General features: G+C 35.6%; 1 protein-coding gene across 5 annotated transcripts; it reads right to left on the bottom strand.

Moving 5' to 3' along the window:
- Positions 1–15,172: 15,172 nt before the first annotated feature.
- LOC135637645 (DNA mismatch repair protein MLH1-like) lies at positions 15,173–51,139 on the bottom strand. 5 transcript variants are annotated; one of them, XM_065150318.1, is made up of 16 exons: positions 50,828–51,139; positions 48,656–48,828; positions 48,498–48,570; positions 48,269–48,403; positions 47,959–48,169; positions 45,468–45,616; positions 45,239–45,337; positions 44,746–44,815; positions 44,495–44,630; positions 43,528–43,622; positions 43,326–43,434; positions 40,798–40,963; positions 39,105–39,296; positions 38,438–38,615; positions 38,036–38,193; positions 15,173–15,208 (listed from the first exon to the last, which is right to left on the bottom strand). In XM_065150318.1, exons 1-16 carry the CDS (start codon positions 51,098–51,100, stop codon positions 15,188–15,190), a joined length of 2,238 nt encoding a protein of 745 aa, XP_065006390.1. In that variant the 5' UTR covers positions 51,101–51,139; the 3' UTR covers positions 15,173–15,187. The 5 variants fall into 5 exon arrangements, with proteins under 5 accessions (XP_065006390.1, XP_065006392.1, XP_065006389.1 ...); XM_065150320.1 differs by lacking the exon at positions 15,173–15,208 and adding an exon at positions 32,371–32,504; XM_065150317.1 differs by lacking the exon at positions 15,173–15,208 and adding an exon at positions 37,091–37,426 and having other exon boundaries at positions 43,528–43,610.
- Positions 51,140–72,089: the final 20,950 nt, after the last annotated feature.

Consider the following 72,089-nt stretch of genomic DNA (forward strand, 5'->3'; position numbering starts at 1 on the left):
GCTTGAAGACATATAATGCATTTATAAAATAATTAAACCTTAACTTTTAGTATCTTTTTTCCTTCACATAAAAATAATTTCATACTTAAATTTGTTGTTTTCCAAAGATATTGGCTTTAGAAATTAAAAAATACATGCATGTATATGGATGAACTCATTCTTTTTAATTTTATGTACTTTTTTTTTAAAGTATAAGGTAAATATGTATATAGATCATATAAAATAAAATATAAATAAAATATATTTTTAAATATTAGAAGAAATGATCTATATATTAGATTAACATAAGTGTTAGTGCAAATGTAGGTTGTCCGAGGTAGGATGATGATTCGAACTCAATCGAGATCTATTTCGAGTCAATCTCACTTTACATCACAATTCACACAGTTCCAAACTTGTAAAATTAAGTCAGTCTTCAATGCATCAAGTCAGTTCTTAGGTTCAGTCTAGTCAGATTGATTGGGTGGTTGGCTTGGTTAGACTACTCAACTAATATTGAAGTGAAATAAGGGAATGAGCAACATTTTCAAGCAAAGACTTGGTGTCATATTCATTGAACCTATAACCCATGTTGGTTGGCCTCACCAATCATGGGTTTGGATGGTTGGTTGTTTGGCCACATATCACCCCATGGTGATGAGTATGTGTCCCATGACCCAACCATCACCTATCAACCATGTGTGATCGTCGTGTTCTTTGGTGATTGACCTATCAGCCACATATTGGCAATGTTATATTTGATATGTCACTCTTTACTTATCACTAACCCTCCACTTTTGGGTTGTTAGATAGCAGATATATCGAGTGGTAAGACCTTAAGTTTTATCATAAAAAAAAAAGAAGAGAAAGGGGATGATCACTTCGAGGGGATCGGCCTCCTTGATCGCTTCGAGAGGATCAGCCCTCCTTGATCACTTCGAGGGGATCGACCTCCTAAGGTTTGTCAAAAGACAGAGTAATATTTTTTTATAGATAACTAAAAAGAAGCAATTGCATCCCTATTTATAGAGTTCCACCCAGAGTCCATTAGGACTTGAACTATAATAATAAATAAATATTAAATAAACCTCTACTTGACTCTAATTGAACCAAATCGACTTAATAAACAACTAGACTAAACAAACTCAATAAACATTATTCAAAAGCTAAGAAAAGGGGTCCTAATAGTTCCTCCCTCTTCAAATCAGCCTTGTCCTCAAGGCTGAGCAGCATCAATCTCGGAGAGCTTCTCTTTCAGCACTTTAGCCATAGATTATCTGTAACGCATCACAACCTGTTGATCAAGTAAATATGGTCTCCACTTTTTGATAGTGTAAGCAACAAGTCGGTCTTTCAGTGTAGTAACCGTTGCATGAAACTTCTGGCCCTGTATAATCAATTTTATCTTTGAACCTTTGCTATCACAAGTGAAAATCCATCCATCAACGATCTTTACTTCGAATCTGTCATAGTCTTCAATGTGGTGAGCCAATTGGTTAATAGTCTCACTATCCACAAAATTGTTAGTGCTACCAGTATCAATCAAAACTATAATAGGCTGATGCTCTAGAGTTCCGGCAACTTTCATAGTTTGTGGGTTAGAGTAGTCGGCTAATGTATGCATTTTATGTACGGTAGGTTCAACGTCTTCATTAGAATTTATACCTTCATGATCGGAGTCCAACTCTTTTGATTTTGGTTTCTCTCCAATTGGCTCAATCATCATATGTTGCCCTTGTTTCCATTAGTGCTCCATACTCTATTTTTCATCATGGTATAAACCCTTTGCTGAATTTTTCTTGAGTTCTTCTTAGGTTAGTCCTCGGGTGTCAAGGTTTTGGTTGGGAATAGATATGGTGGGTGGTGGGTGGCTTACTGATCATCTGGTGGTTGTCACTTCTGTTTCCATGATTTTCCCTGTTGATTTTTTTCTCATGTAGATGTGCGAATGAGATCGTAGCTATCATAGTGCGGGGTTGACAAGCCTTAACTTCACATCGGATCTCTGGAATAAGCCCTTTAATAAATGTATCCAGAAGTTATCATTCCGACCAATCTCTAGCTTGATTTGATAATCTTTTAAACATATTCTGATATTCCAATACTGTAGAAGTCTGACAAATTTTGGCGAGCTATCCATCCACCTTTATGTACGAGCAGATTGTGTCACAATCTTGGGGTCCTTTTCCAGTATTTTCATATTTGTGCAACGTAGAACTTGAGCTCCCATCTTGTTGAAATTTGCTGAGGCTCTCCAGTAGACTTTTTTTAAAATCATTAAGTGTTTTTTACAGCCGGTTCTCAATTCTGATTTCCAATGCTTCCATTTGTGCTTTTCATTGAGTTATCGATAGTCATTTTGTAAGACTACAAATCTATAATCTCAACTCCTGTTTCTGGTGTCAAGACATAAATCACTACCCTACTCGGTGTTGTTGTTGTGATGCAATCGGTAGTAGCACTATTGGAATAAAGGGTTGCTGCGAATCTGCAATCTCAACTCCTGTTTCTAGTGTCAAGACTAGGGCATAAATCACTACCCTACTCGGTGCTGTTGTTGTGATGCAATCGGTGGTAGCATTTATTGGAATGAAGGGTTGCTGCGAGGATGTGGGGATGTAGCTGTTGGGAAATCTTGGGGGCGACATCAGATGCGCAGCGGGAGAACAAGAAAATAAAATCCCCGATTCCCAAAGAGATGTTCGTCGTCATGCGAAGATTGGTGCGCAAAATCCGCGGAACTGAAAAATTGTGTATAGAGTAGATTGTGTTACCTAGGGAGATTGTATATCCCTATTTCCTTGCAGATATTTAGGAGAGGGTGAAGGAGGTCAAACGTCCTCCTCTCTAGCGGTGATCCACACAACAGGGCTGCGACGACGCTCCTCAAAACTCAAAGCCTGCTCTGAGGTGGAGAGGGGAAGGAGAATAAGAGAGGCAAGCAAAGGCTCTAGCCTATGAGGCTCTGAATCCCTCCTATTTATAGAGGTCCCTTGTCAAATCCTAATGGATCCTCCCTTAGTGGGTATTGGATCTACATCTAATAACCCAAGCCTTTTAGATTAGTGGATCTCTATCCAATAATCTCTCATGGGCTCTTATTGGATCTCGTCCATGGGATCCAATAATTCAGGGGCTTATTGGATATCCAATAAGACAAAGGCTCCATCGGATATCTCATATCCGAACCTCTACTCATCGTAATGCCTACCATATGTGTGTGACCCTCTAGGCCCAATATCGAGCTGGCCATGTGTCACATCCTGAATTTTTTTTTTTTTTTTTCATATATTTTCACACAGGCCAAATAAATAAACATCACTTTATTCATCATCTATAACCATTTATTACAATTCATTTATTCATCAAATTACAAATAGAAAAGTTAACTTCAAGAGTCATCCAAGTGGCTCTACCTAGCGATAGAGGAATGTTCGCTCTCCACTGGAATCCGATTTAGTACTAGAGGGAGGCTGCTCTGAAAATCAAAAACAAAGAAAATTCAGCAACGCTGAGTAGGAACCCCAAAAGTCAAATCAAGATAAATACATGATCAAAATTCAATCAATCATCCCATTGGCGTATATCAAGTACCCGAAGGAGCACTCCCCCAATAGCGGATGGAGAGGCTTTATCCTACGGGATGAGTTTGTGTTCTCCCAACAGCGGATGGAGGCAAACTCATATCACACTCCCAACAGCGGATGGAGTGGTGTCCCACACCCGCCAAAGTGGGGACACGTTCCTCCCAACAACGGATGGAGGAACCGTCCAGCCGCCACGTCTGACGGCCCGCTAATCCCCGAAGGGAATCGCCCTACCTGCTCTCGGCAGGAATATAATCTCACACTGGTCATATCCATTTCGGGATGAAATAACATATTTAAAACATCTCTTTCAAAAATCATCAATATCAAATAATATAAATTAACCCTCAATTGACTTGAACTCTAGTTTAATCGATTCAATTGAACTCGATTTACTAGAGCCTAACTGAACTGATCTCTAATCCGTATTTAACTGGTCTGGAACCACCCTAGACTAGTATAATTTAGACTAGATTAAGTTCAATTTAGGTTAAACTAACTTGAATAAGTCAATCAATTCGGAATCACCCTGAATTGATCTAGACTAATCAAGTATAGTTTAATTCAATCAATATTTGGGCTCAAGTTCAACAATAATATTGGGCTAGATTGAGCCAGTCCATCTATTGGTCATGTGCATTATACATGATTAAGCATGCATTACATAAAACTGATCCAGCCTTAGCCCATGGACTAGTCATAGCATATACCCATTAACAACATATATGAAAACATAATAATGCATTAAAAGATAGATGAAGAGAAAAGTTTTAATACAAAGAAATAACATTCTCAATTTGACTAGAAATCATAAGACATTAAAAGAGGGACTAGGAGATAAGTTTTTAACACAAGGAAATAGCTTTCTAAATTCAAATAAAAATCATGTTTTCAACACATAAAATTTCAACATATTCTAGTCATATTTTAAATCATTCAGAATAATATATTTTAAAATTCAGATTAAAGAATATCAAAAAGGAATTTTAGATAACATATTCTAGTCTAACAAGATTTTAATCCAGATAAGATTAAAGATAAACTGTAATACAGAAAATATATCATATAAAACATATACCTTTTTAACATATTTAATTCTACAATAAAAACCTTAATCATGGGTCAGAGAATATTTTGAAAACTTTAACTGATTACTTTAATACAAAAAAATTTGACATTTAAAGAATTGATACACATTTTTCAAACTATAAAACTTTCAACATTTAAAGAATCAAAATAAAAGCTAAAACTTTTAAGAAAGGTAGGGAAAACCTACCTCTTGTCAATAGGGTGTAACTCCTCGTTGAGAAATCCCTCCCCTTTAAATAGGAGGTGGTGAGCCTCTATTAAGGGAAATAAAATTTAATTTTCATATTTATTTAATATAAATTATTTCCATTTAATATACTAACAAATATGATATCATCATATTTGGAATACTTAATAGTTATTTCCTTAATTCATATCAACAAACAAGGAAGTAGATTAAGATTTCCTAAATTATGATGGCAAGTAAGGAAAACAAAATTTAAATCTCAATCTCAAATATTTGATTTGATTACATTTCTCCCCTCCTATAGGAAATTTGGTCCCCAAATTTAGCTTACCTTAGTAGAATAGATGAGGATACTGCTCTCGCATATCTTCTTCTCTTTCCCATGTTGCCTCTCGGTCTGAATGGTGTTGCCAACAAATCTTTACCAAAGGTATAATTTTGTTCCTTAGAACATGTTCTTTCCTTTCCAAGATCTGGGTTGGTTGTTCTCTAAAAGTGGCATCATCTTGTAGTTGTAGAGGTTCGTAAGAAATGACATGTGATGGATCCCTGATATATCTTCGAAGCATTGACACGTGGAATACATCATGGATGCTAGCCAAAGCCGGGGGCAATGCCAATCTGTATGCTACAGGCCCAACCTTTTGTAAGATCTCAAATGGGCCAATAAATCTTGGGGCTAACTTTCCCCTTTGACCAAACCTCATAACTCCCTTGGTTGGCGACACCTTTAAGAAGACGTGCTCACCAATTTCGAACTCTAGATCTCTTCGCCTTCGATCTGCATAACTTTTCTGACGACTTTGAGCTGTTAATAATCTTTGGCGTATAATTCGAATATTATCAGCATCTTTTTGAATTAATTGAGGCCCCAAAAGCTTCCGTTCTCCCACCTCATCCCAATATACAGGTGATCTGCACTTTCTTCCATAAAGAGCTTCAAATGGAGCCATCTGTATGCTAGAGTGGTAACTATTATTATAAGAAAACTCAATTAGATGCAAGTGCATATCCCAACTCCCACCAAAGTCTAAAGCACATGCTCTTAAGAGATCTTCAAGAGTTTGTATTATCCTTTCAGATTGGCCATCAGTTTGGGGATGAAAAGCTGTACTAAATTTTAACTGCGTGCCCAAAGATTTTTGTAGACTTCCCCAAAATTTAGAGGTGAATCTTGGATCTCTATCTGAGATAATGCTAACTGGCACCCCATGATATCGAATGATTTCCTTAATATATAAGCTTGCTAGTTTATCCAATGAATACTTCTTGTTAATAGGAAGGAAGTGAGCAGATTTAGTAAGTCTGTCTACTATTACCCAAATTCCATCATATCCTTTCACAGTCTTGGGTAATCCTGTCACAAAATCCATAGTGACTTGCTCCCACTTCCATTCAGGAATCGAAATCCTTTGCAACTTTCCCGCATGTACTCGATGTTCTATCTTCACCTGTTGACATATCAGACATTTAGAAACAAACTCTGCTATATCTCTCTTCATACCACGCCACCAATAGTTTTGGCGTAAATCTCGATACATCTTAGTAGTCCCGGGATGGATATTAAATTTTGATCTATGTGCCTCCTCTAATAATTGCATCTTTACTGGATGGCTTTCGGGAACACAAAGTCGATTGTGGAATGTAATAGAACCATCTTCGGCTTGGAGGAATTCAGATCTAGATCCTTGAGCTATGTCCTTAACTATCATTTGAAGATATGTATCTTCCTTCTGATTTTCTTTAACCTTTTCCACCAAATATGATTGTGCCATCAGACACGCAAGAAAACCTTTATTTGTCTCCGATAAAAGTTTAAGTTTTAAGTCTGCCAACTCCGTCATCATAGAATTCCTTTGAATATTCATATGGGCTACAAGACTGTAGGTATTTCTGCTTAAGGCATCAGCAACTACATTAGCTTTCCCAGGATGGTAGTTGATATTAAAATCATAATCCTTTAGAAAGTCCAACCACCTTCTTTGTCTCATATTTAAATCTTTCTGTGTGAAAATATATTTGAGACTCTTATGATCTGTGAAGATTTCGAAAGTCTGTCCATATAGATAATGCCTCCAAATTTTCAGTGCAAAAATGATAGCTGCTAGCTCTAAGTCATGAGTAGGATAGTTCTTTTCATGAGGCTTTAATTGCCTCGATGCATAAGCAACTACCCTCTCGTTTTGCATTAGAACGCAACCAAGCCCTTGTAGTGAGGCATCACTATACACTACAAAACCTTCTCCCCCTGAAGGAATCACCAAGATAGGAGCACTGGTTAATTTCTTCTTCAATTCTTGAAAACTTTGTTGACATTTATCATCCCATATGAATTTTATGTTCTTTTGTGTCAACTTGGTCAATGGTGCTGCTATTTTTGAAAAGCCTTCTACGAATCTTCTATAGTATCCAGCCAAACCCAAGAAGCTTCTAATCTCTGAAACATTAGAAGGCTGCTTCCATTTTATCACAGCTTCAATCTTGTGAGGGTCAACAGATATGCCAATGCTCGAAATTACATGACCGAGAAACATAATTTCATTGAGCCAAAAGTTACATTTACTTAACTTGGCATATAGTTTCTCTCGCCTTAGGACTTCCAGAACTGTCTTAAGATGGTGTTCATGCTCTGCTATGCTTTTGGAGTAGATCAAGATATCATCAATAAACACAATTACAAATTTATCGAGATAAGGGTGGAACACTCTATTCATGAGATCCATGAAGGCAGCTGGTGCATTTGTGAGTCCAAAAGGCATTACTAAGAATTCATAATGACCATATCTTGTTCTAAAGGCAGTTTTCTGTATGTCTCCTTCCCTTATCTTTAGTTGATGATACCCGGATCTCAAATCAATCTTTGAGTATACCTGAGTACCTTGAAGTTGATCAAACAGGTCATCTATTCGAGGAAGAGGATATTTATTCTTTATGGTCACTTGGTTGAGTTGTCTATAATCAATGCATAGTCGCATAGATCCATCTTTCTTCTTCATAAATAGGACAGGGGCACCCCAAGGTGATACACTAGGTCGAATAAAACCCTTGTCCAAAAGCTCTTGGATCTGTTTCTTTAACTCCTCCAACTCAATTGGTGCCATTCTATATGGAGGTTTAGAAATAGGTGCAGTACCAGGTAGAAGATCAATTGTAAATTCAATCTGTCTATTTGGTGGCAGTGCAAGTAGATCTTCAGGAAAAACATCTGGAAAATCCCGTACAATGGGGATGTCCTTTAATACTGGCTTCTTAGCTTCTTCTCCAGAAATAAAGGCCAAGTATCCCTGACATCCCTTTAGTAATAGTTGGGTAGCACTCAAGGCTGAAATAATAGAAGGGAACTTTTCTTGAATCCCGATGAACTTGAAATGTGGTTGATCTAGAGGTGAGAAAGTAATAGTCTTCCGAAAACAATCGACACTTGCATGGTATGCGAAAAGCCAGTCCATACCCAAGATAGCGTCGAAATCTTGAAATTCTAGTAGAATAAGATCTACTAGCAAATCGTGACTTTCAATAGTAATAACACAGTTTCTATATATCTGATCAACTATCAAAGAGTTTCCAACCGGTGTTACTACCATTAATGCATTATTCATTGTCTCACGATTCTTATGCAGTTTCATAGCAAAACAAGGTGATATAAAAGAATGCGTAGAACCAGAATCAATAAGCACAGATGCTGGCATACCACAGAGTGTGATGATACCTTTAATAATAGATCCCGAGGCTTCAGCATCTTGATGAGTCAGTGCATAGACTCTTGCCTGTCCTTCCTCTCTGGGTCGTAGCTGTTGTTGTCCAGTTGTTTGGGGTGGAGCTCGGCGTTGATATTGCTTCCGTGGGCAATCCTTCGACATGTGCCCCGGTTGTTGACAATAAAAACATACGCGTTGTCCCATGGGGCATGAGGTGGAAACATGATCTGTCTTCCCACAGAAATAACATCTTATAACAACTTGATTGCTGGGAGCTCCTGCTTGTTGATGCCCGAACTGTTTGCCATTTCCTTTCTTTGAGGGTCCAGAATGTGATCCCCCATACGTAAATGGTGCAGCACTAAAAGGTCGCTTTCGATCCTTTGCTTGTTGTAATTCATTATCCAATTTCTCTACTACCAAAGCTCGATTTAACACTTCAGCATATGTTGGTAAAATCAGTACTGCAACAGACTTTCTAATTGATGATCGAAGTCCCCTCTCAAAATGGTGAGCTCTTTGACTTTCATTAAAAGCAATATGTGGAGAGAACTGAGCCAACTCAGTGAAATGATGATCATATTCCATTACAGTTCTATTTCCTTGGTGGATGCTAAGGAACTCTTGTTGTTTCTCAAAGCGAACTGAATCAGGAAAGAACTGCTCATAAAATGCATCTTTAAAATGTTCCCAAGTTACCACATTACCTCCAGCCTCTAACATCCTCCTTTTTGAGGTCCACCAAGTGTCTGCCTTCCCTTCCAAAATGAAAGAAGCGAAAGGCACTTTCTGATCTTCCCTACATTCGATAGCTTCGAATGTCTTTTCCACTTGACGAATCCAACGTTCAGCAAAGATTGGGTCTGGCTTGCCCTAAAAAATTGGTGGTCCCAATCTCTTAAAGTGATCTAAAGTATTATTCCTACCCCGTGGAATTTCATCTCGTTCCTCCTGACGCTCAAAGTATCCTCTAATAGCATTGAGGACTCCGTGTACGTCATCTTGAGCATTGACGGGTGCTGGGGCATGAGGGGCATTCTGCGAAGTCGGAGAAGCTGGCCCATAATTAGTGACAGGTGTACGGGAGGACTGGGTTTGCTCTACGATGCGTGGAACTTCCAAGTTATTATTTGTTTGAACACCTCTCCGAGTGCGTAGACCAATAGCATTGCGACCATGAGCTCCCCGAGTGACAGGACCACTAATCTCTGGAATTGGCTCCATTACTCCTATAATATGTTAAAGACAATCATCGGTTAGAGTCAATCAAGGGACCTAATACACCTACAGGCCCTAGACCATGCTCTGATACCATAAAAATTGTCACATCCTGAATTTTTTTTTTTTTTCATATATTTTCACACAGGCCAAATAAATAAACATCACTTTATTCATCATCTATAACCATTTATTACAATTCATTTATTCATCAAATTACAAATAGAAAAGTTAACTTCAAGAGTCATCCAAGTGGCTCTACCTAGCGATAGAGGAATGTTCGCTCTCCACTGGAATCCGATTTAGTACTAGAGGGAGGCTGCTCTGAAAATCAAAAACAAAGAAAATTCAGCAACGCTGAGTAGGAACCCCAAAAGTCAAATCAAGATAAATACATGATCAAAATTCAATCAATCATCCCATTGGCGTATATCAAGTACCCGAAGGAGCACTCCCCCAACAGCGGATGGAGAGGCTTTATCCTACGGGATGAGTTTGTGTTCTCCCAACAGCGGATGGAGGCAAACTCATATCACACTCCCAACAGCGGATGGAGTGGTGTCCCACACCCGCCAAAGTGGGGACACGTTCCTCCCAACAGCGGATGGAGGAACCGTCCAGCCGCCACGTCTGACGGCCCGCTAATCCCCGAAGGGAATCGCCCTACCTGCTCTCGGCAGGAATATAATCTCACACTGGTCATATCCATTTCGGGATGAAATAACATATTTAAAACATCTCTTTCAAAAATCATCAATATCAAATAATATAAATTAACCCTCAATTGACTTGAACTCTAGTTTAATCGATTCAATTGAACTCGATTTACTAGAGCCTAACTGAACTGATCTCTAATCCTTATTTAACTGGTCTGGAACCACCCTAGACTAGTATAATTTAGACTAGATTAAGTTCAATTTAGGTTAAACTAACTTGAATAAGTCAATCAATTCGGAATCACCCTGAATTGATCTAGACTAATCAAGTATAGTTTAATTCAATCAATATTTGGGCTCAAGTTCAACAATAATATTGGGCTAGATTGAGCCAGTCTATCTATTGGTCATGTGCATTATACATGATTGAGCATGCATTACATAAAACTGATCCAGCCTTAGCCCATGGACTAGTCATAGCATATACCCATTAACAACATATATGAAAACATAATAATGCATTAAAAGATAGATGAAGAGAAAAGTTTTAATACAAAGAAATAACATTCTCAATTTGACTAGAAATCATAAGACATTAAAAGAGGGACTAGGAGATAAGTTTTTAACACAAGGAAATAGCTTTCTAAATTCAAATAAAAATCATGTTTTCAACACATAAAATTTCAACATATTCTAGTCATATTTTAAATCATTCAGAATAATATATTTTAAAATTCAGATTAAAGAATATCAAAAAGGGATTTTAGATAACATATTCTAGTCTAACAAGATTTTAATCCAGATAAGATTAAAGATAAACTGTAATACATAAAATATATCATATAAAACATATACCTTTTTAACATATTTAATTCTACAATAAAAACCTTAATCATGGGTCAGAGAATATTTTGAAAACTTTAACTGATTACTTTAATACAAAAAAATTTGACATTTAAAGAATTGATACACATTTTTCAAACTATAAAACTTTCAACATTTAAAGAATCAAAATAAAAGCTAAAACTTTTAAGAAAGGTAGGGAAAACCTACCTCTTGTCAATAGGGTGTAACTCCTCGTTGAGAAATCCCTCCCCTTTAAATAGGAGGTGGTGAGCCTCTATTAAGGGAAATAAAATTTAATTTTCATATTTATTTAATATAAATTATTTCCATTTAATATACTAACAAATATGATATCATCATATTTGGAATACTTAATAGTTATTTCCTTAATTCATATCAACAAACAAGGAAGTAGATTAAGATTTCCTAAATTATGATGGCAAGTAAGGAAAACAAAATTTAAATCTCAATCTCAAATATTTGATTTGATTACACCATGAGTCATACCTGTCAGAACTCATTCTAACTCAGTGAATTATTATCTGTAATAATTCACTCGACTCATCGACTACGGACATACTAGGCCACTACGCCGTAGTCCCCAAACGATACAGGGGAATCCAATCCATTGGACCTGTCTGTCCTCAGTTGTCGTGTACCTATAGTCCCTCATCTATCTAATATCCCAGAGACCGTATATCAAGCATGGTGCTATCAAACCCATACGATTTCTACTCGAGTCTCGCTCTAATCGGATTCTCTCGGAGAACTCTTTTTCTCTCAACCCGAATGACCCTGGCTAGGGATTTGTCTGAGCAAGAACACATGGGATATTCCTCTCATGACGCCGAGAGTGGATGATCCTTTATCGACACTCAATAGCCCTCGTAAGGTCGACTACCACTCCCAATGACTAGCTGTACTAGATCTGGGACAGCCAAACCTATAAGTCTGGTATCAAAGAGTGGAGCACTCATACATGACATCCTTGGTATCTCAAGTCTAAGGACCAGATATACCACTAGGATTACAGAATCACTGTTTGACAATAAGGCATCATCAACCATCCAGTATTCCGTAAGCGGATCAATCAGTGAACTCATTCTCCAATGAGCACCTGTACTGTGTCCCTAGTGTTCCTACACGAGCAACTATGAGGTCAGCTGCATCCATCATATGGACGGGTATACAGCACACCAGTTTGTCCAGTTATCACGATGTCCCTCTTGAGTAACCTATGACCGAGATTATTTAGGATATGTGTTTAAAGGTGAATCGATCTCATTTTCGTGATCTCATCACGATACGATTCCCATTGCACAAATCCAAGGACATCACAATATATATATGCATATATGCAATAGTTATAAAGTGATATATGCCAAAATATAATAAGAAAAAAAGATTCTATATCAAGTCACACGTGTCATCACTCACATGATTGGCTTGCTGGGCACCTATGACTAGCAGTAGCTGCGTTCGCTGCGTGGGAGGCAACGATGCTTGCTGTGGTCGCTGCGTGGAGGGATCGCTACTGCTGAGGGCTGGGAGGCAGCGATGGTGGTGCGGCTGTGGTAGCACCACCAAGGGCTCGCCGCTGCGATGATTACAACAACGCGGATGGAAGGCAGCGTTGCTCTGTCTCTTTCACACTATGGAAGGAGGCACTGGTGAGAGGCAAAGATGCTTGTTGCAGTCACTGCGTGGAGGAAGAGTTGCTGCCCTGTTTCTATCGCTGCGTGGGGTGAGAGCGTCGGGGCTGGAAGGCGATTGCGTCAATGTGGCTGTAGCTGCTGTGACCCAAGGGGCGATCGCCGAGCAACGGGGTTGAGGCTTCGGTGATGGTAACCTACGGTGATGGTGCGACTGGGGTAGCGCCGAGGGGCTGTGACAACAGAGGAACTCTGTTTCTACAACCGCTGCAAGGAGGGGCTGCGACGGGTTGTGACACCCGGCGGCTGCAGCTGCGGCCCGGGGGGGCAGCACGATGGCGGACTAGGCAGCGTCGCCGACGGTAGAAGCGACGATGGGGCGGTCCGCTGGTTGGGATCGACGAGGGGCTGCGGCAACAAAGGAAGCTTTGTTTCTACAACCGTTGCAAGGAGGGGCTACGGCAACCGGTGGTTGCGGCTGCGACCTAAGGGGGGGCAGCACGATGGCAGATTAGGGCAGCGTCGCTGACGGTAAAAGCGGCGATGGGGTGATCCGTTGGCTGCGAAACAACGACCGCGACCTTCTTGCTCGAGCGAGATAGGGAAGCGAGGAGAGAAGGTTGTTGGCCGGGGCATAGCGACAGCGGTGGGCATTGGTCGGGGAGCAGCGGCGGCGGTGGTTGCCGACCAGGAATCAACACCGGCGGTGGGGGAGAAGGAAAGCAAGGGTGGTCGGCGCCGGGAAGCAAATGTTCCTTCTTAGTTGAGAAGGAAGCTTCGCCCTCTCACAATTTTTTTTCTTTTTTATGATAACTACGTCTGTAGCGAGAACCAAGGATCGCTAGCTAGGGAGCAGTGGCGACGATGGAGAATGGGTTGCCCTGCAGCGACAGCGGTGGTGGAGAAGAGAAGCAGCAGGGGTGCGACGGACGGTTGTCGACCTCTTCTCTCTCTCTCTCTCTTTTTTTTTTTTTTTTTTGAGATGACGAACTATAGCGAGAATGCCGAGGATCGCTGCTCTGATACCAAATGGTAAGACCCTAACTCTTATCATAAAAAGAAGAAGAGAAAGGGGATGATCACTTCAAGGGGATCAACCTCCTTGATCGCTTCAAGGGGATCGACCCTCCTTGATCGCTTCGAGGGGATCAGCCTCCTAGGGTTTGTCAAAAGACAGAATAATATTTTTCATAGATAACTGAAAAGAAGCAGTTACATCCCTATTTATAGAGTTCCATCCAGAATCCATCAAGACTTGAACTCTAATAATAAATAAATATTAAATAAAGCTCTACTTGATTCTAACCGAACAAAACCGACTCAATAAACAATTGGACTAAACAAACTCAATAAACATTATTCAAAAACTCAGAAAAATGATCCTAAAGCCATGAAGCATTTTGGATGATGTTATTGACTATAATGGTGGGTTTGATGGTCAATCTTCCAATCATGCATTGTTAAAATCCATATTTGATATGTAGGCTATGCATAAGCAAAGTTCACATGTGACCCATATGTTTTGTGTCATCAAAGTACACGTTTAGCCCATAAGCTGTAAGTCGCCAAAATGCATGTTTAGCTTTTAGGCTGTGCATCGTTGAGGTTTGACTCGTTAGTTGTACGTTATCAAAATGCATGTTTGGCTCATAGGCCATGCGTTATCAAAAAGCACGTTCGGTTCTCAAGCGATACAGTCGTATAAGTTGGCAGAATTGGTGAGCAAACTTGATGTCATAAAGTAGTCGGCAACCAAGGCAAGGGTTGACCAACATTGTTTTAGTGATTTCCTTTGACGTTGGATGTAGAGATTCACATCCAGAGAAGACTCAACTACAAAAGGTGGTGGAGGGGCTCTCGATGCCCTAAATACGAGGCCAGTTGAGTAGTTAAGTACAAGGCATCGATGAGGGTTCAGGAAAGGTTTGACTCGACTTTCCTTCAATGCATGGTGCTTCAGGTATCAGTTCGCGATATCCCGAATGCATTAAGATCACTTCGGCCTCATGCTCCCAGAAGCTCTTAACAGTAAACGCCTAATCAACAAAGAAGTCATCTTCATCAGATTTGAGGGAGTCGATGATCACAGTGAATCCACCCCTCTTATGCAAGAAGGTGGAGTCAAGAGTAAAGGGGGAGCCTTTTGAGGGGATAGAGGAGCAAGCGAGGCTGCAAAATTTGCTGGGGTCCCCATAGGAAACTGAAGTCAAAGTTGAGTCCATCGAGGAGACTGTTGCCAACTCGACGTCCACGCCCGAGGTGCCCAAGTCGAAGGTCATCGAAGCCGCCATGGTGCCTTCGTCACAACTCAATCAAGTTACCTTCTTTGAGATTCTATCAATTCCGGAAGCACTATTTTCAAGATTTATTCAAGCTACATCAATTCCATAATTAAATATCTTAAATTAGAAGAATTGTCAATAGATTTTTTATTGTTGGGTGAAGATATATGACTTTACAAATTAGAAAAAAAATATGTAAATTTGAATCTTAATTAAAGTCATAATAAAATGTAAAACATGTTTATTGATCCTTAGGGTTTACAATTTCATTTACCGATATTGAATTGAATTCAGTCCACAATATTGCATGTTACTGATAGAAATAAAATACAAAGGAGAAGAATGCATTGAGTTGAAACAATAGAATACTCTCTATTTATACACGATAGAAGAGAAAATTTTCCTCAAAAGAGGAGGATTAAGAACGCTAATCTTGGATCGATGCGATGAAAGCGAGTTGCGGGTGAGAGGCTTTGTGAGAGAGTCCGCTAGTTGATCAACCGTATGTACGTGAAAAACACGTAGTTGATGTTTGACAACTTATTCTCGCACGAAGTGAAAGTCGATGTCTATGTGTTTCATCTGTGAGTGGAATACTGGATTAGCACATAGATAGATGGCTTTGACATTGTCATAATATATTGTAGGAGTAGAGGTAATATTGATACCAAGTTCCTTGAGGAGATTCATGACCCAATTGAGTTCTACAGCAACGGTGGCTATGGCACGGTATTCAACTTCAGTTGTAGAACGTGCAATTGTCTTTTGCTTCTTAGAATTCCAACTGATTGGATTAGATCCAAGGAAGAGAATATACCCCGACGTGGATGTTCTGTCATCAAAATTCCCTGCTCAATCAGCATCGGTAAAGGCGTGGAGATTAAGAGGGGAGTGTTTGTGGAAAAAGAGTCCATGATTGATAGTCCCGTGAAGATACCACAAGATTCGTTTGACTACAGACCAATGCATAGTAGATGGTCGATGTATGAACTGGGATAGTTTATTGACCGTAAATGAGATATCTGAACGGGTGAGAGATAAATATTGTAAGGAGCCAAGAACTTGACGGTATTGAGTTGGGTCTGTAGTAGGGCTTCCATCACAAGGTTTGAGCGACTCGCTAGTAGACAGAGGTGTTGTAACTGCCTTTGCATCTTGCATATTCATTTTAGATAATAGATCTTGAATATAGTTTCGTTGTGATAAGAAGAGCCTGGAAGATGTGTATGTTGCTTCCACTCCCAAAAAATAGATCAAAGGTCCTAGATCTTTAAGGGAGAATCGATCTGCTAAATGCTTGAGGAATGCCTTGATTTCTATAGGATTGTTGCTTGTGATAATAATATCATCCACATATACCAGAAGATATATTATATTGCCACTTTGGTGATGGAGAAATAAGGAGGCATCAGACTTGGAGTTGATGAAGCCAACTGATGCTAAAAACAAGCTAAGTTTGGTGTACTAAGCTCTTGGAGCCTGACGAAGTCCATAAATAGCTTTTTATAGTTTACAAACATGCTTTGGATATTGAGGGTGGATGAAGCCAGGAGGCTGCTGCATGAAGACATCGTCAGTTAGGGTCCCCTATAGAAAAGTATTGTTAACGTCGAGTTGACGTAAATGCTGAGATGGCCAAACTTAAAATAAGTCGGATTGTTGTGGGTTTAACAATAGGGCTGAATGACTCTGTGAAGTCAACACCAGGTCGTTGATGAAATCCTTTGGTCACTAGACGTGCTTTATATCTGGCTACAGATCCATCTAGGTTTTACTTAATTCGAAAGACCCACTTACACCCGATAATGTTTTGTGTGGGATGAGAGGGTACAAGGGTCCATGTAGAATTATGAAGGAGTACATCATATTCTTCACACATGGCTTTACGCCAGTATGGAGATTTTTGGGCTTGAGTAATTATGGTAGGTTCAGTGGTCTCTAACGATGATGTTGTGATGGTATGTAGGTCAAGGATTTGTCGTGGTTTAAAGACACCACTTTTGGATCGTGTTGTCATTGGATGTCTAGGGGCCATAGGGTGTGTTGTAGGAATAGGCGGTGGAGGCTGAGGGACTTCAGTGTCATTGGTCCTAGGAAAGGATAAAGGTAGCGATTGTAATTCCGAGGGAATGTCTTCAATCGTAGGGGAACCTAGTGAAGAAGGGAGAGGCACAATGGAGGGGGTGAGGAGCTGTTACACCAGGAGAGTGAGAGAGTGTGAATCCTGAGGAGAAGGACTGGATGATATTATGGGAGACTCGGTTGACGGGATTGATGGTGTACTCCAGTGATGTATATATGATTGAGTAGGTGACATAGTAGGAGACTCAGGGTTGTGAAATGGAAATGTAGTCTCTATAAAAATAACATGACGGGATGTAAAGACTTTTCGAGATTAGGGTTCATAGCATCGAAAGGCATTATGGTCAAGGGAGTATCCAATGAAAATGCAAGGTTTAGATTTTGATGCTATCTTATGTGAGGCATATGGACGCAACTATGGATAACATAGACAACCAAACACTTTAAGTTTTTGAAGGTTCAGGGATTTATGAAATAATTTTTCAAATAGCGACTCGTACTTAAGGACTGGAGTAAGCATACGATTAGTGAGGTAGAAGGCAGCTTGAAATGCTACAGTCCAAAAAGTTGGTGGCATAGAGGCTTGGTGTAGGAGTGTGAGACCAATTTTAACTATATGTCGATATTTACGTTCAGCAGAGCTGACGAGTTGAGGAGTGTGTGGAGGTGACTTGAGGTATTGTATACCATAAGCAGATAGGCAAGATGTGAGGGCTTGATATTCGCCATCACCATCAGCGTAAACAGTCTTAATTTTAGACTGAAAGAAGTTCTCAACCAATTTTCGAAAGTTGGTAAAGACTATTGAAACTTCAGATTTATGGTGAAGAGGGTATAACCATGTGTATTTAGTGAAATAGTATATGAAAATAATATAAAATCTGAATTTATCGAAGGAAGTGATTGGATCGAAGCCCCAAACATCAGTATAAATAACTTCAAGGGGTTTAGAGTGGGATACGGAGGATTTTCCAAAGGGAAGTATATGACTTTTATTACTTAAACAAGCATCACAATGAGTTATGATGTTATTGGATTTAAGCGTAGGAAGAGAATAATAGGAAAGCAGTTTTTGCTGAATAAGAGTTGAGGGATGACTAAGACGACGATGCCACACTGTCACGACCTTAGCTGGTTTTGCCTAAGGCGTGCGGCACCCTCGCGCGTCCGTCCGCAAAGGTCAGCCTCCCCGAAGCCCCCCCATTATCCCTTAGGACCAACAAAAGAGAGAACGGGTTAAAGAGAACGCCTCAATCGGGATCCACAAGCAAACATGTCCGAAAAACACTTCATAGACAATGCAAATTACAAACAGACTTTACAAGCTCTGAACAGTGGCACAACAAAGGGTAAAATGGTCCATTACAGACCGAAAAGCTCTCGCACGTGTCCACATGACACAACATTTATTTACAAGCCTAAAGAGGCCACCGACCCAACTAACATGGGACTATTTAGCCTTCGGCCGCCCCTCTACCTGCTGTACAAGGCATGAACATGCCAAAAGACAACGGACAGACATAAGCATTACATCCAACATCTTGTTTAGAAGTTTGTCCGTTACATTCTCCCCCACTTATCCCTTCGACGTCCTCGTCGAAGCCTTTGTGAACACTGCAACTCTTCGCCTTTGCTGAGTCTTCAATCTTCTGCTCCAGCTGCAATGCGCCTCCTAGCTCCCAATTGCTCTCCGCTGCTGTTTCTGAGTAGTCGAACCTTTGATCCGCCATGCTGCTTCAACTCGCCAATGACTCTGACTCTGGTGTGGGGTTGGCTGAGTTGTATTGATCCTCGTTGATTCCTGCGGATCCACCAAATGAAGGAAAAGACCATCCTTACTGCGCCAGTCTCTCAAAATTTCCACATGCTGCTTCAACTGGGTGGATGCTTGTTGGAGCTTTAACGAGCATTGCCTCGCAAACTTCTGAAGCTTTGGGTCCTTCCTCCACAAAATCTGCTCATTGACTCTTCTTTTAGTTAGTTGTCACATCCAAGTAGGTTTGCATCACTTCCGCTTTCGATTGGCATTTCGTTGGGAAATGAGGCGGACAATCTACTCTCAGTAGCACTGATCACCGTTGGTGAGGATTTGATTACTATTGTCTTCCATTATCTTCGAAGGGTCTTTGAACTTATGCAGCGCTCCTTTGCTGGATAGATAAGAGAATTGGGGTACTCAGTTTCGCCCATTCTCTTAAGAGTTGAGAAGGCAAAAGTTACTTGACTTCGCCCGCCTCCTCGAGGTTGTACTTCATGCAGCGAGCTGGTTACTGGCCTTCGCCTGCTCTTTGCTCACACTTCTGAAGCACTTGAAGTGTTTGCACTCCTTGCGTTGAGTTAGCTACTGTGATTCACCTTCTCAATGCCATTGAACTTCTGGAATGCAGGAAGTTTTCACCCCAACTTGGAGTAATTCTCTGATAGATGAGGTCGCCTCTGGGATTGTATAGTCTTCTCCATCAACCCTGCCGCCTACTTCACTGAGTAGCAAAGGTACAGCACCGCGTACTGCCTGCTTCGTTCCTTGGTCGTGCACTCTTGCATGACCCGAAGTCCTTCACTTACGGCTATCTTGATGAGAAACTTGTTGACACCGGTCTTACGAAGTTTCTTGGCCTCTGCCCTTCAGCCTTGTCTCGGTACTTGGAGATTGCCTCTGCATGCTCCACCTCCTTGGCCCCTTTCACGACCAAGTGCTCTCCCTCCGTGAGAGCAAGGGATCAATGACTTGCACGGAAGTCCCGCCTCTGCGGTACCATGGCGCTGCCATGCCCATGGCCCTACTATCCGTCGCCACGCCTCTGTATCCCTTTTCTTCACAATCAGTAGAGATGTCTCCGTGGCACTCCTTTGAGTCCACCTCCATTCTAACTTATGCTTGATTTTAGGTAGCTAAGTCCCTCTGGACTCGTCGTCGCTTCCTCGCCCCTTTCGACCCCCTGCTTCAACACCTCTGTGTTCTCCAAGCAGTCCGTTTGGTCGATGGAAAGACAGACTGCAACTCCCATGCATGGCCTCTGCCATCACGTTGCAAAGTTTGCACCGATTCTGTTCTCCTTAGCTTCCTTGGTAGCAACGTTCGCTTACTCGACCTTGTCCTCTGACTTGTCGGGCTCCCTTAAGCGAATATGAGCTTTGGAGCAGTCCAACTCTCTAGCTGCTTCGATCATACCTCTACATGATCAAGTCCCTCCCATGGAACTCACTGGTACTTGCATTCGAACTTTTCCCTTGGTGGAACCCAGCCCCCATATGCTGATGACCAAGGTTTTCATCCGATGTAAAATTCGGTGCACGCCCGGAAGACTCGCCTCTGCGGTACCATGGCCTTCACTCCTTGAATCCATAGCCCTTCCTGCCGTCGTGTTGTTCACCAAAGCGGAGCTCCCAGTAGCTCCCGATCATACCTCCATATGATCTCATCCCTCACGGGACTCTGTCGTGTGCGTCGCATTGCCACGAACTGTTCCACCACGATCCGCTGCACCATGTCGCCTCCTGGTGACATCTCCATTGCATTCTGATCCTTGTGGAATAAACTCGAATTGTGAACCCTCCATGTGTGGCCTCTGCCAATACATCGCAAGGTCTCCTCCACCTTCGATTTTGTTCGCTCCTTTGGCAATCGACCTTCATCCACCCACTCTTGGGTCACACCTAGATGAAGCACTGCTCTAGGACAGTCCGTCGCCTAGTAGCTCTCGAAGTCCACCGACTTCACTGTAATCTGTGCACCATTGTCTGGATCCTGGGCCTCTGCCCCTACCAGCACAATCTCCGCTGCGCATTGCTTCCTTCATATCAACTCAAATGGCAACACTGTGGCATATTCTTCAAGAGTACCCGCCTCTACGTCCTCTTGCCCCGTGCTAAGGCCCTTCTGAACCCAACTTCGCCTCCGCAAATTGAGTCGCCTTAGTTCCTCCATCAAATGCTTCTCCGAGTTAAGGTGCATGTGCCGCGAAGCTCCCTTCGTCTTTGGCACCATGCAAGATGAGTCTGCTCCGTCAGAAAGAAGGACCCATGGAACAACATGATCCTACTCTCGCCTTTGCAAGAGTTCATGTCCTTAACCTCTATCTAAGGAAAGCACTGTGCCTCTGCTCCATGTTCCAACTTCTATGCTGGCTCCCTTCATGCGGCTTGGGTACTTCGCCAAGTTACACCCAAGTTGCTCTACTCCTCGTTTTTGCATTGAGTCGATGGTGGCCCTCGCGCCCACCATTCCACGGGTCAACCCTCCCTTGAGTCCGATCTCCACATCGACTCCAAGTGTACCTTCATAAGTTGCTTTAGGTCGCTCCCCCACTTGATCTCACAATGCATCCACCAATGCATTCTCTCAAGCGAGATCATGCGACGACTCCTCGCCGCTTGCTCAGTCCATCGAGCTTCGTGGAGTTGTTGTTTGTTGAGGTACTCCTCCTCAACATGTGAGGTCCATGTCACATGATTCTCCCTCTGGAGAGCCGAGACTTATCCCTCCTGGATAACTATCCCGTTGGAGCAACATCTCTCTTCGTTTTGGAGACCACCATCCCCTTGGACTACTCCGAACTGCTGAACAAACTGTGCACTGTTCTGCCTCCTGCAAATGCACTTGCTAGATTGCGACTTCATGTCAATACAGCCCCCGCTGCACCCCTCAAGGCCTAGCAACATGCTGAACTCGTTGCACACTTCAGCCTCCGACGGACGTATCCTTCACATGCCGAAGAGAAAGTTTCAATGCTCCATGGCACCGAGTTTCGGTCGCCTTGGGATGGCCACGAACATTCCATCGTCCGCATACAAGCCCATGCATGAGTACCAAATTCTTCGAGTTAGCAATTCCCCTCACCTCTGTGAGCTTTGCATAACTCTTTTGGTCGTTGAGCAACTTATTCCACCTTGCATGGTCTCATTCTTGCCAAGCGCCTCGCTTGCCTAGAGCACCATCAAGTATAGTTGTCAACGTTGAGCTGTGGCTCAAACTCAGCCATCCCAACCTTTGTGCGCTCCAAATTCAACCAAGCTTGCCTGTTCTCGTGGTGCCTCTTGCGCGAAGGGTTGGCCATTCCTCTGAATGTCAATCTCAGATGCTCGCTCCTCTGAGCGACTCTTTTCCCTACATCTCCATGCCCGTTTTCCCTCAAACGGTCGCGCGTGTGCTGACTGCCCTCAACGCAGCCCCGCTAGGTCCCCCACGTTTGCATGTCAAGTGTTTCTATGAGTGCTTGTCCCGCTCTGATACCATAATGTCACGACCTTAGCTGGTTTTGCCTAAGGCGTGCGGCACCCTCGCGCGTCCGTCCACAAAGGTCAGCCTCCCCGAAGCTCCCTCATTGTCCCTTAGGACCAACAAAAGAGAGAACGGGTTAAAGAGAACGCCTCAATCGGGATCCACAAGCAAACATGTCCGAAAAACACTTCATAGACAATGCAAATTACAAACAGACTTTACAAGCTCTGAACAGTGGCACAACAAAGGGTAAAATGGTCCATTACAGACCGAAAAGCTCTCGCACATGTCCACATGACTTGGGTACTTTGCTAAGTTACACCTAAGTTGCTCTGCTCCTCGTTTTGCATTGAGTTGATGGTGGCCCTCGCGCCCACTATTCCACGGGTCAGCCCTCCCTTGAGTCCAATCTCCATATCGACTCCACGTGTGCCTTCATTTGTATTGCTTTGGGTCACTCTCCCACTTGATCTTGCAATGCATCCACCAATACATTCTCTCAAGTGAGATCATGCGACGACTTCTCGCCGCTTGCTCAGTCTATTGAGCTTCGTGGAGTTATTGTTTGTTGAGGTACTCCTCCTCAACATGTGCGGTCTATTGTACATGATTCTCCCTCTGGAGAAACCGGAATCTATCCCTCTTAGATAATTGTCCCATCGGAGCAACATCTCTCTTCGCTTCTTTCTCTCTGAACGTTTCGAAGACCACCATCCCCAGACTACTTCGATTTGCTAAACAAACTGTACATTATTCTGCCTCCTGTAAACGCACTTGCTAGATTGCGACTCTACGTCAATACAGCCCCCGCTGCACCACTCAAGGTCTAGTAATATGCTGAACTCACTGCACACTTCAGCCTCCTACAGACGTATCATTCACATGCCGAAAAGAAAGATTCAATGCTCCATGGCACCGAGTTTCAGTAGCCTTGGGATGGCCGCGAACATTCCATCGTCCGTATATAAGCCCATGTATGAGTACCGAATTCTTCGAGTTAGCAATTCCCCTCACCTTTGTGAGCTTTGCACAACTCTTTCGGTTGCTAAGCAACTCATTCCACCTAGCATGGTCTCATCCTTTACCAAGTGCCTCGCTTACCTTGAGCACCATCAAGTATAGTTGTCAACGTTGAGCCGTAGTTCAAACTCAGCCATCCCAATCTTTATGCGCTCTGCATTCTTCCAAGCTTACTTGTTCTCGTGGTGCCTCTTGCACGAAGGGTTGGCCATTCATCTGAATGTCAATCTCAAATGCCCGCTCCTCCGAGCGATTCCTTTTCCCTACATCTCTATGCTCGTTTTCTCCCAAACGGTCGTGCGTGTGCTAACTGCCCTCAACGCAACCCCGTTAAGTCCCTTACATTTGCATATCAAGTGTTTCTATGAGTGCTTATCCCACTCTGATACCATCTGTTACGGACTTAGCTGGTTTTGCCTGAGTCGTGCAGCACCCTTGTGTCTCCGTCCTCAAAGGTCAATCTTATGGTATATACATTGATCCATGAGATTTTTAATAAATCTGAATGAAGAAATTACTCTATGCAATTTAAAATACCATTGATAGAAGGCATGTTTTAAACCATTTATAGATTTCTTAAGCTTACAAATTGAGTGCTTACCAACACTAGAGGAGAAACCTTTAATTTGTTTCATATAAACCTTCTCCTCTATATCTCTTTTAAGAAATATTGTTTTCACATTTATTTGTTGCAACTCAAAGTTAAATGAGTAACCAACACCGAAATGATACAAAGAAAATCTTTCTTAGATATAGGAGAAAACACCTCTATTCTTTTTTAGTAAATCCTTTTACAATAAGTCTCGCTTTGTATCACTCAATGTTGCCTAACGAATCTTTCTTAGTCTTAAAGACTCATTTACAACCAATGATCTTTGCCCTATTAGGCAACTCTACAAGATCTCAAACTCCATTGCTCTTCATGGAATTCATCTCCTCTTTCACGGCATCGTGCTATAAATCTATCTCTTTGTAACTAATGGCTTATGAAAATATTTCAGGATCATTTTTTTGCTCCACTACTATAGTCAGATTCTTATAAATATATAACATAATCACTAGGAATTGTATATATTTTATTTCTAGTAGATCTTTTTAATATTGTACTAATGTCTCCGTGAGGAACTTGTGGTTCAACTAGTTATTCAAGAGTTTATTATAATTCCTAAATTGCTTGATCTATTAGAATATTGATTGTTCAACACAAATTTGTACTTGAGAAGTGCTATGAACTATAACTAATCTATTATTCGATATGGATGGTTGAGATTTCATATGATCATGTGTAGAAACTATATTCCTGAACTGATCACTTGGTCCATACGTTTAATTTAATAACTTAAATTAATTTTATCGAATAATTTTTTTAAGAAACAAATACATGAATTATAACAATAAATCCTCTAAGAGCGAGTATTACGATGTACTTAGTTTCTCAAGTATTAATTTAAATGTGGTAATATTACTTAATGAACAAAACTTATGTTTATTCTTAGTCCAATCCAAATATATTTTCTCAAATAAATTAATGTGCACATGAATATGAAAAAACATCATAATATATAAGAGTTTCAATAGTAAATTCAATTACAAAGTGAAACCAAGTCTCATTTTCTCTACATGATCCTTGTGTTGAATCTCAGATTTTAATGATAAAATCAATTGATGGGTTAATTGATCTAATCCATATTATTGAGTTAAGTATGCAGGATTAACTACGATAGCTTGAAAACATAAAGCAAGGACACTAGAGTCAAGATTCGATGGATGTTTGAGAGTCCGAAGATTCGTTGGAGATGCTGCCGGAACCAACTGAGAAGAAATCGGGGACTTGTCGGAGTTTTCGGAAGTCCGCTAAAGAGATCGTCGGAGGTTTGCAGAGTTCACCAAGAAGGCTCGGCTACTCGTAGAACTCGCCACAAGATCGGGAGCCTACTGGGATTCCGCCGGAAGAAATCCGAAGGTGTATCGGAAGTCCGCCGGAAGATCGTCGGAAAGCTCGTCGGAAGGAGACTCGACGTTTGCCGGTTGAAAGCTTGCTTAGGACTATGTTTTCAGTTGTGTAGTTTGCATGTAATTAGGGTTAGGATTAAGGGATAATCTTATATCCTGGTTATGGGCCAACTGAGCCCAAATATGACTTGGTTTGGGTCGGATTTGAAGCCCAACCAATGACCGGTAAAGGTCGGGCGGTGGAATCGCCGGACTGGGCGGTGGCACCGCCCAGAACCCGAGGATCAGGCGGTGGTACAGCTGGATTAGGCGGTAGCACCGCCCAGCACCTAAGAGGTCGGGCGGTGACATCGCCGGGCTGGGCGGTGGCACCGCCAGTACACTATCAATGTCAGACACTGACAGGCGATGGCACCGCCAGCATCAGGAACCCAAGAGAATTCAAAATTTTGAGCCCAAATTTGAATCCTCTTAGGGCCTATAAATACCCCTTAATTCTCAGTAGAGAATACAACTTTGGTGAAGCAATAGATTGAGAAAAGAAAAGCCTTAGCAAAGTCTTTAGCAAGTCTTGTTTTCAATTGCTTGAGTGTAAGAGTGTAAACCACTGTAATTCAAAGTGATTTGCTAGTGGAAGTTGGGAGCCTCTTCAAAGAAGACTTCGCAAGTGAATGTAGGTCATTTAACCGAACCACTTTAAATTGGTGTGTTCCTTGAATGTGTGAGTTCTTACTTTCCTAAAATTGTTATTTACACTACTGCTAGCTTTCGATTTTTATATACTCAAGTTACTATCGAAACGAAATCCCCTCGTATTTATGAATTTGTTTTTAAACTTACAAGTTTTAATCCGCTGCACTAATTCAACCCCCCCCCCCCCTCTTAGTGCCACTCTGATCGTAACAATTGGTATCAGAGCTAGGCTCACTCTCATATTTGGTTTAATACCCAAGAGGGATGGCTTACTCCGGCATGCATGAGGGTCATTCTATTACACGTCCACCTATGTTTAATGGGTCGGATTACATATATTGAAAGACTCGTATGAGGATCTTCCTCATTTCCATGGATTTTGAGCTTTGGACTATTGTCGAAAATGGATTTAAAAAATCTTCTCTTTCGATGAGCGAATGGGATGAATCGGAGAAGAAGGTTTTTGCTTTAAACACAAATGCTATGAATGCCTTGTTTTGTGCATTAGACAAAAATGAATTTAATCGCGTTTCAATTTGTGATTCAGCTTTTGATATTTGGAGAACTCTTGAGGTCACTCATGAAGGCACTAGCCGAGTGAAAGAGTCCAAAATCAACATTCTTGTGCACTCTTACGAACTTTTCCGAATGAAACCAAGTGAGTCCATCGGAGACATGTACACCAGTTTCACGGATGTCATCAATAGACTCAAAGCTCTTGGTAAAGATTTTTCTTACTTTGAACTAGTAACTAAAATCTTAATATCCCTTCCAAAAAGTTAGGATCCAAAAGTTACGACCATTCAAGAGGCCAATGACCTTAAAACATTTCCTCTTGAAGAACTTATTGGGTCTCTAATGACCTACAAAATTACATATCATGCTCATGAAGAGCTCGAGAACCCTCTTCCAAAGAACAGGAAGGATATGACGTTTACATCACAAGAAGAGTACTTGAAAGGAACATCAAGTGATGAGGACAGTGACGATGACATTACACTTTTAACTCAAAAATTTTAAAAATTTATAAGAAAGAACAAATTTAAAAATAACACCAAAAACAAACTTGAACATAAAAAAGGACTAAGTAATATGCTACGAATGCAAGAAGTCGGGGCACTTAAAAAATGAATACCCCCAAGCCAAGAAGAAGCAACCGAAGAAGAAGAAGAAAGCTTTAAAAGCGACTTGAGACGATTCAAGTGATTCAGAAAGTGAAGAAGCTAGCAACAAAGAAGAGGCAAACTTTGCGCTAATGGCTTTAGGAGAAGAGGTATGTGATTTAATTAATGAAAATTTATCTTTCGATGAACTTTCTATCGTTTTTCACGAATTATTTGATGAGTGTAGAACTATTAGTAAGAAGTTTAATCTTTTAAAGAAAGAGCATGTCTTACTACAAAATAAGCTTGATAGTCTTCAAACTCATCCATGCTCTAAGTGTGAATACTTAGAAGCAATAAAAAATAAAAATTTACTACTTAAAGAGACCTTGTTTAAGGTCGGTAGCAAGGGATTGGACATGATCCTCGCAAACAAGGGTCACGTCGTAAATAGAAGTGGAATTAGTTTTGTGAGAGGATCTCACCAAAATCCTACAACTTTCATTAAAGGACCCACATTACACGTTTCACCTTTGTTTGAAATGCAACTTTTATTGTAAATCCAGACATGTTGCTTACAAATGTCCATTTAGGAAAATTAGTCCACATAAGTTGATATGGGTTCCTAAAGGAACTATAAATACTTCAATGATGAATAACAAAATTGGTAGATCAATTTTTGAGGCACCCAAAATCAAATGGGTACCTAAAAACCATCCTCTTTTGTAGACAAACCAACGAGCTAGGAGCAAGAGATGGTATCTTGATAGTGGATGCTCAAGACACATGACTGAAGATCCATCTCATTTCTCTATGCTCACTAGCAAAGAAGAAGGGTACGTCACCTTCGGAGACAACAACAAATGCAAAATCATTGGCAAGGGAACCATAGGTAACAAATCATGTTTTTCAATTGATGATGTATTACTAGTTGATGGATTAAAACATAATCTCTTAAGTATTAGTCAATTATGCAATAAAGGTTACATCGTTAGATTTGAATCTAATGCGTGCATTATTGAAAAACCAAACAATAACTTGTCAATGATTGCTTTAAAACAAAATAATGTCTACACCATCAACCTTGATGAACTAAGTAATGAAATGTGCTTCTCCACTTTAAATGATGATACTTGGCTTTAACATAGGAGATTAGGCCATGCAAGTATAAAACTAATATCTAAGATCTCATCTAGAGAATTAGTACGAGGGATTCTCAATATGAAGTTTGTTAAGGACAAAGTATGTGATGCGTGTAAACTAGGTAAACAAATAAAAACTAGTTTCAAACAAAAAAATCAAATTAGCACCACTAGACCATTACAATTGATCCATTTTGACTTATTTGGACTAATTGACACGACAAGTCTACGAGGAAGCAAATATGCTTTTGTAATTGTAGATGACTATACTAGATACACTTGGACCTATTTCTTGGCTCACAAAAGTGATTGTTTCAAATATTTCTCTAAATTTTATAAATTCACTCAAAACAAAAAAGGCTTCATGATTTCATCAATTCGGAGTGATCACGGTGATGAATTTCAAAAACGTGACTTCCAAAGTTTTTGTAAAGTTAATGGATATAACCATAACTTCTCCACTCCAAGAAATCCTCAACAAAATGGAGTAGTTGAAAGAAAAAATAGAAACTTACAATAAATGACAAGAACTATGTTGAATGAACATAGTCTACCCAAGTATTTCTGGGTCGAAGCCATGAATACGACTTGCTACATCATGAATAGGATTCTAATAAGACCGTCTCTATCAAAAACTCCCTATGAATTATGGAATAACAAAAAACCAAATGTTTCTTATTTTAACGTTTTCAATTGCAAATGCTTTATTTTGAATGAAAAAGATGCTTTAGGAAAATTTGATGTCAAATCCGATGAAGACATCTTTCTTGGTTACTCTTCCATTTCAAAGGCTTTTCGTGTTTTTAACAAAAGAACCTTAGTTATAGAAGAGTCTAGTTTTCAATGAAATTTTCAAGTTAAATAAAAATGATTTTGATGATGATATTGGTTTTAAAAATTTAAATTTAAATGAACCCCCTCCTCAAAATAGCAACTTGGATGCATCTTCTTCCTTACCTAAGGAATGGAAGTATGTGGATGCTCATCCAAAGGAGCTAATTCTTAGAGATACATCAAAAAGGGTTCAAACTCGTTCTTTCTTCAAGAATTTTTGTGCTAACGCCGCCTTCCTTTCTCAAATCAAACCTAAATGCATTGACGAGACCTTGAAAGATGATTCTTGGGTCATTGCAATGCAAGAGGAATTGAACCAATTTGAGAGGAATGAGGTATGGAAACTTGTTCCTAGACCTAGTGACCATTTAGTCAATGGTACTAAATGGGTCTTTAGAAACAAGCAAGACGAATGCGGTATCGTGGTTAGAAACAAGGCTAGATTATTGACGAAATGTTTCAACCAAGAAAAAGGTATCGACTACGAAGAAACCTTCGCTCCTATGGCAAGATTAGAAGCCATTAGGATACTCCTTGTCTATGCTAGTAGTAATAATTTTAAACTATTTCAAATGAATGTCAAAAGTGCCTTCTTGAATGGTTTTATTTCCGAAGAAGTATATGTCGAACAACCTCCCGGATTTGAAAATTCTCTTCTTCCTAATCATGTATTCAAATTGACTAAGGCTCTCTATAGCTTGAAACAAGCTACTAGAGCTTGGTATGAAAGGCTTAGTTCCTTTCTTATTTTAAATAATTTTACCAAAGGCAAGGTTGATACTACATTGTTTATCAAACACTTTGAAAATAATTTTCTTATTGTGCAAATTTATGTTGACGATATTATTTTTTGTTCTTCGGATAAATCACTGTATGAATCATTTGCCAAGTGTATGAATCATGAATTTGAAATGAGTCTAATGGGTGAATTAACCTTCTTTTTAGGATTACAAATTAAACAACTTAGTGATGGTATATTTCTTAATCAATCTAAATATACATTAGAATTGTTAAAATGATTTAACATGGACGGTTCAAAAGCGATAAACACTCCTATGAGTACTACGACGAAGTTAGATATGGATGAAAATGGTGAGAATTTCGATCAAAAAACGTATAGGGGAATGATAAGTCTACTTTATCTCACCGCAACTAGACCGGATATCATGTTTAGTGTAGGACTTTGCGCTAGGTTTCAATCTAATCCTAAATTATCTCATCTTAAGAGTGCTAAAAGAATATTTAAATATCTTAAAGGAACTCCCAATTTAGGATTGTGGTATCCGAAATCCGATAAATTCGATTTAATAGCTTATGTAGATGCCGATTTTGGCGGATGTAGGATAGATAGAAAAAGTACATCAGGAACGTACTAATTTTTAGGACATAGCACTTGTTTCTTGGACTTCCAAGAAACAAAACTCAGTTGCACTATCTACGACGGAAGCCGAATACATTGCTGCAAGTGCATGCTGTGCACAAGTGGTTTGGATGAAGAATACATTTGAAGACTATGAAATTTACTTAAAAAACATTCCTATAAAATGTGATAATACAAGTGTCATATGTCTTACCAAAAATCCAATTCAACACTCTAGAACTAAGCATATCGACGTTAGGCATCATTTCATACGCAATCATGTCCTTAACAATAATGTCGTTCTAGAGTTTATTGACACAAAGCATCAATTAGCAGACATCTTTACAAAAGCTTTAAATGAAGACCAATTTGACTTCATTAAGGGAACTATGCATGTTAAATTGTCCTTGAGAATAAGCTTGTTTGAATGTATTTTCCGAAAAGTTTTTCATCTTCTTTCCGTTCTTTCGTGGATTTGATTTCTTCCTCCTCTTTCGATTCCAAATGACATATTAAAGTGTAACCCAAGATCCTATCCTATCTTGAGCCAAACACCTCTGAAAAACAAAAAGGGGGAGGAAAGAATTTTTTTTTCTTTTCTCTTCCTTGGCATGCCAACGGTGGCACCGCTAGAACCGACGGTAGCACCGCCTGAGCACTTGGTCGCCAGGCAATGGCACCGCTCGGATTGGTGGTGGCACCACCCGAGATCCCCTTTATAAGAAGAGGGGTTAGGGCCGGCGGTGGAACCGCCCCCAACCCGTGAGAAATTGGTTCAAGCTCTCCCACAACTCCTTCAAAACTTCTCTAACCCTCATTCCAACCTTTAGAAGCCTAGGAGAGAGATTCTTGTTGGTTCAAGCTCTCCATCCTTCAAGGAATTTTTCATAAGGTAAAATCTGAAATCTTTCCTTCCTCTTATCATTATTTTGCCTACTCTTCATAGTTTCATATTCTTGATCCATCATCTTGTCTAGATAATGACTCCTAAGAGATCAACAAGATCAAAAGGGAAAAGGGTTGAAGGAGATTCATTTAACCAAAATCTTTTTAGATCCAAAGAAGTAGCTCTTAGGTTTCCAAATTTCGAAACAAGAACTATATATAAGGGTAAACATGTTGATCTAGATGAACTAGGAAACCTAGAACCCATTAGGTGGTTTGCACATCTAGATGTCTTACCTCACCTACAAATCAATGAATCAATTTATCCTAGGTTAATTAGGCTATTTTATGCAAACTTATGTGTGGACAACGAAAGCCTAAGTACTTACCTTTTAGGAACACAAATTAGAATCTTTTATAGTATTATTTGTGAACTAATTAGAATTTCTGAAAATGATAGGAGTTGTTACTTTAGAAATAAATGGGATGTAAATATAATCGGTGCAACTTACTCCGAAGCCTTAGAAACTATCTTTGAAAATCCAAACCCAAGCATGATACCCAAAAGTTACGAGCACTTACTACCCTTTAACTCTAAAATTCTTCATCACATCATGACTAGCATACTACTTCCCAAGCAATTTCATCTTGATGAAATGAGTCAAATAGAGCTAAGCACCATGTACTGGATTATAACCGAACAACATAATTGCTTTAGATACTTACTCTGACAACACATGCATGATATAATAGCTAAAGACACTATGTTACCATATGAGGGGTTAATTACTCGATTAATACTTGCACATGATATTTGTGTCTTGCCTAATGAAGAAACAATTCAAGTTAATCGATTTAACACCATCAATAGAAATCTACTAAAAAGACTTAGGTGCACATTTAGCAATGGTATATGGGTTAGGCAACCTAGAAGGACTGATCCAATTCCCCCACCAATAGAACACCCCGAAACACCATTTAGCAATGGTACAGCACCTTCAGCTCCTACTTCATCTTCTGAACAATTCATTATGGCAGAATTGCATTAGATCAAATCACAACAAGACCAACTCAAATCACAACAAGAGCAAATTCAAATTCAGCAAATTGAAATTTTGAAGGAACTACAGCAAATGAATCAAAAAATAGATATCATGTATAAGAACTATGGATTTCCTCTTACGGATTAACCGATATGTCTTCTTATTCTGTTACCTTAACATGCGATCCTTGTATGATTACTCTTAATGCCAAGTTAAAATTTTGTCATCTTCTTTCTTTTGCATGAAAGCCATGCTTTTTTAATTTTGAATGAAAGCTGAATTTTTGAAATGCATTCAGGATGAATGTTGAATTTTTTTTTTTATAGATGAATTCTAGTTAAATGGTGATTTTTTTTTAGATGAATTTTGGATGAATGCTGAATTTTGTATAATCTTATGAATGCCGAATGATCAATCTTCATGGTGAATTTTCAATCACAAATTGTATGCTTAAAAGTCTCATCTCCTTTTTGTTGATGACAAAGGGGGAGAAGTCCATCAGAAGATCGCCGGAAGGAGACTCGACGTTTGCCGGTTGAAAGCTTGCTTAGGACTATGTTTTCAGTTGTGTAGTTTGCATGTAATTAGGGTTAGGATTAAGGGATAATCCTATATCCTGGTTAGGGGCCAACTGGGCCCAAATATGACTTGGTTTGGGCCGGATTTGAAGCCCGACCAATGATCGGTAAAGGTCAGGCGGTGGAACCACCGGACTGGGTAGAGGCACCGCCCAGAACCCGAGGATCAAGTGGTGGTACCGCTGGACTAGGCGGTAGCACCGCCCAGCACCCGAGAGGTCGGGCGGTGGCACCGTCGATACACTATCAATGTCAAACACTGACAGGCAGTGGCACCGCCACTGACAGGGGGTGGCACCGCCAGCATTGGGAACCCAAGAGAATTCAAAATTTGGAGCCTAAATTTAAATCCTCTTGGGGCCTATAAATACCCCTCAATTCTCAATAGAGAATACAACTTTGGAGAAGCAATATATTGAGAAATGAAAAGCCTTAGCAAAGTCTTTAGCAAGTCTTGTTTTCAATTGCTTGAGTGTTCACCTCCTTCTTTCTCGTTGAAAATTTGTAAGAGTGTGAACCACTGTAAAAGGTTGTAAGAGAGGTATTTGTCCTTCCCCTTCAAAGTGATTTGCTAGTGGAAGTTGGGAGCCTCTTCGAAGAAGGCTTCGCAAGTGGATGTAGGTCATTTTGACTGAACCACTTTAAATTGGTGTGTTCCTTGAATGTGTGAGTTCTTACTTTCCTGAAATTGTTATTTACACTACTACTAGCTTTCGATTTTCATCTACTCAAGTTACTATCGAAACGAAATCAAAGGTGCATGCCCTTAGTCAAAGAATCAACAATCATTAATTCAGTGCTAATATGCTCAATGACCACTTTCTTTTCTTTTATGCGTTCTGTTATGACTAAATACTTAATGCCGATGTGTTTACTTCAACTTCCATTTTTATTATTTTTAGTCATAAAAAAAGTAGCTAAATTATCATAGAAATTTCTCAATGGCCTAGAAATAGAATTCATGACTCTAAGCCTAGAAATAAAACTCTTAAGTCATACACTATTTGAAATAGCCTCAAAATAGAAGACAAACTCAGCTTCCATAATAGAAGTAACAATCAAAGTCTGCTTGACACTCCTCCAAGAAATAGCTCCACCAGCTATCTTGAAAATGTACCTTGATATTGATTTACAAGAATCAACATAGCTAGTAAAGTCTGAATTTGAATGGTCAATCACATCCAAATTGTCTGTATGTCTATACATAAGTACGTAATCTTTAGTTCCTTGAAGATAACTCATCACTTTCTTTGCAACTCTCTAGTGTTCCATACTTGGATTACTCTGATATCGCCTTAACATCCTCATAGCAATGCAATATCAAGTCTAGTACAGACTTGAGCATACATAAGGCTTCCCATGACAAAAGCATATGAAATGTTTTTCATTGATTCCCTCTCAAAGTTGTTCTTCAGGCATTGGTTCAAATTGAACCTATCACTTTTCACAATAAGAGCAACACTTGGTGAACAATCTCTCATCCAAAATCTCTTTAAAAGCTTATTAATATAGGTTTCTTATAATATACCTAAAATTCGTCGAGATCTATCTTTATGAATTTTAATACCAATGATATAAGATGCTTCACCTATATCTTTCACGTTAAAATTTTTAGAAAGGAATTGTTTCATCTCATGCAGCAAAATCATTAGTTGCAAGCAAAATATCATCCACATATAAAATAAGAAAACATATTACTCCCATTAACCTTCTAATATATATATTGATCCATGAGATTTTCAATAAATCCGAATGAAGAAATTACTCTATGAAATTTAAAATATCATTGACCAAAGGCTTGTTTTAGATTGTATATAGATTTCTTAATCTTATAAACTAAGTGCTCACCAACACTAGAGGAGAAACCTTCATGTTGTTTCATATAAACCTCCTTCTCTAGATCTTTATTAAGAAATATCTTTTTCACATCCATTTGTTACAACTCAAGGTCAAATGAGCAACTGATGCCAAAATGATACGAAGAGAATCTTTCTTAAATATAGAAGAAAACAACTATATATAATCGATTCCTTCTTTTTGAGTAAATATGTTTGCAATAAGTCTCGCTTTGTATCTCTCAATGTTGTCGAACAAATCTTTCTTGATCTTAAAGACTCATTTGCAACCAATGACCTTTGCCCCATTAGGCAACTCTATAATATCCCAAACTCCATTGCTCTTCATGGAATTCTATCTTCTCTTCGTGGCATCGTGTCATAAATCTGATTCTTTACAACTCATGGCATGTGAAAATGTTTCAAGTTGTGGATTATATATCCTAACCTTAGATGGATATCTCCAAACCCACATATATCACAAACTCGGTTTTCAATGTTGTTTCTTGAAAATTAAAAGAATATCCAAATGGTACGAGTCTAAAAATAAAAATCAAGTTTTGTGAGACACTTAGTACATAAAAATCCTTTTCAATTCTAAAACAAAACCACTACTTAAAGTTAAAATGTAAGTTTCCATCGCGTCCACATGTGAGCCCATTTTATTGCTTGATAAGATGCTTTGCTCACTTCCCATTGGCTTCCTTAGGTTTTACATATCCTACAAAGAGTTTGTAATATGGATTGTTAATCCATAGTCAATCCACTAGGTGTTAATATTAACATTAACCATATTAGATTCATAGCACATAAATGAGGTTGGTTTACTTTTCTTTTCAAGTCATTGTTAGAATTTCGTACATTCCTTCTTCATGTGTCTCTTCTTTTTATAGAAAAAATATTTTACTTATTTCTTGATATTAACTTAAGGTGATATTTCACTTTTTCCTTACTAATTAGCTTTTTGATTGACTTGATTTTTGTTGGTTTTGTTAGTTTTATTCTTCCTGCGAACGATTACCAATAATGCACTCTCACCTAATTCTTTCACTAGTCTCTCTTTTTCTTAAGTACACAAAATGTAGTGCATTAGGAAGGATTCTAACATATTAACCTCGAGTTTCCTAAGTTAAGCTAATATATCCCACATTTGTATTATATGCTCGCACACACCTTTTACATTGGTGAGTATGAGAGATGAGTATTTCATTATTAGGGTGCTTGTCAATGCCTTTTCCAAAGTGATGAATTGCTCATCAATAACTTACAACAAGTTTCGAATCTTCTCATACCAATCAACAAAACCATATATACTAACAATTATCTTAGTCTTGATAAACATCATGTTGAGCCGATTGGATCACTCTCATCACTCATATAACACGACCTCGTCTTTCCTAATAGGATAATCAAATATCCATTCACCATATATGGAGGAGAATCTACTTCTTCCATTCTTTATAGTTATTACCCCTAAGTTCAAGAATGTTACATAAGATATCAGAGAAATTAATAATTTGAGAAAGACCCTAAATGCTTATATTAAAATATGAGAATTAATAATCTAAATTTTTAATTCAAATAGCTTCAAATAATCTTTATGATAAAACTATCAAATTATGTATCAATTCATAATTCGTGTAAGTAAATTATAAAAATAATGATATTTTATCATGATTAATAATATAAATATAATAAAATATTTATACATAATATGGGTATTTTATCAAAATGAATGTTGTATTTCACTAAAAAGGCTAAAAATCTTATATCCTCATAATTTTCAATACCAAAAAGCAACAAAAGTTCCAAAACAAAAACTCAAATCAAATTATATTCATGATATAAAAAATAAAAAAAAAATTCAAATTTGTTTATGTCATGGCATAGGTTAATTTTTGCTCTCATACCAAATATAAGATAATTTAATACTTAAATATGTTTCTAAAACACCAAAATAGAAACATAAATATACAATTCTCACTTTAGATGGTAATAAAAATTCTTAAAACAGAGATGGAGCCCAAGGATCAAAAAATCATTTATATATATAAGTTCTACCATCAAGAACATTTTTCTCCGTTACCACTTACCTTCCTAATGTTTAAAGATTAATTTAAGCTCGAAACATTTGAACCACGAAGAAATTTAATGAGAATACAGAAAGCTTTTCTCAACTGATTAAACAGGAACTTTCTTGAAAATATTAATGCATGATGATAGTTCACATCAAAAAGCTATACCAGCATGACACAAGGCATGCCCTCTATCCGTGAAAAAACAAAAAAGCATCAAAATTCCTGCATTTTTCATCCAAACATACTAGAGCAGATCTTAACCATCTTTGATAACCATAGTAGAATGGTTCAATTTACAGGGCATCTGATTCCCCGATCTTTGAGCATTTACTAAGTAGCTTACATTTGTACGAGCTATTTCTAACACCTTTCAAAGATTTTGTAGAGCTTCTCTAGAGAAGCAACCTGTCAATGTTTAAACACAAGAGAACATGAAACTGAGATCTACTTATTATCTAATTACAAAAAATTCCATTAAAAAAAAAACTAACATGTTTTACAAACAGACGAGCAATGTTCTTATCTTGCCAGAACAGTTCAGTATGATATCAAATATATTGCATTTAAAGCCCCATCATGTGATTCTATGGCAGGACTTGCATGTATAGATCACAAATCAGAAGGTACAATTTCTGTTAGTTTTATTAGTAGAGAACAATGTTTATAACACAATGATAATACAAAACTTTCATGCAAGGGAGCCTACATCAAAAGAAACTCTACGGAGCAGTCATCTAGATTGAATCAGGTTAGATTATGGGAGGACAAACACAACAAGAGGGTCATTATTGATGATGCATTTGATTCTATATATCCCATGTATTTACATGGACTGACTAGGGATAAAGGTGTGAACTACTGAGAACCAATAAGATAAGAGCATTTGATTCTATATATCCCATGTATCCACATGGACTGAAAAGCTAACTGATATTGAAGTAACAACAATAAGATAGAGCATCAAATATTGCAATAAAGTTGGTACTCCTAAAGCTAGCATCGAGAGAAGATAACCTGAACAAAAGTTCCATCTGTAGCCATTGATTTTGGTGGTTTGAGAAACAGTCTCATAGATGGGAATAATACGTGCTGAATGTTCCACTCACGCTGGGCCCAGGCAGTTTCTGCCTCAGCCAGTAGCTCCTGGTCAAGATCATCTTGTCCATGATCATCTGTTATGAGATCAGAAGACCATTAAAAAAAATCTTTCTTGTTATGTTTACAATTGCAATTGTGATTGGAACTAAGAAGACCTATTATCTGACCTACCAACGTAATCCTACTCTTAGGAATTCAAGGACAAGAATTACAATTATGAATTGAGGACAAGCCTTACAAAGAACTATATGCAGCGTTAATAATTATCAACTCTTACATAGAAAAGAGATTAGTGTCTTGGCAAAATCTATAGCTTACCAGTGCCAGTCAACTCATTGCCTGCATCATCAATAGACGCAGCTTTGCCGTTAATTTTCTTGTAGAATTCAATCCCATCACCTGCTGGATTAGGCAGGACAGGAGGATGCATGGCATAGAAGTTACCGAGAACTGCAGATATTGCCTGGAAGCATTCTTTCTCATTCTCCCAATCAACCTATAAAGTTAACCAAGAATTAAGATTTAAGCCAAAAGCCAAACAGAGAAAGGTAAAGATTGCACATGGTGACAATAAAGTGATATTATTCCCTGAACATATATAAATTATCTGTCAATCAAGATTTGAATCATTAGATACTACATTAATTAAGGATGACTGCATTTATCTATAAGATCTAAGCATCTGACCAGCATTAGCACTTAATAAAGAACATTTCAAAATCAGCATTTGGTAAGGAAAATTGCAAGTGCAGTGATGTATTATTTGTAAGTGTAACAAATTAAAATGTCATGAAGAAGGTAAAGAGACTCTTATGTTCCTGTGCTTATTTGAAATTAAATTACAATAATCCAATCAAGAATTTTAATTTTAAGAATTTTTTTGCAACAGAATAATTTCTGCTGTAATTAAATAGGTGAAAAAATTATATACAAATATGTTGATCCACAAAAACCAAAAGAATAAGATACAGAACTCAGAACCTACATCATTAGCCAAACTCAACAAGAATTCTGGAATGTGGTCCATATCAGGAGTATGCTGCTCAAGTATCACGGGTAGTCTCGTCAAATTCCCCTCTTGATTTATATTTATGCAGAAATACTCTTCAAGCATCTCACGCTTTTGTTTAAGTAACTCGGTATTCATCTGACACGCAAGGCAGAAAGCAACATAAAGCTGTGTACATCATATACACTTGTATGAGATACATCAAAGTGTGGATAAGATAAGATGATTATGTCATGCTACTCTCGTCAACATTTTATTGCCAAATCCACTCAAGTATTTCTAGGCAAGTTGTATAAGATCCACAAGAATAATGGTTAAACATATTTCCAACTATCTAAGCAATTAGATTGAAGATCAATAAGATTGGCACATGCTTCTCTATGATTCTTTTCCCTTTGGCATATACACCACTCAGGAAAAAACATATACCCCTCAATGTTATTGTGAACACCATGAGCCCAAAGTGGATTATTAGTATAAGATTACAATATGCTATTAACAATTCAAATGTGTAGTATATGCTGCAGTAGAAGTAACAGACATCAATATAACAGTAAATCAAATATTAGTCATTCTAACTCACAAAAGAAAGGACAAAAACAAGAATCCATTCTTAATCATGCACCTAGCCCATGACAAGAAATAGAAAAGCAGAAGAGAAGCTCACTGACAGTCTTCTTCTAGGTAGATGCACAGTCGGGCAAGTACTCGTGCCTCTTCTTCTAAGTTGAACAGCACACTCAAGATAATGCATCAATGAACACAAAAGTAAAAGAGGTTGAGACAGACAAAAATGAAAATGAGCTCGAGAAGAAAATGCATCCAGTTTTGCCTACATGAGGCCCCTTAAGCTTCCATTTCATCCGATGTATGGGACGGTAAAAGATCTAGCGGTGAATAGGATAATAAAAAGGCCAGTACAACAAAAATATATTGGAATCGTAACTTGACTAACCAGGATACAATTTAAGACAAATGACTCAAATATGGAAAACCAATTTAATCATAGACATTTATGAACTACTGCCCTCTACCTTCACCAAAAATTACTTACCTTTACTCACATCTCAAAGGTGTTTGCTAGTATAATTGGTAAAAAAATTTATTAGTGAATATGAGGTCCTGTGACCAAATCTCAGTTGTCTTTTTCTTTTACCTAAATTTTAGAGATATCGACTAGCTCAGCTGATAAAGATGATTATTGATTGTATATTACGAGGTTTGGAACCCGATCTTCCACCGCTTACCCTTACCTATTTTGTTGCTGTTTTGATTGCTTTTCACCCCTTTCTTTTGCTGCTGGCATGCTAGACAGCCTAGACTATGTCAAGTATCAGCATTGGTTAATATGTTGGTCCACTTTATCTTGATAGCTCATTGGCACAAGGTGTGCCACTAGAACTTGGAACCTCGAGAAAGACCAATCTGCAGTACCGCATGAGCTTCTAAGAATTCTTTGAAAGAAAATACTTGTGTTAAAAGACATTTTTTTCCATTTAGCTTCAACAGCATAAAATAGCACAAAAAGTACATGCAGTTGTTAAGAAAAACTGACAAGTGCATTTATTCCACCCATTTTTTTGAGAAGGCAGAGAAAATAAAAACAAAATGTGATAATATTACAATAATTTACATTGAATAAGAAGCACATGTAAGGCAATGATATTACCTCTGCTATCTTCTTTCTCAATTCATCATCATTGTCACCTCCAGATTCTAAGTCTTCATCTTTTAATGCCAAAATTAACAATTCTGGTAAAGGTGCTGGCTCACTAAGTTGGATGGCATTGAAATGGGCAAAGCGGCGTATGACTTGTTGAAACATAAGTTCTTTGCTGATATGCAGGAATGACAAATTAGCAAAACATAAGTAGTTAGTTTTGTCAAGGAAACTACAACAAATATAAGCTACAGTAGCCAAGAAATTTCCACAAGGACAGTAACTATCTAGAAATTTATACACAATTTATAAGGATTACCTGAATACGGTTCGATTGATGACAACATTTCCTTAAGAGTGAAAACCAATTGGAATTAAGAGGAATAAAGAAACTATTTAACAAAGCACCAGATTTTTGTAACTAGTAGATTCTGGTCGACCACAAAAATACTGTTTATAGTGTGTGACTGGAAGTCAAAAAGACAAGGAGAATCGACATATGCCAACTTGATATGAACCTCTAAACTTGATGCCAAGTTTCCAATCACATAAATTTTAGAGAAGGGAAAATGTTATAAATTTGAAAGCGGTAACAACGACGGCAAAGTGGCAGCATCACAGAGGCAGCGGCAGCATCATTACGGCGAAGAGGTAGCATCACAGCAGTGAAGTCGTAGTAGCAAGGGCAAAGACTTCATACACGAGAAGAGGGCTTGTGTTCATGAGCCCTAATTTACTTTTTTTTTTCTTTTTTAACACTAAGTTGGATAGGGCCCACCACTTTTTGATTTTTCTTATTATTTTAATCGGATTGCTCAAAACAGGAGTGGTCTGCGTATCAATCCATGCTCGGACTGGTATGTGCTGCTCGTACCATACCAATTCGATAGTACAGCAATCCATGCACAAAGGTATTTAGGTGTTTTTCTTGTAACAAAAAAAATTATTATTATTTATTATTCGCTCAACATGTCTACTTCATTCCTATCATCCTCCTTCATTATATTTTTAATTACATAGTATTATTCATATATTTTTAATTTTATACATATAATATAATTTTATTTAAAAAAAAAATATTAAAACTGCAGTCCAACCATTGACTCACCAGGTTAACCGATGACCCAATGGCCTAAGACATGGCTGAGTATTCGGTTCTGATAACTATGATCCATAGTACATATTATGCTATAGAGGGAAAAGCATGTATGGGTTCATTTGCTAATTGGACATCTTAATGTTTATTACTGTCACACTTTGAACTTCTCTTATTATATCCCATCACTCTTTTAAAGTTTTGACTTTGATCTGAGTGCATGTTCCAAATCTGAGAAGCCATCCTTTAAGCTACCTTCCTCAAGATTCTATCAATTCCTGTAGCACTATTTTCAAGATTGATTCAAGCTACATCAATGCCATAATTAAATAGTTTAAATTAGAAGAATTGTCAATAAATTTTTTATTGTTGGGTGAAGATACATGACTTTACAAATTAAAAAAAAAAGTACAAATTTGAATCTTAATTAAATTCATAATAAAAAAGTAAAACTTGTTTGTTGATCCTCAAATATAGGGTTCACAATTTCATGTACCGATACTGATCGGTCAAGGTTTGAACCAGGACCATATTGGAGTCCAACACTCGGTCCACTAGTACGTACTGAATTTAAAATAAGAATAAAAAAAATAAAAAAAATCTTGGTATAGAGCCTGTATCATGGCTCTATACCCGCCCTATACCCTGTATAGGATGGTACCAACCTCGTAGTAAGCAATATTGCCAAATATATGTCCTGTATGAACATACCACCTGGTTTACCTTAATCTGTGTACTAATAACTAGTTGAATCGCTAAATCTCACTCATACCAAAACATACCAGCTGGTATTGTGAACCTTGCTCTCGATAAACTTTTGACTTCCAAAATTTTCATTTTTATTTTAAGTCCAAAAGATTCTTATTATCTTCATACTATTTATGCTTTGGAGTTTAAATGTTGGAGGTTGATATAAGAATTTAAACATTATATATAGGATAGCGTCATTATATTCTAAGAGCAGGACCAACTTGGCGTTGGTCATTTAAAAGATGCAAAAAATGACCAAACTTTCGAAGCAGCCAACATAACTATGTAAAAATGAGGTACCACACACAAGCAAATCATAAACTCAGATCTCGGATTAGTAAATTAACTATGCCACTGAAATTGAATTCAGTCCATGCTTTTCAGACTGCAACGGATGGCACAATGTATCTGGTTATAAATACCAAACCCCAAGTTGAGGACACACCAGGTGGTACGATGCAGTTTAATCCTCGATTGCCACAAGAAATGGTAGATAAGCATATGCCTTTAGTACTAACCTTATGTACATATAATACTCAAGAAAGATTTTCTTTCTTTTTCTTTTCAAAGAGGCAACTATGTAAATTTCTTCCTTCCATTAAAGAAAAATCAATAGAACCATAATTGGAAAGAATCTACTAAAAGAAACAAGTAGAACAAACAGAAGATGGACAAAGCATTACACCCTTACCTAACATTCACCACATTCACAAGGTACAGATGAGTATTATGTTGAAGTAGTGCAAAAACTTCATCAGCAAGTCCAATATATGTGCAATTTTTGACAATTTCCAAGAGACCTACATTGATAAAGGAAACAAATCAACCCAAATGTGATAGCTGACCATCTAGTTTTATTTAAGTGAGCACATAAAACTTGTATTCCAACAGACCTGGATGAATGTTTTGATCGATTTCATTAAGAAGCTCATGGATGCTGGTGAGATCTGCAGATTCCCTTGGGTTCCTCCTTTGCCTTACAGCAATTCTTATGTATGAGGATAGAACAGTCTATTAATAACAATATCAGAAAAGTTACAGCAAAATTTGTGCATGTAAAGAAACATATAAAAAGCTGCAATTAGCATGCACACAAAGTGACCATATATCATTTTTAAGTTTCTATCTTCTAGAATATATGATTAGAAAAATCAGATAATAACCTCCACAACAAAAACAAGCGTACTATGATAAAATTATATGTTGCATACATCCCAAACTATAAACCATTTATAAACTAAAGAAGATGCCTTCTTATGGGAAAGTGAAAACAAATGCCTTATGTTTGAGCGTAATGTATCCTTTGTATATACAGTATGCAGCCAAAAAAAAATTAAGAATATATGTTTTGCATGAAACTTTTAATAAATTCAAGAACGCAACCTCCACACTGCAAACTGAACAATTTTATCAAATAAAGTTAATTTAGCAATTATTTAATTTCAAGCATTTGTGTCACCTTGAGTGCCCATCTCCAGATTTTTTGTCACATATACCACAATATGGTCATAATAGGTTAACGAGATTAGCAAAACACTGAAACATCCCATTCAAAGGAAGATGGCAAAAACAGATATATGCAAGCTCCAAGAAGAACACCAAAAATTGAGAAGACTAGCAGTTTGGTGGCTTACAGGTCAGTTAGAAATCTCAAACTGAAACAGTGGTTTCATAAAAATATATTATACCAATTAAAGATTTGCCCTCAGCATGTTACATGTGATTTCCGGTTACAGTATCTCCCTATCCTCTGTAAATTACTATGTAGTACTGTGTTCAATGTGACATTAATATCAATTAATTGAAAACTAAGGGATCCACAAAACAGTTCTGGTTATTTCATTGAATAGCAGATCATACCTAACAGAAGCCAGCTCTGATTTCTTTTCATGCTGGGAAGCAGGACAATCTTGCCAGTAGGCATGCAACCTACCAAAAGGATCACGAGAATCTGTTCTAACCATTTGATTTACTGGCACTTTCTGGGATTTTGTCCCTAAGTATAAAATTCACCATGATGTCATAAACACAGGAACATCATGGCCGAGTACATCTGAGATATATTTTTAATTATGTTTCTGCAGCAAAGACAACTGAAGAGTATTTAGTACCAGAAACGGAAGGACTGATCTCAGTGTCCTTTCTTGCAGTAAAGTTACTTGCTGGTGCACAGCTTACAGTCTGTCATATACAGAAGCAAACAATGATTAAGTATGAGGGGAAGCTTTTAAGTACAAGTTAGTTGCATTCTAAGAGATCCTGTGGCATAATTACTAATGAGAAAAATCTCAAAAGCCTTGAAAACCTAAAATAACAAGTGGCTAATGTGATCTTAGATTTATGGCCTTTTATTTGGGGAAAAAAGTCACCCGTAGAATGGTTTTCCATAGACAAGTCATACTTTACCTTCTCAAAAGAAAACTTCAAAATTGAAGTCCTGGCTACTTTTCACCAACCTTAGGCTAATCAGAACAATCTAAGGCTGATATATCCAGATATGCTAATTTCAAACATTGCAAGCTGAACTGTGCTCACAAGCAATTTAAATGACAGAGAAAGTCATGCCAACTTCCTTGAAAAGGGAATGCAAAAGTTTCAAACTACCTGAGTTTGGAATGTCCTTGTGGTGTTACAAGTCATCAATTTGGACTCCACGGCATTCTGTATAGTTTCAATAAGACTCTCTTGATTCAAAAGGCTCACCTGCATATAACAAAAATGCACCATGTTCACAGATCCTGTTACCAACTTTCAGAAACTTAAAAAACCATCCAATAACCTTCTAAAATTTTGAAGAATCTATTTTATAAAACACTTATCTGTGGCAACGTACCTCTCTTTTGGTGGGATGGATATTCACATCTACATGCTCAGATGGAAGTTTAATTGACATATAAATGAAAGGTCTAGATGCCTTTGGCAGAGTTGATGAGTATACAACTTCTACAGCTCTCTTCAAGGAAGTGCATTCAACCAGCCTGTCTAAAAGAAACAAATTCAGATAATGTGAAAAAGTAGCAAAACTGAATCTGCAACTTCCTGAAATACAGTAGGAGGTCCCCAGATTTCTGTGGACATGATAGGTGTGCCCACCCATACATTCACCATTCATCCATGATAATTACAAGCATGATAAGCATGGTTCCCCATGGATAACTGTGATAGGATTAATAACACCTAAAAACGAATGAGAAAGATGAGAACACCAAAAGTTCTTCTGGCTTTTCTTTCCTGTGAGAGTGAACTTGTCCTGAAAGACACTTAGATTAACCACTAAAATACTAATAACATGTAGAGTACTTTGACAGGAAAAAGATCATATGAATTGCCAACATTACACTACTGTTATTTGTCCCATATAATCACATATTTCACATGTAAAAGGTCCAAACATTAAGAGATGATACAGAACAGGGACATCACTAACCCTGAAATTTCAAATGACAATCATTTACTTCTATTTGCTATGTCTCGGATGTGATTTCCTTTGCTGTGAATTACTCAAGAAAAAGATTAAAGGAAACCGATAATGATACTTGCAGTATAGACCTTCCAGTTTAACAAGCGTAAGTGAAAATAAAATTAGTTGAAGCATCAATAATGGGGTCTGATATATCAAAAAAAAATTAAAAAAATTACAATAAAGCATTCTTACATCAAAATAATAGTATTAAATATTTGATATTTTATGTGAATAATTTAAATATATTAATAGTGTTAAAATTAATAGTACTATATCATTAGTCGTAATATCAACACAAATAATAAGTAATTAACTAGAATCCCTAGCAACAATTTAAAATAGATGAAGTACGATCACGATTTAACTTCATTAATCATTTAAGCTTAATACAACGATCATATAAACAACTTATTTAGTCATATATCTATCTCTTTAACTAAACGTCAATATTCATCTGAAACTAATTATCCCTATAAAGTGTTCATGAAGTATATCTCCCGATCATCCAAAAGTATCTGATGTTTTTAATAATTATTTAATAAATTGGAGACTTGCTCAAAGTATCTGATAAGTTCCCTGAAAAAAAAAAGGAGACTCAACAGGAAAAAAAAAGTTTCTACAACTTGATATGTCAAACAAACAGAAAATGGATCTATGATGCACATATCTGTCAATAGCATTCATGTCAACACATACAAATATCATGAAGAGAACCTAGAAGGCCTACATGATTTTTATTAAAAGAACAAATTTGCATGCTTCGATCCCAATCCTTTGGCTCTGAAGTTTGAACAATTGCCATGTTAGACACTCATGCCTGTCACTAATGGACACCTCTCTGTGTCAGAAATTATCACTAGCATGTCCTCAGTGACAACAAACATGATCCAAATAACTTATCATAAGAAGTTTCCAGTGAATGAAAGATTCAATATTCAACCAGAATAAAAAAGATCAATTTGAAAACAAATTAACCACTCTCCTAAGTATTAGAAATTAACCATCAAGATCCAATAATCAATATGATAGGAGCACAGAACCATAAAAATGCAGGCTAAAAAGATGACTGATTTTAATTGGCACATCTCAGGGATCAAGTACTAATAACACAGATGTATATTGGGACAAGTATGATATGATAAAAAAAAATCCTTCGAGTCATGACAATTGGAATTAGGAGAAAAAAAGTTGCATACTCAAAATTTACATATCTATTGTATACTTGATAGAATCAACATGAATCATGGTATAAATATTTTCCTCAGGTTCATGAGAACTTTTTAACAAAGTTCTAAGAGTTCCAGAAAAGATATCATATGATTCCATTCTCCTAGAGTAAGTATATCAGTCATAATATTTGGTAATAAATTTAAAGTAATGATCCAGTTTTTCCTAAGTTATGTTTTTCTTTGCTCCAATAACCAGCAGGAACTTAAGTTCACAGCACAAAATAAGAAGTGTTTAGTGTAAGGTCCTCCCCTCATCCAAAGATAGGTGCACAAAAACTATTCACCATAGCACAGCTCAGAAAAACGATGCAAAAATTTTTCTCCAACTTTGCTGTTGTCATAGCAGGTGTAAGCTTTACAGAAGAGAAGTGAAAAAACAAAATATATCAGAGAAGAAGCTGAAAACATGAGCTTTGGGCAATTAAGAAAAGGGAGAAGAAGCAAAACATAAAATACTTCCCGATTACTTTTCATTTTATTTTGGTGCATCATAATATGAAGCAGACAGTTTTTCAACTTATTGGTCACTATCAATCAGCAGTTCTTCAAACTTGACAATCATGTCAATTGGATTCCCTAAAATTGAAGACATCAAATATAGTGCAATATGTATATACACTATTAACACTTACCATTTATGAAAAGAACCATAGTAGTTTTCTTTGCTGTGTAATTTGCATTTGAAATAAAACCATTCATCTCAAATATTGATCGAGAAGGATTGTCATCCGAAACAGTTATCTCCATCAGATCACGAGCAACAGAAATGCCATATATGGTTTTGATGGCATCAAGCTTTGACAAAGTAGTAACAGTGTGAACATCTGCTCTATTAACACCATGCTGTACAAATAGAAAAGAAATATGATGTACTTCAGATGCAACAATGATCTGAATTCCTTGAAATTCAAATATTTTGGAAGAATTATGAGTTCAGCTAACCTTTCTGCAGGAAAAGCTCACACTGCTGTTATGGATTGCAAACCGACTAATTAGGTCAACAATCTTTGCATAATCATCGTTGGCATTCTGCAAAGTTTTTCTACGAGCAATCATATTATAGAAGAGGTTCTCAACCTGAAAGATACGAAGTTTGAGAATTTAAAATATGCAAAGAAGTGATTGTAAACGTAGAAAGAGTTAGATTATTAAAATATATTACATCCATTACCATTATCTGAGTTCCTCTTACTGCAGCACAGGGTTTGGGTTCGTGCTCCATTACTCCATCTCTATAGGAAACCCTGCATTGTAAAAGAAGCACCAAAAAGGACACTATGGAATTGTACAGTTACAAAGAAGGAACCAAACTAGTTCAAGATAATGCACCTATAACCATGCAGCTGGCCCTCAGTTATAGTTGTCACTGTCACATGACCAACATAAGTCATGCTGGCCAAAGCTTCTCCTCTAAAACCCATGGATTTAATTGACTGGAGGTCCTCATAGGCAGATAATTTCGACGTGGTGTGTCTTTCACATAGTATTGGAAGATCTTCAGACTGCCAGCAACTGAACAATTAATATCAACTGTAGGTAGAAAAGCTTCTGCAATATTAACAATTATGATAAATTGACACACCTGTTATACAAGTCTGTATATTGACTTCTCTTAGAAAAGGTTAGTCTATGTTTAAGACAAATTTACTGATTTTTGTGATGCTCTTATGTAAAATAAATTGATAGATGTTGTTTCATAACATCTTGGTATAATATTATGGTTATAAGCATCTGTAACAAGTAGCACGAGAAAAGAAATTCCTGCAGCCTCTTATGCCTAATAGGTGCCTTCCATTAGAAAAGACATTATATGATACTATTTATGGACTTCCCAAATAGTTCTCAAGATTGGTGTCCAAATCAGAATTAGAATCAGCTATGGAAGCTACAATCAAGATCAGTAAGATCAAATCAATCAAAAATTAATCTGAAAGAATTACAACAATAAAAAATCAAAATAATCAAATAAAAATGGGAAAATAAAATTATTTTATGCTAAAAGCTCCAATATCAGTCTTTCCCAAAAAAAAAAAAACATAAATATAAAATTAAGAAATTTTCCAAAAAAATTTATTATATTTATTTGAAAATAAATAATAAAAATTTTGTGCAAAAATATTGTTACAGTAAATAACCACACTATATATATCATACAAAAGCTCCACAACTTGTAGATTTTTCCCTGGTCCCTAATCACCATGAAGATGATGTGTAAGATAATGTAAAAGCAAATAGATTTTTCCCTTTTTTTTATTTTTTCCCTTCATGTTCCTCCCCTTTTCTTTTTCTTTTCTAGGACTGTGAAATCACTTAAATTAGCCAAAATCAGTCAGTTCCAGTTAAATTTATTTGATACTAGCTGGTTCCGCAGATGTCTAACTATATGGCCAACGAAAAAAATGAAAATGCATTGGCAGTAGACAATATCAATACGAATTGATTGTATTTTCTCAATAAAAGCCAATACTACGAAGTGAAAACTATGCCCCAAAGTTACATCCACCAGGAGTAAGAAAATCGTTTTTCTAATTTTTTTCCTTTTGTTTATAAATGAGAAGATATATCCTGTCTTATGTAAAATGCATTAATTTTCTCCAAAATTGCCCAATACTAAAATATGTTCCATGATGACATCCATCAGTAGTCAATATTGTTTCTTCTGAAAATTTTTATTTTGTTAACTAAAAGTGGAAGGTATATCCTACCTTATATTAAATGCACTTATTTGGTTCCATAATAGACTGTCTTGTTGCTGAATCACTATAGGTGAATCAACACCAAGCAGGAAGTCCAAATTTTGCAAATCAAAATTCAGCCACCAGTGCACTTTGGCATGCAAATGCTTGTGAAATACTAACAACAAATTGATAACCAACTGAAGGAATTATATATGTACAAGAATGAAAGTGTCTCAACTACACCATCAAATAGAAAAGTTAACAATCATAAAGACTACCAACAGAAGGAATCATCAGCGTATATGCATGCTAATTACAAATCATAAATATAATTGAGCAACCACCACTAAACAATCTGCTAAAGCTTATAATATATTGGATCATTTCCTAATAGCTTAAGCTTTTAGGATTTCTGGCCATTCGATCAGAGTGTTTGTAGTGGCACCAGAACACATCGTAGGTTAAAAACCAGTACATGTCCCTCTTTACTTTGCACGTGTTTATCAAATACTTGTGCCAAATTGCACGTGAGAGAGACGAATGTTCAAATATTATTAGGTCTTGGACTACTAGTAACCCATACTTATCACAATCGATCCATCTATTTCCGCTTACATACACAAGAAACAAGAGATTGGAAACACCCAAAGAAGATAGAATAAAGAACTATATTAGCAGAGAGCCTATCAAATCTATCTGTCTAAAGGACGATACATGTTCCATCCGTTCGTTAATCTCCACAGAGATTGCCGTAAAAGCCCGACGAGGGTTTGCCAGTGGGGTTCACAGAAAAAGGATTCGGAAGTCGGGAATGGTGGCTTACTCGGATGCCGTGGCCATTATCAGAGACCTGGATGAGCTTGAGGCCGCCGTCCTTGACGACAACGGAGATGGAGGTGGAGCCTGCGTCGAGGCTGTTCTCCACGAGCTCCTTCACCGCCGAGACCGGCCGCTGGATGACCTCCCCAGCCGCAATCCGGTTAACCACTGACTCGTCAAGCCGCCAGATCCGAGGCGGCTCGGCCACGCAGGCGGCCCCCGCCGCGACGGGCTCGCCCATCGCCACCGTCGCGACGTCCGGTTCTCGGACCTCCATCGGCCTAGCACAGTTCCCGGGTTTCAAGTGATTCGGTTGCGGGGTTTCGGGGTTTAGGATGTCAAAATTAGGGTTTCGGGTTCAGGATTTCGAATTTTGGGTCCGGTTTCGGGTCTTGGTAATCGGGTTGGCGTGTAATGAAGGTTTCGGATTTCGAATTTATATGTACAAAAATTACTACTAATTGTGTATAAAGTATCTATATACAAAGAAATATAAAATGTATGTTTACAGGATTTCGGCTGTCATTTAAAAATACAAAAATTCCTGCTTACAATATTTTTTATTTTTTATTTTTTATTTTTTTATTTTGGTCTGAATAACACATGAGAATTTACATGAAATTATTATTATTATTTTTTCAGCTGCACGATGTTCTAAGAGGTAATACCGATTGATTGATCGATTGATTATATTCAATAGTATTTACCTCTAGCGAAAATTATTTTATGATTATATATCTTATAAGCACTTACCGTGCAGCATTTTTAATTCATTATAGGCACGTGGAAAAGTTAGAAAGTGTCTTGTCGAAGTAAATTTTAATCATCGATTTATTTTTTGATGGATACAATAATAATATTCGAAAATCTTAATCTTTATTATTTCAATTAATAAGTATTAGGTAGGTCAATAATATATTTTAGTAATGAATTTATATTATTTTTAATCTATTTGTTGTGAACATATTTTTAATCTATTTTTGCTTCTCTAGTTTAGATATCGAAATAAATTTTTGTTTTTGTTTTTCACATGCATTTATCAAACTAGTATATAGCAGTAGCAATAGCCCAAAATAGTCGATCTCCTATTATATCTATCATAAGAATTTTAAAAAGATCATCATTCAATAACTGTAATTTTATTTTTAGGAAGATCGCTCGCGTGATTAAAAAAAATTCAAGTAAAATCACTAATAACTATTAAGTTTTCACAATCAACAATGAATTCATATTTATCATTTTGGTGATGACAAATACAACTAAAAATAATTTATTAGCACAAAAATAATTAAAAATAATCAGATAAATATTCATATCAATTCTAAAAATAAGTCACATATATCTTATATTTTTTTCTTAAAAATATTTTGAAAATAATTTTCAGATGTCATTACCATGTCTCATAATCATGAATTCTTTAAAAAAAAATTAAAAAAATAAATTAAATTATTATATGATCGTTTAAAGTCACCATGAGCTCTCATACTTTTTTAAAAATCTTTTTTAAACATTTACAATAATTACTTTTGGAGTATATTTGTAATTTGTTTTTAATTTGATGTCAATGAAAGAATTATTACATTTCTTATGATCTCTATTTAATAGTCATAAATTGCATTGATGCTCTATAGAAGACTTTGTAATTGTTAAGATTTCAATTTTACTGCAAGCTACTATCATCCATCTGTGATCAGAAATTATATGCCAAACTTTTATTAACTTATTCGAATCATTGTTTTTTAAGATTTTTTTTTTAATTTCTTTTTTTTTAATCTTAAATTACTTGTAGAAAGTTCAAATTCAGTTAGTTAGATTTTATTATATATCATCGATATTAGGCTACTTGTTAAAAGTTAATATCATTTTAAAAACCATACATAAGTTCTAAACTTGACAAACGAAAAATTAGGTTGAGGCATATGGCATCATCCTCAGCATAAAAATCAAATCATGATCTTAGCTAGCTAATGATTGTGTTCGACTAATATTCCTTCAATATTATTAATCGTGCATATTCTCACTTAAAATAACTAGCAACGTCAAATGGAGTATAAATATTAAGATTAGTGTCACATTTAACCTTTAATATTTTATGTTTTCTTCAGCTCACTCATTTTGAAAGACATCATAATTTTCATCATAATAAAAATGAATTAATCAAGCATGGACTTTGATTGTCAATTTGTAAGCTATCTGATCCTTCATGTTTATCAAATCACCTAAGATTTGATTATCAATATTATAAAAAAAATTAAAAGAAAATCATCTGACAATGAAATCAATAGGACACAGATATAAGCTTAAATTTAATAAGATACTTCTTGAGTTCCCTTTACATTAAACAATAAATGATAGCATACTTATTTTTATCAATTAATGATATATTTATTTAATTAACAAATGATTACCAAAGGATGACTCAAAATCTTTCTTTAGTTTTATTAATTGGTTATAAAAGATGAGGGCTTCACACACGAGTAAAAAGATGAAATCAAAACCATATCCAATAACTGATAAAATAGTAAAAAGAGTGTCCAATTCTAAAAATAATATTTTTAATGTTATAACGATCATGAAAACCCTAACTTATTTTATTTCCAGAACAATAACTTTTGATAAGTATATAAAAATCATAATATGTTTGTAAAACTATTTTAATACTAAAAATTAAATTTAAATAATAATATATTCAATTTACTATATGTATTTCTCTTTATGTATTTTATAGAACTATTATAAACGATGAATTATGGATAAGAAGAGAGATAAAGAAGATTTATAATATCTAAATGATTTATTCATATAACTAGGGGAATGTGAGAGAAGATATAGTCTCTCAATAATATCATATATTCACACTAATTCAATACGAGATTATTTTATTTATAGGCAAAAGTCCCTCTCAAGGTCATCTCTTAATTAGAATCCAATTATATTTATAATATATCATGATAAAATTATATAATATAATATTCTCTCATTTGACTAACAAGATATAAAAGAAATATAAAATTAAAATAAATAAACTAAAAATTTATTTAAAATAATTTTATTTATTTAAATTCTAAATTTTTAAAAAAAATATTTTACACATATGCATAGATTTTATAAAACAAGTTAACAAGTCCAATAAACATAATACTATCTTAAGTTTAATTATGAATACGAAACATAATAGTTGTATGTACCATAATATTATTACCTCTTTCTAATACAATCGAAAATGATCATTATAATTTATCTCATCAAGATAATTCTATTATCACGTTCAATCATAATAATATTAATTATAATTAATAACTTTAAGTATATAAACAGGAATATTAATTATAATATTTGTTTAAATATATATAATTATATCTTTTATCGATTGCTTACAAACTCAATCATAATAATGCATATAATTATGTTCTTTCAAACACTTTAAACTGTAAGTTATAACTAAATAGATCAACAATCAATATAGTGAAACTTAAATACTTTATACCATAATGCATATAACTACTAAAATACTTGTCAGAAGAAAACTATTATAGTATATTATAAAGTATCTTTAACGATTAATAATTAAGTCTAACTATACTAAGTCTTAAGATAAAAGTTTATAATCATAAAGCTTGATTAATGACATCGAAACATACTATAAAATCATCTTTTCTTATTGATAATGTAATAATACATTGCTTAATATTTTTATTTATAAATTATCCCTTCTATTAATAATTATAAAATGTAAAGTGGACTTTATATTATCGAGGTAATTTATAAAAGCAATATCTAAAATTATCATCATTTCAAGTTGATCTAATTTTATATATGTGAGTATATAATCCTTCAACCCTTCTAGATATTTTATTTTTTTATAATATTTTAGTATTTCAATTTTAGATAGTTTTAATATATACTCAATATTTCAACTACAAAATTGATATATGATTTGATATAGGCTTGAGCATGCAATAGACCTCTAATTGCACATACATAACGAATATTTTTTTATCTAATTTTTTTAAATTATTTAAAATATACTTGTTTTGATTAAAATTTTTATTTATGTTATTTTCTTAACAAATATTTATACTAAATATCTCTAAGACTCGATCAATATACTTTTATAGGATAATCTTAATAATTCTTGAGATCTATCATTGAATATCTTAATGTCAATAACATAAAATGCCTCATTTATATCAACTATCTTAAAATTCTTAGTGTAAAATTTTTTAGTTTAGTATAATAAACTAGGATCATTGTTGACAAACAAAATATTATCCATATATCAATTAATATAATAAAATAACTCCAACTAACTTTTAAATATAAATATTTATCAATAATATTTTTTAATATGAAAAAATAATGATATTATGAAACTTTATCTATTATTGTCTAGAGGCTTGTTTAAAGTCATAAATTGATTTTTTTTTTATTTATATACCAATTTTATTTTTTTATTTTTTCTTTAAATTATTTAGGTTAATTCATCTAAATCCATAATTAGAAAACTTATTTTCACATCTTTATAATGTAACTCAAAATCATAATAAGCCATTAATATCATGATGATTTTTAATAAATTTATTTAAAAAAAATATCTATGATCGATGCATTTTTATGAATAAAACTTTTGACTATAGGTCTAATCATAATATCCTTTGATATTATCTTTTGAGTCATATTTGTATAACAGATACTTTTACGGTTATTGAGCTTTGATGAGTTCTCAAACATCATTATGGTCATTAATTTTAACGCTTCTTTTATTACATTATATCATTTTTCAAAATCACTATTTTTCATAACTTACAAAAATAATATGGGATCCTTTTGATTCCTATATTATAATCTAATTCTTATAAATATATCACATAATCAACAAAAATAATAGGTTTCCTTTCTCTTTGAGATATTATTAAGATTATCGATTATAATTATTCTACAAGTTCATTAGCAACCATAATATTATCTAATGTTATCGATTATAATTATTCTACAAGTTCATTAGCAACCATTAATATTATCGATTATAATTATTCTTTAACATTGGGAGTTCACTAATGTTATCTTATTATTCTTTAATTATTCTATATTAAACCACTTAATGATGTGAGGAACAACATTCTATCGAATATAAAATGATAAAGAAGTATTAACTTATATCTCCTCAACGTTAAAATTAAATTTTAAGATTTTCACTCTCATTGATTCTTTATTGTTTAGGAATATTGTATTATTAGATTCTGCTGAATCTCGTATTTTGATGATGAAACCACTTGATATATGTTTATGATTTAATCTATGTTTTGAGTGACGCAGGATGCTTCGATCAAGATGAGATAATTAAAGCAAGAAAAATCATGTTGTGCCGGAGGAACATGTTAGAAGATTAGATATCGAGCCGGTGAATCGGTCGACGTATCGACAGAAGGCTTCGGGTCGTGGACTCGGGCATCGGGCCAATAAGAGAGGGTATTGTACCAAAGATATCGGAGTTGCGGAGTCAACTGACCGATTGGGCAATAGGCCGCAGGAGAGGACGATGCGGCGAATAATCAGACGAAGCATCGAGGGACCAATGACATATCAGAAAACTTGGTTAATTGCTTAGGATTCATTATCTTGATCGAAGTTTTATTTTACATGTGCAGGATTAACTACGATGGAAGAAAGACATGTAGCAAGAGTTACACCGGAGTCAAGACCATGATCACGTTAGGGGTTCAAGAGTTCGACGGAAGTCCGGACGGTCGTTGGAGGTTCTACGGGAACAAATCCGAGAAGTCCAGGAGCTTGCCAAAGAAGCCCGTCAGAACTCGCCAAGTGGATCGTCGCAAGTCCATGAGTTTGTCGGAAGTCCGCTGGAGCATCGCCAAAGGTTCGTCGGATGTTCGCCGGAAGTTCGCCGGAAGCTCGCCGAAAGAAGCGATTGACGCACCGGAGCAAGTTGCGGTAAATGTCTTAAGAAATATTGTAGTTAGCATGTAGATTAAGTTAGGAATGGGAGGTGATCCCATTAACTTAATCTAGGGGCAATTGAACCTTTGATAGACCCAAATTAGGCCGAATGGATCAACCCATTCAGACCAGAATTTTTGCTAGGCGGTGGCATCGCCCAAAGGCTCAATCTCCAAGCTGCTAAGCAATTGTACCACCCTAGTCAGGAGGTAGTTCCGTCAGGACCCCGAAAATCTAGGAAATGACATTTTTGAGCTCCAAATTCAAACCAGTTTGAGGCCTATATATACCCCACCCTTTCCTGCATGAAAGGGCACCAAAAATCCAATCTTACTCTGTGTTTTTTAGAGCTCAAAAGTGTTGTAAAAGCTAGAAGTTCTCCTCCCTCTTTTCTTCCAAGTCTTGAGCTTTCAAGAGATGAGAGAAATTCTGTAAGGGTTGTCTCCGAAGCCCGTCAAAAGGAGTGAAACTGTAAAATGGTGGTTGGCATTCGCCTATTGAAGGAAGACCTCTAGTGGACGTCGGTGACCTCGTTAGAGGAGGAAGCCGAATGTGGATGTAGGTCACATTTGATCGAACCACTCTAAAATCTGGTTTGTATTTCCTTTGTGCTATTTATCTTAACTGCAAACTGTCTTCCTTACCTTACTTCAAATACGTTTCTGTAAGCTTTCAAAGTTATTATCTACATGAAACGACTTTTACGTTGGAATCGGATTTCAACGTACGAACGCAGTTTCAATCGACGAAAGTTTTCCGCTGCACTAATTCACCCCCCCTCTCTTAGTGCTCTTGATCCTAACAGATTCAACCATCCTTATATCATAATTAGGGTACTAAAATCTATGCCCCTTTAAATTTTTTTAGATAAATAATAAAATACTTAAAATAGTCCTTGAATCCGAATTTTGTTCATGTGAATTAAAGATCTTTATTTCTTTATAAATATATAAATATCTCAAGTTGGGTTTTCTATTGATCCATAACTCAAAGGAGGTGATAGAATTGACTTAATAGGAACCATATTTAAGATACATATAAATATCTTTAAAGCTTCATTTCATATTAATTCAGATATAAAAGAATAATTTATTATACTTTTAACCATATTCATAAAGTACATTTTTGTTTTTCCACAATCTTGTTATATTGTGACATATTTGGTAAAACATATTAAATATAAATATCTTGCTTTTCTAGGAATATACTAAACAAATTAGAATTATGATCAAATTTATCATAAATATTATAAAATTTATCATCCTTATCAAATCTTATAATTTTATTTTTTTTTATCTAATTATCTCCAAACTTCATTTATATGTACTTAAATATATCAACAATCTAAGACCTTACATGAATTAGATATATATAATTATATCTCAATAGGTTATTTATAAAGGTGATAAGATGCCTCTCCTCGTTAAAATAGGAAACATAGAGTAACCCGCAAATACAAACATATATAATCTTAAAGAGTTAATGAAACTATATTTTACTATAGTATTTGATTATAGAGTCATTGTAAACTCAATATTGACATTAATTCTATATAAATCATTATATATAATTTAAAAATTAACTTTTATTAAATCATGATGAGTTTTTCTTCACCAAAAGAGAAATAATATCTTGACAATTCTAGATAAAGAACATTAATTTATAGAATTATAGGAATATAACATCACATGAATCATTTTTAGACATAAGCAATAAGTACCAATTACTTTTGCGTTCACTTTAAGATGATTCCTTATAATGATAAATATTTCATACTCTTTTGGTTTCCATATTAAAATGAATTTTTTTTATTAGTAATATAAGTTGAAACATTAGTATCAATCCACTAAATATTAAAAAAAAATTCTTATAATATTTGATTTGAAATACAAAGGTTAAACTTATACTTTTCTTTTTCAAACTAAAGACTTATAGTCCTTCTTCGTATTATTTGCAAAAAAAGTAATACTTTACCATGAAGTTTTTTATTTTATGAGTTTATATATAGCATTTTAAAACTTAAGGATTTATACTTCAACTTTTTTTATTATTACCCACTACTTGAGTAGTCCCAAAATATTATGAGTCTTTTTTATTTTAATCTTAATTCTTTCTAAGCACATATACTAGTCTAAGCATATATACTAATCAGTTCATTTAAATTTTATTTATCCTTTATTTTATAATAGTAAATTTTAAATAAGTCAAGTTAACAAGAAATATACTGAGAGTAATTATAAGAGAAAAAACTCAACTATATTCCTATCTATGTTGAGATTTTAGCTTTGCCAAGCATATTAAGAAAATAATCTTCAATTCCTCAAATAGCATAATACTAAATTTCAATTGGTTCTTTTATTGATATGTCAGCCAATGACTTATTAGTAAATTTAAATAGATCTTTAAAAATTACAGTACACTAGTTGTAGACCGTAATGAAATCTAAGCATTATTAGCAATTATCATAAAACTAAGTATTTTAAATATTTTCTAATTATTTATATTAATTATTTATTTTATAGAACTTTCAACAATTATGTCAGTGATCCTTTCAACTAGTCTAAGTAAGGTTTAACATACTTAGTGTAAATTATATATGCTTTAAGTTATTTATAATAATTTAATTTAAAAATATAAGAATATTTATAAAAATATAATAAAGGAAGTATCACTATAATACAATAATATAATATTATTATTTTAAATTTTTTAGTAAATATTTATCTTTATTTCACTTTTGAGTGAAATATTAACATATATAGTTTTGACACAAAATTATTTATAGATGATTGATACCATTTTTATAGAATAGTATTACTATTTTTGGGTATATAACCATAAATTATAAGGATATCTAAAACAATATCATCCTACCCCTTAATACAATTATTTAAAGTATATTCTTCTTTAGGATTATCTAAATATCCTAATTATATGTATCATTATGAATATTATTTTTTTTAATATCATTTAGGTCTAATTCGTTAATATAATTTTATAAGTTATTGATCTATGCTACTTTGATAGCTACAAAACCAATTCAATAATATCTTATAAATGATAAATTTTTTGTTGTAATTTATGTCTTATAAGTTTACCATTCCAAGTTACTTTTTTAGCTACTAGTAAACTTAAGGTTATGAGTTACAAATAATATTCATAAAATTTCTTTAATCTAATACATGCCGAAGCAATTCAATAATAATAAAATAATAACCATAATAATTATTAGATATTAATTAAAATAAAAAATCATATGATAACTATAATCATGATGAAGCATAAATGATGTCTTTTTATATAAAAATAAATATTATTTCATAATTTCAAACATATGCATGTGAATAACAAAACAAAATTTTAAGAATAATAATTAGATTTTTATTTATCACATGTAAAACTTTATCAATATTTTATATAAGAAAATTATAAAAAAAATTATAATTTATATATTTTTTAAATTCCACATAGAACTCTAAATTAGATTAGTGAACCCTCTTTAATTGAGTCATCCAAATTAGACTCATATTTGAGCTAACTATTCTCCCAATTAGATTCATCAAAATTAAGGTTGATTAAAGTAAAAAATTAATCAAAATTTAAATTTTTCTGAATTTGATCAAAACTTTACTGATTGAATCTAAATTAAGTCAAACAATCAAGATACAATCATGATCAAGTCCAATCAAAATATTTGATTAAAATAAATTAAATTAGTTAATTTTATAATTAAAAATAAGTCAAAAAATTTTAATTTCTTAAGGGTACAATTATAATTTTGCATGAGATATACAATGGAAATATCAAAATTTTAAAGGGCATACTATTAAAGTTGAATTTAAGGATATAAATTATTTTTTTAATTTTTGAGAGGTAAAAATATCATTTTCTAAAAACCATAATTCTCTTTTGTAGTTGTCATTGTCGCACCCACATGCATGCATGGGTCTCACTATGGTGCATCGGACATTTGTCGCTTGTGCATTGCCCACGATGACATAGTTGTTCGCATGCAGCTAGTAGGCAACCTCACTATCATCGCGTCATGCCATTAGGCCCATGCACAATTGTGCACCATCGTGCTATGCTATGTCATTGTGCCCATGTGTGATTGCGTTAACTAATAGGTATCGTAACCTTGACATCCAATCAATACTAGTCGCAACCAGCAAATGTCAGAACGATATTACTACAATCATGACACTACTTTAGTCGCCACAATCGCAACACTAATGTAGTTGCTACACCCTCTTTAAGCAATGGTTGTACTACGGCTACCGTAAGGTTGTCACCGTTGGAAAATCTAGGGTGACATTACATATACAATGAAAGAATATAAAATAAAATCTCAGAATTCATGTAGAAAAATATTTCTTATTATCGTGCAAAAGTTTGTACGCAAAAACTCGTAAAATCGAAAAACTACGTATAAGAGAATTACCAAAGGAGATCGTATATCCCTAAATTCCTATAGATTTATGGGATGAAGGAATTCAAATGTCATCCTCTCTAGCAGTAATCCACATGACAAGGCTGTGAAGATACTTCTGAAATCATTGTTTAAAACTCTTCCTTACACGCACCATGCAATCAAGAAGGGGCTACCCCTTCTTGTTATCCACATGCCCCAAATAGAAGCTGTAGTACGAGAAGGAGAGAGAGAGAGAGAGAGAGAGAGAGAGAGAATAAGTGGTAGCCAAAAAGAACCTAGCTCATGGTCCTTTGGTTCCCTCCTATTTATAGAGGCTCATTGTCAACTTAATCCTAAAGGATCCTACCATATTGGGTACTAGATCTCCATCTAGCTATCCAAACATCTTAGATTAGTGGGTCTCTACCCAATAATCTCTTATTGGCTCTTATTAGATCTCATTTATAGGATCCAATAATATAAGAGCTTATTGGATATCCAATAAGATAGGGGTTCCAATGAATATCTCATATCCGAACTTCTACTCATCGCAACACCAATCATATAACCCTCTAGGCCCAATATCAACCTAGCCGTGAGTCATACATGTCAGAACTTTTTTTGATTTAATGAATTATTATCTCTATAATAATTCACTTGACTCATCGATTATGAACGTACTAGGCCACTACACCGTAGTCCTCAAATGATATAGGGGAATCCAAACCATTAGATTTGTTTGTCCTCAATTACCATATATCTATTGTCTCTCATTCATCTAATATCCTAGAGACTGTATACCAAACATAGTGTTATCAGACTCATGTGGTTTTTACTCGAGTGTCGCTCTAATCGGATTCTCCTAAAGAACTCTTTTTCTCTTATTTCGAATGACTTTGATTAGGGATTTGTCTGAGTAAGAACATATGAGATATTCATCTCATGACACCGAAAGTGGATGATCCTCCATTAATACTCAATAGCCCTCATAAAGTTGGCTATTACTCATGATGACCGGTTATGCTAATTCTGGAACTTCCAAGCCTATAAGTCTGGTATCAAAGAGTGAAGTAATAATACAAGATATCTTTAGTGTCTCAAGTCTAAGGATCAAATACACCACTGGGACTACAAAATCACTATTTGATAATAAGGCATCATCAACTATCTAATATTCCGTGAGTGGATTAATCAGTGAACTCATTCTCCAATGAGCACCTGGACTATATCTCTTGTTGAATCTTGGATTTTGATGATAAAATCAATTGATGATTTTATGATCTAATTTGCATTTTAAGTGATGCAAGACTAACCTCAACTAAAGAAAGACAAATTGATTAAAGCAATAGGAATCAGACGTTGGGCCGAAGTGAATATGTCAGAAGATTATACATCAGTCGGAGGATCGGTCGACATGTCGATAGAAGAACTTCATGCCGTGAGTTCGGGCATCGAGCTGAAGGATCAGACATTGTGCTAAGGAAATCAAAAGTTGCGGGAGTCAACATGCCGATTAGGCAATATTCCAAAGGAGAGGATGATGTGATGAAAGATCGAACGAAGTGTCAGATGAACCAATGACATTCTGGACAACATAAGATTCATGCTTGTAATCGATTATGTCTAGATTGAGTTAGTTTTTAGTCTAATTGAGTCAGTTTTGGGGTGTAATCATGCTAACTCAATTAGGGGCCCATTGGGCTTGAGTTAGGATTGTTTTGGGCCAAGTGAGTATTGAATCTCAGATTTTGATAATGAAATCAATTAATGAGCTTACGATCTAATCTGCATTTTGAGTGATATAGGACTAACTTCGATCAAAAAAGGTAAATCGATTAAAGCAAGAGAAATCAGACATTGGGCTTGAGTAGAACATGTCAGAAGATTAGATGTCAAGCCGGAGGATTGGTTGACAAATTAGCAAAATGCTTTATGTCACGAGTTCGGGCATCATGCCAGAAGGATCGAACATTGCGCCAAGGAGATCGGATGTTATAGAAGTCAATTTGTCGATTAGGCAATACGTTGCCAGAGAGGATAATGCGTCGAAAGAATCGGATGAAGCGTCGAATGAACCAATGACATGCCAGACAATATAGAATTCATACTTGTAATTATGTATGTTTAGATCAAGTTAGTTAGGTCTAATTGAGTTAGTTTTAGGTGTAACTATGTCAACTTGATTAAGGGCTAATTGAGCCTGAATCAGGGTTGAATTGGGCCTGCTGTTTGGCTCATTCAGTGTCCTATAGTAGGGTCTGACGATGGTACCACCCAAATATCAATGTTAAACTGAGCTGTGGTACCATCCAATATCATATTGACAAGCGATGGTACCACCATTTATTAGTTTGTCAAACGATGGAATCACCCAGTATTGGCGTTGGTACTACCAGTACCCCGAAAACTCGGGATGAGATTATTTTGGCTCCAAATTTGAATCCATTTAGGTCATATAAAAACCCCACTCATCCTTGCTCGGTTAACACAAGAACTGAGAGAAAAAAAAGAAAAAAAACATTATTGTAATATTGTGAGAACTCCTCTCAAGCTCTAAATATTGGGTGATGTTTAAAAGAGGGGTGTATGGTTATAAAGGTTATCTCCTAAACCTATCAAAAGGAGAAAATGGGTGTAAAAGGGTAATTGATTTTCGTTCATTGAAAGAAGATCGGAAGTGAAAGCCGGTAGCCTTGAGTGAAAAGGAATCAGGAGTGGATGTAGGTCACGACAATCGAACTATTATAAATTTGGTTTGTATTTACTTTAAGCTCTTCATTTTCATTGCAAACTGATTTCTTAATTTTACTATGCTTTCGAATGTATTTTCAAGTTAACATCTTTTGACTATTGATTTTTATTGAATAAGAATTTTCAAACCGACGAATTTTTATGTAAACACTTATTCACCCCTCTTCTTTATGTCGATCTCGGTCCTAACAATGAGGCCCATGCAGCAACACTTAGCAGGCCTAGACAATGGCACCACCAGGGTTGGTAGTGGCATCGTTTGGGACTCGACCTCCTAGGTTGTTTGGGTGGTGGTACTGTTCAAATACATTCTTCAAGACTATGTTAAGTAGTGGTACCACCAGATTGGGTGGTGGTACCGCCTAGTATCGATGTTAGACTGAGCAATGATACTGCCCACTATTAGATTGATAAGCGATGGTACTATTTATTATCAGTCTGTTAGGCGGTGGTACCGCTTAGTACTAGCGGTGGTACCGCCCAATACCCTGAAAACCCAGGATAAGATCGTTTTGGCTCCAAATTTGAATCCATTTGAGGCCTACAAATACCCCAATCTTTCCTACTTGATAAAGCATGAAAGTATAACCAAAACTATGTGATTCTAAGGTTGCAAACCCTATTAGAAAGTTGAGTTCTCTCCATCATATACTTAGAGGTTGTTCTAAGGGAGAGTGTGAGAGAATACTTGTAATAGAGGGGTGTAAAGGTTAAATCCTAAACCTATGAAAAGAAAAAAAGAGTTATAAGTATAGTTGATCTTCATCCATTAGAAAGAAGATCGGTAGTGGAAGCCGGTGGTCTCAAGTGAAGAGGAATCGGGAGTGGACGTAGGTCATGATGACCGAACCACTATAAATTGGTTTCCTATTTCTATTATGCCTTTCATTATCATATTGCTAATTAATTTACTTGCTAGTACTTTACGAACGTTTCAAGTTAAACTCTTTTTCGATATCGATTTTCATTGAACATAATTTTTCAAACTGAGGTTTTTATGTAAGCACTAATTCACCCCTCGTCTTAGTGCCGAAACGGTCCTAACAATTAGTATTTGAGCCATATTTTTCTTATTTGGTTTAACACCCAAGAGAAATAATTTTTGCTGGCAATCAAGAGGGTCTTTTCATCATTCATTCTCCTATATTCAATGGGATGGACTATACATATTGGAAAACTCGAATGAGAATTTTCTTGCTTTCTATGAATTTCGATTTATGAAATATCGTTGAAAATTATTTTCAAAAGTCTTATAATTCAATGAATGAATGGAATGATTTGGAGAAGAAAACTTTTTATTTGAATGCTAGAACTATGAACGCTCTATTTTATACTTTGAATGAAAATGAGTTTAATTATATTTTTTTTATGTGAAACTGCATATGAGATTTGACACACACTAAAAGGAACTCATGAAGACACGAATAGAGTTAAATAGTCTAAAATAAATCTTTTGATGTATGATTTTGAACTGTTTCGAATGAAGCCAAGCGAAACTATTATTGACATGTACACTTGTTTTACGGATGTCGTCAATCGTTTAAAAAGTCTTGATAAATATTTTTCTAATTTTAAACTTGTTAACAAAATACCAAGATCACTTTCAAAAAGTTGAGATTCAAAAGTGATGGCAATACAAGAGACAAAGGACTTGAACAATTTCTTTCTTGAATATCTTATCAGGTCTTTAATGACCTATGAAATGACTTGTATTGAATATGATGAATATGAGAATAACCTTTCAAAGAATATGAATGATTTGACACTTTGAACAATAGAAGACCACTTGAGAGAGAACTCAAGTCATGATGATAATGATGATGATGATAACCTTGAACTCCTAACAATAAAATTTAAAAAGTTCATAAAATAAGAATTAAAGAATTAAAAATAAACTTAAAAAGGATAAAATAACTTGCTATAAATGCAATCGGCAAGGCCACTCAAAAAGTGAATGTTCACAAGTGAAGAAAAAGCTATAAAAGAAGAAGAAATCATTCAAGGTGACATAGGACGAATCAAGTGCATCTAAAGACTAGATTGTGAATCAAACCTTAGTTGCCTTCGACAATGAGGTAAGTAACTCAATCAAAACTCCTTTACCTTACTATAAAATTATTTGATGCATTTCATGAGTTATTTTTAAATTAGTTAGTAAGAAATAAAAAATATAAAAAAAATCATGCTTATCTTTCTAGTGATTTTAAAAAAATAAAAAAAACTAATTAATGAGTATGACTATTGCGTATTAATTCCTTGCACTAAGTATGAAAAGTTAGATTCACTTAAGAAGAAAAATGTATTACTACAACAAATAATAACAAAAGAAATACCATTGGAATTAAAATGATTATTAACAAATTGAATATTTTGTTTGAAGATGTTTTAATGTTATACTATTGATCATGATGATTTTTCGTAACGATGCTTGTTTTTCGAGTTTAAATGATAATGCATGGTTTTGGTTTAGAACATAATGGCATGCTTGTATGAAATCAATCACATGTAGGAATGTATTATTTTTCTTGAAAATGACTTTATCCTCAAAAACTTATTAAAATTTTTAATAAGAAATCGATAAATCTATTTTTATCATTTTGAATCTCTTGAAAGTGATTTTGATGATTTGACAATTTGAATTTGAATGAGTTTCATCTATATTATGATTTTGAATTCTCGGAATTATAACTTGAGATTTTCTTTTATAAATTAAGATATCTTACTCTTTATTCTTGTATGATTATTGGATTTTATTTAAGAGGAGATTTTCTATATGAATCATAATATTTTTTATGCATGAATCAAGATATTTTACTATTCTATTCTCCTATGTTTCTTTTTGCTATTTACAAAAGAAGAGATTTGTCAAAATGAATCATGTCTTTTGGTATTCAAATGATTTTTGTTATTATATCTTTCATGTCATGATTTATTTATGATACTCCCTTGTATTCATAAATGTATACCTCATCACATTTGATTTAAATTTATTCTTGTCATGATATGAAAATTAATGTAAATGAAAAAGAATTACAATATTGTATTCTTTCCTTCTTTTTGACAATAACAAAGGGAGAGAAAAGTCTTGTTAGCTTGCACATCACAAAAAAAAGAAAAATTGCTAGCTTGCACATTGCAAAATGAAGCAAAAATTACTATGTTACATATTTCAAGAATCAAAACTTACAAACTTATCTCAAAAGAGAAACAAGAATTGTTAGCTTACGATTATCTCAAGAGAAGCAAAAGTGCTATCTTGCCCATCTCAAGAACCAAAGAAATGTTAACTTGCATATCTCAAAAACACTTGCTAGCTTGTATATTCTAAAATGATATAAAACTTGCTAATTTACTAGCTTGCATTCTGTTTCAAAAACTTGATATTTACTATTTTGCATTTTTTTTTTCAAAAACTTGCTAGCTTGAATATGCTATCGTGCATATCTCAAAAGAAGCAAAATTTTGCTAACTTTCATATGTGAAAAACTTACTAGTTTGCATGTTCAAAACTTGCTATTTTACTAGCTTGCATATTTAAAAATTGCTAGTTGCACTTTTCCTTTTTGTTGATGAAAAAGGGGTGAAAGTATGATGATGATCATGTATGGTAAAATGAAATTTTATTATGTATGATGGTTTAGATGCAATACTTGAACTTATAATGTAAGTAATAATATGATGTATTACATATAATTCATGATTGAAATTATGACATGTTGATAGGGGAGTTTAGTTTAAACTCCATCATCAATTGGTTGTCATGATAAAAAATGGGGAGATTATTGAATCTTGGATTTTGATGATGAAATAAATTAATAAATTTATGATCTAATCTACGTTTTAAGTGATGCAGGACTAACTTCGATTAAGGAAAGATAAATTGATTAAAGCAAAAGGAATCGAACGTTGGGCCAAAGTAAATATGTTAGAATATTGGATGTTAACCGGAGGATCGGTCGACGTGTCTGCAGAAGGACTTCATGTCGTGAGTTCGGGCAGTAGGCCAAAGGATCAAACATTGCGCCAAGGAGATCGAAAGTTATAAAAGTCAATATGTCGATTGAGCAATACACCGAAGGAGAGGATGATGCGCCGAAGGATCGAAGGAAGCATTGGATGAACCAATAACATATCGAACAATATATGATTCATGCTTGTAATCGATTATGTCTAGATCAAGTTAGTTTAGAGAGTTGGTTTTGGGGTATAACCATGGCAACTCAATTAAGGGCCCATTGGACCTAAGTTGAGGCTATTTTGAGCCAAGTGAGGCCCATATAGCAACCCTTAGTAGGCCCAGGCCCACTGTCAGGTCTGGTAGTGGCACCGCTTGGGACTCGACCTCCCAGGTTATTAGGGTGGTGGTATCGTCTAGACCGACGATGGTATAACCTAGACGATAGACTAACAATTGGTGGTACCAACGTTAATGTGATGGTACCTCCTAGTGTCAGACTGATAATTGGTGGTACCAACGTTAATGTTAAACTGAGTGATGGTACCTCCTAGTGATGTTAAACGATGGCACCGCTTGATAGACTGACAATTGGTGGTACCAACGTTAATGTTAAACTGAGTGATGGTACCTCCTAGTGTCAGACTGATAAGTGATGGTACCACCAATTGTCAGTCTATCAAGCGGTGTTATCTCATAGTACTAGCAGTGGTATTACTAGTACCTTGAAAACTCGTGATGAGATTATTTTGGCTCCAAATTTGAATTTATTTGGGGCCTACAAATATCCAATATTTTCTACTTAGACAAAGCACAAAAGTAGAACCAAAACTCTATGATTCTAAGGTTGCAAACTCTATTAGAAAGTTAAGTTTCCTTCTCCATATGCTTTGAGGTTGTTCTAAAGGAGAGTGTGAGGGAATACTTAGGGGTGTAAAGGTTAACTCTTATATCTATGAAAAGGATAAAAGAGTTGTAAAGGTAGTTGATCTTCGCTTGTTGGAAAGAAGATTGGTAATGGAAGTCGGTGGCTTCGAGTGAAAATGAATCGGGAGTGGATGTAGGTCACAACAACCGAACCACTATAAATCGATTTACCATTTCTATTATGTTTTTTTTTCTCATATTGCTAACTGATTTACTTGCTCACTAGTTTACAAATATTTTAAGTTAAAATCTTTTCTGATATCAATTTTTATTGAATATAATTTTTTAAACTAAGTTTTTTACGTAAGCACTAATTCACCCCCCCCCCCTCTTAATGCTAAAACGGTCCTAACATCCCTATTATCCCCACACGAGCAACTATGAGATCAACTTCTTCCATCATATGAATTGGTATATAGTATACTAATCTATCCGGTCAATCATTGCTTCCAATTATTTTCCAGTTGCAGGCAATCAAACATTTCCTTGACTCCTCCCTATTCTAGGAACTAATATGGCCTTTTAATTTAGATATTTGGCCAATAACTTGGGTTTAATTATTGGATTTCGATTGTTTGCCTTTCACTTTTGGATTCCATTGATTTAGTTTTTGGTTTTCCTTTTTTAAGGTAAAGTATATATATATATATATATATATATATATATATATATATATATATATATATATAATTCTGAGCTTAACTAAAATGAAAAACTACTTAATCTGAAATCAAAAGCCATGTAGGAACTCAGATTATGTTCAAAATTATCTCTATGTATAAAGCATAAATTTTGATTTATTTTTCTAAATATTACAGAGATATTATTCTAAGGGTGTGTGAAATAGATGGAGCAAATATAGGATTTGATGCCAATTAATATTATACTACTCCATAAATATTGTTTACCCAAAGGGATGTAATGTAGTAAATGTGAATCATGGTGGTGTCAGATAATACATTGCAGATGAGTTGGTAACAATAATATAGTAAGCAAAAAGAGTGCGTGTTATGTCACACGTGTCATCACTCATATGATTGGCTTGTAGGGCACCTATGACTAGTAGTCACACCCCACGGTGCTTTCGTTACGTATGCAATTGTTACCCATGATTAGGCCGGTGACCATTAGAGACTATCGCCCTCAATAGTACTATCATCGAGAAAGTTATCGATAATGTTCTATCGATCAAATATGAGAAATCTCGCATCACTTATAAAAAGTAATAAGAAAGGCAGGATAGAAAAGCAAATCAATAATACAAATAGATCATTTAAGCATTGTAAATCAAAACTAAATAATACCTTTTTATAAGCGAATGGTGTTAATAAATAGATATGAAATACTTTTATGATCTAAAGTATTTGATTTTTAAACATAGCTCTGATACTCATTATAAGCATAAAAATAATGATTAGGTTATTATATTATACGAAAAAAAATTTAATACCAAAGGTTAAAATTAAATAGTAATAAATCGAATTTATGATACTTACCTTTTTATTTGATCTATAGGTGTATTGTCGTCAGATCCAAAAGCTATAGTGATGTTGATCTATAAGAAAATATAAACTTATTTTCTATTCTCTTTCTATCCTTTATAGGGTTAGTGATTGATTACGAAGAAAGGAGAGATGATTTGTAATATTTCAGTTCATGTGATTAAAGGGAGATAAGAGAAGATATATAATTTTTATCACTTATATATACTGAGTTCCTAAGATATCATATCTATTTATAAGTTAGAACAAAGAGTATAGTATAAATAATTAGGAGAGTCTCTCTAATCAAAATTATCTTCTAAGGAATCTTATTATAATTAAAAAAATTTATTGATGAATAATCATAATTAAAATCTAATTATATTTATAATATATATTATCTAATTAGATTAGCTGACATAATCTAACATAAAATAATTCCTTTTAAGCCACAAAAGCCACATCTTAAACCCACTTAGAGTAACATATATTATTTTCATTTGTATGACAACCATACCCTCGTACGGAACCAAATTTAGCCAAAAAAAAAAAGCTGAAAATCGTAAAATATCGGAGTGAATCCACGTGAACTAGTGGTCAATTGGCCACTACTTTTGGCGGGAAAGCATGGTCGATATGAGGTAAAAACGTAACTAAGCAAAAAGAAAAAGGAGTGCTCGGGGCCTATACAGGAAAAGAGGGAAAAGAAGGGCCCTTTTCTTTTTTTTTTTTTTTGGGGAGATTGCCCTACTATTAATTGTGTACAAAATATCTACAAAGAAATATAAAATCTCTGTTAAATACATAAATATGTACATAGTTTTGTTAATAATGTACAGTATTACAATGGCCTAGTTGCCAAATCTCATTAAGCATGTTGAATTTTTTGCTTATGTATAAAATATTCAATAATTCCTGCTAATTAATTATAAAATGTATATGATGCATAAAATAATTTTTTAAATAAAATAATTTCCAACTAACTATCTAAAAATGTAATTCTATCTAATTATGTACAAATTCCTAAAAATTATGTGCAAAGTAATTGTTAACTACATTTAAAGTCCTTAATGACTATCTATAAATTAATGAAATAAATAAATAAAACTAACTATTTATTAAATATATACAAACTATTTCATAAAAAAGTTTATGCTAATATGAAAAATTGGGAGGATTTATATGTAAATACCCCACATAAGTTTGTACAATTGATGTGCACCGGCGTCTCTCTCTTCAAACATTGGAAGAACCCATTTCATGGTCTTCTTCAGTAATATTCCACTGAGACTCCTGAGTTGGAGTTTCCGCAAGCTAAGTCCTGCACATGAGAGAGAGAGAGAGAGAGAGAGAGAGAGAGAGAGAGATGTCCATGGATTATAAGTAAGCATCCAACATCACACTGGGGAGATGTGCACACATTAAAGCTTTAGCAGACACCCGGTGTTGGCACTCATGTGCTTTCTCCTCTCATGCCTTCTTCCATTGCCATCACAAAGGGTAACCCATGGCACCTTCTAAAGATCCTCACTTGTCCTTGAAGCCACAATGACCTCTTTCAACTGTTTCTCAAGTCTTCGGAGGCAAAAGAGAAAAGCAAAATGCTGTGTTCTTCCTTTATTTTTTCCTCCCTTTGATCAACGGCTCTCTTTTTGTCTTTTCCTTTGCCTGAGCATCTTCATGGCCTCCTGCCCTCTTTACGTAAGACTAGAAATATGGGGTGAAATTTGACTTTGCTCTTTTGTTGTGAAGATAGTCTCATGGTGCATCCTAATAGCCTATCCAT

The sequence above is a fragment of the Musa acuminata genome, chromosome BXJ3-5 (genome assembly GCF_036884655.1).
Source record: "Musa acuminata AAA Group cultivar baxijiao chromosome BXJ3-5, Cavendish_Baxijiao_AAA, whole genome shotgun sequence".
NCBI classification, from domain to species: Eukaryota; Viridiplantae; Streptophyta; class Magnoliopsida; order Zingiberales; family Musaceae; genus Musa; species Musa acuminata.

Excerpts from the sequence above, each read along its gene's own strand:
- LOC135637645 (XM_065150316.1), bottom strand. The coding sequence starts at position 51,100 with ATGGAGGTCCGAGAACCGGACGTCGCGACGGTGGCGATGGGCGAGCCC. Across the intron at positions 48,829-50,827 it reads ATAATGGCCACGGCATCCGA|TCTGAAGATCTTCCAATACT; the intron begins GTAAGCCACCAT and ends AGTTGCTGGCAG. Across the intron at positions 40,964-43,325 it reads GTGAATGTGGTGAATGTTAG|CAAAGAACTTATGTTTCAAC; the intron begins GTAAGGGTGTAA and ends CCTGCATATCAG.